The sequence below is a fragment of the Aquarana catesbeiana genome, linkage group LG05, assembly GCF_042186555.1.
Source record: "Aquarana catesbeiana isolate 2022-GZ linkage group LG05, ASM4218655v1, whole genome shotgun sequence".
NCBI lineage: Eukaryota > Metazoa > Chordata > Amphibia > Anura > Ranidae > Aquarana > Aquarana catesbeiana.
The window spans coordinates 281,247,340-281,319,428 of NC_133328.1; positions in this window are offsets into that span (position 1 = coordinate 281,247,340).

The following is a 72,089-nucleotide window of genomic DNA, read 5'->3' on the forward strand; positions in this document are numbered from 1 at the left end:
ATTCCACCACAAGTGCACGTGCATGTGCGGGAGCATGCGCACGCACCCTGTGACAGTCCTTGGTGTCAAATGGGCTATTTAAACTGGCTCATTCCCCAGGATCAATGCTATATAAATCCTGTATAATAATAATCTGGTCTACAGCGTTTCCTGTGTCTCCTGCTATCTATTTGCCTGTACCTGTTCTAGTTGACCTACCCGGCTTGCTTCTGACTACTCTTGCTATCTGCTGGCATCTGACCTCGGCTTGTCTCTTATTACGCTCCTGCCTGCTTCTTCTGCTACCTCGCTGTCAGCCTGTCGCCAACCCTGCCTGCATCTGACTACGCTTCTGCATCAGCACCTGTTCTGGATTTGTTCACCAGTGTCTGATCCAGCCTGTATGCACCTGCCTATGCTCCAGTCCTTACCAACATCAGTCCGCTAGCTTCTGTACCCAAGCTCCAGTCCGTGGCACCGAAGTACCAGCCTACTACAATCTCCAGCCTGTCAGCTGTTCCTGGTTGTCCTCCTGTGTCGGTGTTCCTCCACGGCTCTGTCTTCAGGGCAAAGGGTTCCGGTTCAGCTTCACTGCTAGCAATTCTGCCAGGCAATCGTGTGACTCTGCACTCCCACGCCTCCTGTCTGCTCTATCAAGGTGTAAGAGAGGCCTTCCTCTGCATAGCAAACTCTACTACAGGTACGTGACACTCACTCTCACTTTCCTCCTCTGCTCTATCTGGCACCCAAGTCACATCAGTGACCTCATCGTCATCATCCCCTCCATCCTCATCATCACTGGAGCCAACTTGGCAATATGCTGCGGCTGGGGGAAAATGACTGCCAATTTGTTGTTTACCAGTGTTCTCCCCTCTCTGTAGGCTCATGTTCCTACCTTCTTCAACCTCAGAACCAACATCAGAATTAAGTAATGTCTGTGCATTGTCAAGGAGCAAGTGTCTGATGGTGTGTTCAAATAACTCAGCTGACTCCTCCATGAATGATGCTGGGGTTTTAGCAGGAGCAGCTGTGGACAAGGAGTCAGAATAAGCTGCTTTGACAACTGCGGTGTACTGCGCAGTAGTCTCTGCTTGGGTGATAGAGGATGAGGATGGTTTAGTAAGCCAGTCTACCACCTCATTAGCATGCTTTGGCTGGATAGCAGGGGCAACATCACTAAATAGAGGAAATGGTGCCCTGCCTGAGGATTGACCACATCCACCTTTGCCCATGGACACAGATGCTGCTGCCCCCTCACAGTGCCATGGGAACATCTGCCTCTCCTTGTTGGCCTCCCAGACATGATGGGGGCTTATTACCGAAATGTAATAGAGAGGGAGAATGTGTACTGTTTTCATACCTTGTCCAAGGCATTGAACTATTTCACTCTTTTCGGCAGCAGAGAGATCCTTTTTCTTCCCCATATTGCTTGAAAATTGTGCTCTGCTTAATAACGTGGAACACCCTCCTTTAGTAGATTTTTCTTTAATTGGGCTCACCTGGCAATCTAATTATCACAGGTGTCTGAGATTGTTTTCATTGATCAAAAAAGCCCTGAGACATAATGCCATCCATGAGTTAAAATGAAAAACAAAATATCTAATCTTTGTGACACTGTAATAGAATTTGCATAATAATTTGGAACAGGGTGTATACACCTTCCTGCCCAGACCAATTTTCAGCTTTCAGCGCTGTCGCACTTTTAATGACAATTGCGTGGTCATACAACACTGTACCCAAACTAAATTTTTATCATTTTGTTCCCACAAATAGAGCTTTCTTTTGGTGGTACTTGATGATCTCTGGGATTTTTATTTTCTGCTAAAAAAAATTAAAAAGCCCGGAAATTTAAAAAAAAAAAAATTTTTTTTTGTTTGTGTTACAAAACTTTGTAAATAAGTATGTTTTCTCTTTCACTGATGGGCACTGATGGGGCTGCACTGATGGGCACTGATAAAGCGGCACTGATGGGCACCAATGAGGTGGCACCAATGAAGTGGCACTGATGAGGTGGCACTGATGGGCACTGATGATGGGCACTAATATGCAGCACTGATAGGGCACTGATAGGTGGCTCTGATGGGCACTGATAGGTGGCACTGATATGTAGCACTGATGGGTACACATAGGTGGCACTGATGGGCACTGAAAGGCAGCAGGAATGGGCACTGAAAGGCGGCACAGATGGCATTGATAGGTGGCATGGATGGGCACTGATAGGTGGCATGGATGGGCACTGATAGGTGGCATGGATGGGCATGGATGGGTACTGATAGGTGGCACTGATGTACACTAATTGATGGTACAGATGGATGCCAATCAGTGGCAAACAATAATGCCTGCCAATCAGTTATGCCCATTGTGGGCACCGATTGGCATTCATTGTGGGCACTGATTGGCATCCATTATGGACACTGATTGGCATTCCTGGTGGTCTAGGGTGGCACACCTGGTGTTGACATCCCTGGTGGTCTTAGTGGCATCCCTGGTGGTCCAGTGTGGGCATCCTTGAGGGGGGGCTGCGCTTATAATCAGTCAGCACAGACCCCCCCTGTCAGAGGATCAGCCAATCAGCTCTCCTCTACTCGCGTCTGTCAGACGCGAGTCAGGAAAAGCCGATCAATGGCTCTTCCTGTTTACACTGTGATCAGCTGTGATTGGACATGGCTGATCACGTGGTAAAGAGTCTCCATCAGAGACTCTTTATCTAGATCGGTGTTGCCGTGTGTCAGACTGCAACAACGGGGGCGCGAATTGGCTTGATATCCTGGCAACGTCATATGACATCCGGTCAGGATATTGAAACCGCTTGCCGCTGTCATTTTGCTATATGGTGGGTGGCAAGTGGTTAATCTCAGAATTCTGACTTTCAATCTCAGAATTCTGACTTTGAAACTCATAATTGATTTTTTTTTCACTCATAATTCTGTAAAAAAAATGTTTATGATGGCCCAAGGGCTCTTCCATATCCTGGTGTATCCCCAGGGTCATCAAAATTAGTGTCTCCATTAAAATATTTCCCCTCTATTAGAGTTTTGAGGTCAACCCAAAATTTGAGATTTTCTTTTACTTTCACTTTCGATGATAATGATAGACATGAAAAATAGAGATGCTAAATCTCCCTATAGGGGATGCAGACATCAATAAAAACTGACAGGTGTACTAATCCCTCCCTACTCTATCCAAAATTTAAAAAAAAGTTTTCCCTTTAGTTATACTTTAAGTTACTGCATAAAAATACCATTTTGTAAAGGTAATAATAAAATATTTATACTAGCGATTGACATGAAATGGCAAAAGATCCAAGTGCTATAATAGCTTTCATATGACTGGGTTTTTTTTTCATCAGAATGGGATCTCTGCACTGAGCAGAGATCCCTAGTGAACACTATGGGGCTAATTATTCGATTGTGTGAAGAACAAATGCCTCTTTACTTATTTCATCTGTAGAGGATTGGATAATTACAGTGAAAATTAATACAAATTATTGTGTGAAGATTCCTAACTCCCTTAGTAAATAAGTCAATTTATATCAGAGATAATACAGGAAAATGTTCCCCTGAGTTCAGTCAGTCGGGGTTGTTTGTTGAAGTTGTAGATTCACAATCGTATGATTATCTCCTAATCCAATCCTTATCAATTGGATCAATTGTTGTTCATTTCCTCATCCTGCAATCCTAGACAGAAATGTCCAAGGGCTCTAAGACATTTGTTTATCAACAAAACTATATGATCACCATGTCAAGCTCCCTTGGCAGCCGCCACACTATTTCTTTCAAAGTGCACTCAATGCACACCTACTGTAGATAAATTATACCCCCCCTGTCAGAAATAATGTTGCTGGGCATTCCGTATAGTCGTACTGCCTCCCTGATGAAAGTATGCACTGTCCCTGCAGCTGTAGTGCCGGTCATTGGCACAAATTGGAACATTTTGGACAGCCGATCCATAATCACCAAAATGGTGATGTATCCCTTAGAGGGAGGTAGGTTCACAATGAGGTCCATGGAGACCATTTCCCAAGGACTACTTGGAACATGTAGAGGTTTTAGTGGGCCCCATGCTTTAGCTCTCTCACCTTTATTAGGAAGACAGTTCTTTCAGGTCTTCATGTAGTTCCCACTGTCCCAGTTTAAGCTGGGCCACCAAAAAGACTGTTGGACCAGCTTGGCCATTTTATGTGCTCTGAATGTCCAGCTAACAGATGATCATGAAGAACTTATGAACTTGTGGCCTTTTTTTCTGGTGGAACAATGATTGTATCGCAATGCCATAAAACCCCTCCTTGTTTCTTCAGGGAAACATTCTCAAGCTCTGGGAAGAGTACAGAGACCTGTTTAATAGGTGACAACAGATTAGGTTGTATCAGCAAAGTTTTGAGAAGAAAGAATAGTATCTGGGAAAGAAGATTCAGGAGTCTCTGAAAAACATGCAAGACAATGCATCCACTTTTTCATTCCTGGATCCTGGGTGGTAGGTAATGGTGTTTCTATAAAAAAATAAAGCCCGTCTGGCTTGATGAGGTTTCAGGTTGTTCTGAGGTATTCTTAATTTTTACAATTACTGAAGATCAGGACAGGGTCACTCAAATAGAGACTTAAATGATAGTTGTTCTCATTCACCTATGTCACAGTATTGCTCCTGTTGCTGTAGATGCTCTAAAGAATCTACTTCAAGAACGTAGGGTAAAGCTGGGTCAAGAAGTTGGGCTGGATCTAAAGTAAATAAGGACTTCAAAAATGTGAACTGGGCCTCTTGGGACCAGTGGAATGGCATGTTCTGGTGGGTAAGTTGCTTGATATTGGGAAATATATTAACTACCTCCCACTATAGCAGAAAGTTGGCAGGGTGCGTGGTCCTGGCCCCTTACCACATGATCAGCTGTCAACCAATGACAGCTGATCACGTGATGTAAACAGAAGATTGGTAATTGGCTTTTTTTTCTCACACTGACAGAGTGAAAAGAAAATAAACAAGCCGATCACTGGCTTTTATCAGAGGGACTATGCAGTGCCTACCAGTGCCACCTATCAGTGTCACCTACCAATGCCTATCAGTGCCACCCATCAGTGCTACCCATCAGTGCCACCTTTCAGTGCCACCTCTCAGTGCCACCTATCAGTGCCCACCAGTGCTGCCTCATCAGTGCCCACCAGTGCCACCTATCAGTGCCGCCTTATCAGTACCTATCAGTGCAGCTGATCCGTGCCCATCAGTGCAGCCTCATATTTTTTTTCTTCTGTCTTTTTTTCATTTTTTACCAAAAAATAAAAAAACCAACAGTGATTAAATACCACCAAAAGAAAGCTCTATTTATGTGAAATAAATGATAACAATTAAATATGGGGACTGTTTTGCATGACCGTGCAATTGTCATTCTAATGACCTGTACACACGATAGGATTTTCTGACAACAAATCCATGTTTTTTTTCCAACGGATGTTGGCTCAAACTTGTCTTGCATACACACGGTCACACAAAGTTGGTTGGAAATTCCGAACATCAAGAACGTAGTGACGTACAAGACGTACAATGTCTGAGAAAAATTAAGTTTAATAGCCAGTGCTGCTCTGCTGCTTGATTCTGAGCATGCAAGGAACTTTGTGCGTCGGAATTGTGTACACACAATCGGAATTTCCGACAACAAATTTTGTTGTCGGAAAATTTGAGAACCAGCTCTCAAATTTTGTGTGACGGAAATTCCAATGGAAAATGTCCGATGGAGCCTACACACGGTCGGAATTTCTGACAACAAGCTCCTATCAAACATTTTCCATTGGAAAATCCTATTGTGTGTACAGGGCAAAAGAGTGACAGTGCTGAAAGCTGAAAATTACCTGGACAGAAAACGGGTTTAAGTGCCCAGTTAGCACGTAGTTAATATTATATGAATTTGCAGTAAAAGTTGGTGAATCCCACTAATCTCTGGTTCCCTGTCAGTGCGTACTGGCCACTTGAGGATAACTGATGCTTTCTGGGAATCCATAGCAAGCCCCAAGTCCCAAGAACTGGATGAGCTGCTTCTCGAACTCACTTTTTTTTGCTTTTTGCGTATGGTCCATGCTATCTCAGCATGATTAATACCTTCTCTACCTGGAGTTGGAGTGCCTCTAAGGCTGACCATACATTATACCATTTTTTATTTAGTTTTCTTTAGATCTACCTAAACAATGTAGTGCAAGGACCTGACTGGTTGCATACAAATTGAAGTGTTTAGGTTTGACCTCATATTATATGGTTTTGGTAAATTTAAAGGAAAATTGTACAAGAAAACTGTATAATGTATGGCCAGCCTAATAAGGGTGAGAAAATTATGTTATCATCAACAGATAAACAATTAAAAAGAGGTCTAGGTATTCCATTCAAATATCATTTAAAAAGTGTTGAAAGGTGGCAGGAGCATTGCACAGTCCAAACAGTATTACTTTACTCAAAATGCCCGAAGCACTGGCAGGGCTGGGCTCAGCCCTTCCTTCTCTGTGCTGGCCGCTCAGCTGTCGGCTAATTGCCAGCTCCTATCTCTCCACAGTAACTCTGTTACTGATATCCTGCTCGTCAGTCCTGCCTACTCAAGCCGTCCAGTTCAGAGGAGCTCTGCCTTCACCATGGTCAACATCACAGAGACACTCTCCTGCATTCCTATTAAAAGACTTGCTTGGCTGACATTCCTTCTGGCTCCAAATCCTGTTTGCTGTTTTACTACGCTCATCTCCGGCTCCCTGACATTTGGCTTGTCTGACTATCCATTCCGGTTCCTAAACTCTGGCTATGTTTTGACTACGTTTGTTCTCTTTACTTTTATTACTAAACAAGTGTGATTTAACCATAAAAAAAAAAAAAAAAAAGAGAACAAACGTAGTCAAAACATAGCCAGAATTCAGGAATCAGAACAGATAGTCAGACAAGCCAAATGTCAGGGAGCAGGAGATGAGTGCAGTAAAACAGCAAGCAGGATCTGGAGCCAGAAGGAATGTCAGCCAAGCAAGTATTTTAACAGGAATGCAGGAGTGCGTCTCTGTGATGTTGACTAAGGTGAAGGCAGAGCTCCTCTGGACTGGATGGCTTAAGTAGGCAGGACTGATGAGCAGGATATCATCAACAGGTGAGGCATTGCGGAGAGATAGAAGCTGACAATTAGCCTACAGTTGAGTGGCCAGCTCATAGAAGGAAGGGCTGAGCACAGCCCTGACAAACATGTCTTAAATGCCATCTTTTAATCATCCCCATCTCTGATATGAACCACATTGTCTGCACCTCATACGTCTAGTTTAGTGAAGGTCTGTGCTGTTCAAACCTTCACTAAACTCATAAACTAAATCATTTATTATTTTGTTGAGTTTACAGAAGTCTACACAAGGCCAAAGTGAATGATCCTTCTTTTGAAGGAAGAGATTCTGTCTCCTGAAGAGGTGATAAAGGACAGATGAATCCTTTTTCTAGGATCTCATTATTGTACTGTCGGAGTGTTTCTAGCTCTGGCTCAGAGAGATGAAAGATACAACGGAAGGGAATATGTGCACCGAGTAGTAGCTCGATGGTCAGTCATAAGACTGGTGAGGTGGGGGTTTGTCTGCCTACTTTTTATTGAACATGTCTTAAAGTCATAGCATGCTGGGCTGGTGATAACAGGCCGGTGTTAGTTATCTGTTGGACACTGAGACATAGTGGATAGCCCATAGGACTTGGACAGAAGCAGTGCTGCAGACAATAGGTCAATTGAAAGGTCACCTTTCCATTGCTTTAATTAATATGATTATAAGCCTGCAGCCAAGGCATTCTGAGGATTATCAGGAACATAGGTGAACTCATGACATTGAAGCAAAAAAATTCTTGGTGACCTGTATTAGTTATAGTTAGAATAGAAGCAGTTTCTAAGGTAATAGGTCACAATCTTGGATACATGCCATCTGCCAGATGGTTGTTAAATACCGTCTTCTAATGGGCAAGAGGAACCTGCCTCAGAGTCAATGATGGCTCGAAGCTTGATTTCCCTTCCAACCATCTACAACAAAATTGTGAGCGCAAAGTGAGCCGACTGTTTTCAAGACCTGCAGGTACTGTAGATGGACTTACTTGTCTTGAATGAACAGTTGCAGAAGAAATAGCCAGATTCCCCACAGTATACACAAAGGTTGGCCTGGTGTCAGTGCAGCTTCTGCTCATGGGACAAGACCAGGTGAAGGTGTATGCCAGTTGTACTGATGGGTTGGCAGCTGTGGAGGGCTGGACTCTAAGTAGCATATATGTCGGCTGGTAAGAGTTGCTTCTTTTTGATTGCTGTTACTGTAAACTGATCCAGCTGGATAAATAACTGGACAAGGTCCTCTGTCACGTACCTGGTAGGTTGTGAGCCTGAAGTGCAGGAAAAGACCTCCCTTACAGCTCCCACTCCTGTTCCCCTGGAATGGAGACAGAGGGCCAGGAGTGAAGAGTGGTATGGGTGCCTGGCAGGATCAACAGTTGCTGAAAGTCCAGTAGTGGTGGCACCCTCTGGAGTCAGTAGTCTGAGGAGTAGACTGAGGACAGAGACTGGAATGCAGGACTGGAACCAGGAACAACAGCAGGTAATAGCAAACTGGAAGCTGGACTGGAACAACAGCAGAAGATAGCCTGGAACACTGGACTGGAACCAGGAACAACAGCAGGTAATAGACTGGAACGCTGGACTGGAACACAGCAGAAGGTAGCCTGGAACGCTGGACTGGAACCAGGAGAAGATAGCCTGGAACACTGGACTGGAACCAGGAACAACAGCAGGTAATAGACTGGAACGCTGGACTGGAACACAGCAGAAGGTAGCCTGGAACGCTGGACTGGAACACAGCAGGAGGTAGCCTGGAACGCTGGGCTGGAACACAGCAGAAGGTAGCCTGGAACGCTGGGCTGGAACACAGCAGAAGGTAGCCTGGAATGCTGGACTGGAACCAGGAACAACAGCAGGTAATAGCAAACTGGAAGCTGGACTGGAACCAGGAACAACAGCAGGTAATAGCAGACTGGAAGCTGATGAACACAGCGGAGGGTCAACAAGCCAAGAGGGTCTGGTGCAGGCAGATAGCAGGATCGTCAAACAGGAAGCCGGGTCAGATAACAGGAAACACAGATCAGATCAGGTAACACTCACAGAACGCTGTAGAGCAGACAGCGGGGATGGAGTGTGACAGGCAGGTTTAAATAGCCCGCCTGACACCAGCGGGAGTGCGCGCACGCATGCCCGTGCGTGACCGCACCCGTGAACGCGCGTGCATGCGCAATGGGACCCGTGGCCGGGTTCCCGTGCGCCTGGGACGCCGGTTACTGGCAGGATCTTCGTGACATTGCCCCCCCCAAGGGGCAGCCTCCGGATGCCCCTTTGAAAAAATTTCTCTGGATGAGCTGTCTTAAAGGCTTGTAACAGGTCTTCAGCATGGATATTATCTTCTGGTTCCCAAGAATTCTCCTCTGGGCCAAACCCCTTCCACTTTATTAAGAATTGATTTTGGTTACCTCTTTTCCTGTGGTCCATGATAGCCTCCACCTCGAATTCCTCTTCCCCATCTACCAGGATTGGATCAGGAGGATCCGTACTTCGACCTGGAAATGGGTTAGTAATAGATGGTTTAAGCAAGGACACGTGAAAAACTGGATGTACCTTTAGTGAATCCGGGAGTTCAAGTTCATATGCAACTTCATTAATTCTCCGTTTAACAGGGAATGGTCCAAGAAATTGGGGACCCAATTTCTTGGAAGGGCAGGCCAACCTGAGGTTTATGGTGGACAACCATACCTGATCCCCAGGTGCAAGTAAGAGCTCACCTCGCCTCTTTTTATCGAAGGTTGCTTTGTTGTACTCCTGGGTTCTGGTCATGGTGTCCTGTAGAACTTGGTTGTTAGAGGTAAAGAAATCCAATTTCTCCTGGACTGCGGGTACTGTGCATTCTGGAAGAGAGTTTGGTAAAAATGAGGGGTGGAAACCATAATTAGCAAAAAACGGAGTTTGCTTGATAGCAGAATGAATAGAATTGTTATAAGCAAATTCGGCCAATGGTAAAACAGCAATCCAATTATCTTGGGCAAAGGAAGAAAAACAGCACAAATATTGTTCAAGGGTCTGGTTTGTTCTTTCTGTTTGCCCATTAGTCTGGGGGTGATAAGCCGATGAAAAGGAGAGTTCAATGTCCAAGGTTTTACACAAAGCCCTCCAGAATCGAGAGGTAAATTGTACCCCTCGATCTGAAACGATGTTAACTGGTACCCCATGGAGCCTGACGACCTCTTTAATGAATGCTTGTGCTGTTTCTGTAGCTGAAGGGGTACCCTTCATTGGGACAAAGTGCGCCATCTTTGACAACCGGTCCACTATGACAAAGATTGAAGTGAAGCCCCCGGCCGGGGGTAGTTCTACAATAAAATCTATTGAGAACATTTTCCAGGGTCTATCTGGGACAGGCAAGGGTTTTAGTAGACCCCATGCCTTTGTTTTGTGCCCTTTGTTCCTAAGGCAGGTGGTACAGGACTCTACAAACTCTTTACAATCTTTGCGCAGCTGAGGCCACCAGAAGGTGCGCTGAACCAAATCAGTGGTCTTAGCCACACCGAAATGCCCAGCCAGCGCATGATCGTGACAAAGCTCTAGTACTGGAACTCGTAGTGTTTCAGGTATAAAGATCCTACTCTCATGCCACAATAACCCCTCCTTAACCTGGAGCTCTGTCTTAATGGAAGATTCTATTTCTGCGGAGGCCTGTTTAATCTGGGAAAGCAGGTTTCCCTGAAGTAGAAGAAAGTTCCCTGGAGTCAAAATGGTGTCTGGAGGGGAAATCTCTTGAGGTTTGTGAAACATCCTAGACTGGGCGTCAGGTTTGGTATTCTTGGAGCCAGGACGGTAAGTGACATGGAAGGAGAACCTGGAGAAAAAGAGAGCCCACCTGGCCTGACGTGGTTTCAACCTCTTTGCAGACCTCAAATACTCCAGGTTCTTATGATCTGTAAAGATTAAAACTGGATGAGCGGCACCCTCCAACAGATAGCGCCACTCCTCCAATGCTGACTTGATTGCCAACAACTCTCTGTCACCTACATCATAATTTCTCTCTGCCGTGGATAATTTAAGAGAAAAGAAAGCCACAGGATGCAGCAGGGCTTTGGTTCCCTGTCTTTGGGATAATACTGCTCCTACAGCAATTTCAGATGCATCCACTTCTAGAATAAATGGCAGATAGGAATCTGGATGCTTCAGTACAGAGGCGGAGGTAAAAAGGCCCTTGAGAGTCTCAAAAGCCTTTTGAGCCTCGGCCGACCAATGGAAGCGTGTACCCTGTTTGGTAAGCTGTGTGATGGGTGCAATGATGGCTGAGAACCCTTTAATAAATTTGCGGTAGAAATTAGCGAACCCAACGAATCGCTGGATTCCTTTCTTATCAGTCGGGACTGGCCAATCTAGAACAGCCGTGACCTTCTGGGGGTCCATTTTAATGCCCTTACTGGAGATGACTAACCCTAAAAATGGAATACTTTCCTGTTCGAATTCACATTTTTCAGCCTTTGCATATAGACCGTGTTGTCGAAGTCGGCCCAATACACTTCTGACGTGCCTGCGATGGGATTCAAGGGAACAAGAGAAAATCAATATGTCGTCTAAATAGACAATGACAAACAGGTCTAGAAAGTCACGTAACACATCATTAATAAAGTATTGAAATGTGGCAGGGGCATTACACAGGCCGAAAGGCATCACGAGGCACTCAAAATGTCCATAACGGGTACGAAAAGCAGTCTTCCATTCGTCTCCATCCCTGATACGAACTAAATTGTAGGCCCCATGGAGATCAAGTTTGGTGAATATGGTAGCCGTCCCCAGTCTCTGAAACAACTCTGGTACTAAGGGGAGAGGGTACCGATTCTTCACAGTAATTTTGTTTAATTCGCGGTAATCCACACACGGCCTGAGGGTTTTATCTTTTTTCTGCACGAAGAAGATGCCTGCACCTGCGGGGGACGTGGATGGACGAATGAAGCCTCTTTTGAGGTTTTCGTCAATGTATTCCTTCAATGCCCCTTGCTCCACCTCAGTCAGGGGAAATATTCTTCCAAAAGGAATTTCAGCACCAGGAAGTAACTCAATGGGACAGTCATAGGCCCGGTGAGGGGGTAACACCTCTGCCCTCTGTTTACTAAATACGTCCAGGAAATCATGATAGGCGGAAGGAATGGATTGAAGTAGACTAGGATCTGTATCTAGGCATAACAGAGTAGAAGTCTCCTGGATGTTCTGGGTTCTGCAAAACTGTTGGCAGTAAGGAGAGGGAAAGGTCACCTCACCCGTGATCCAATTTATGTCCGGATTATGGGCCTGTAACCATGGCATGCCGAGTATTATGGGGAACAGGGGTGAAGCGATAATGTCCAGGCGCAGCTGTTCCTGATGGACGTTGGAAATGAAAACGGGTATTGGCATAGTCTCTTGGGTGACAGGTCCAGACTTGATAGCGGTCCCATCAGCTAGATGGATAGAAAGTCCATGGGCTTTAGGTGACAAGGGTATTTGGTGTTGGATGGCAAAACGAGAATCCATGAAACAGCTGCAAGCTCCTGAGTCAATAATGGCGGTGATTTCTAGATCTTTCCCTGGAAGCTGTAGCAGAAGAGGAAGAGCAAGGTGAGTGGTATTCTTAACCAGAGATGTCACATAGTCATTGGATAGGGATAAACACTTACGGAGTTTGAGGGGACAGTTCCTGACATAGTGCCTGGGTCCCCCACAATACAGGCACAAGTTATTTGCTCGACGACGTTGTCGTTCCTCTGGGGTGAGTGAAGGCCGCAGGACTCCTAATTGCATTGGCTCAGGTAAGTTAAGCATGGAGGTAGGTGGTGTTGATGATGGGTGATGGGGAACCTTAGGGGTAACCCAAGTTGGACGAGAAGACCCCATAGCTCTCTCAGACCTGCGCTCTCGTAGGCGTCGATTGATCTCGATAGCTAGATCGATTAAGCATTTAAAGTCTGTGGTGTACCCACCCTGGCCAGTTCATCCTTGAGAGGATCAGAAAGTCCCAACAGAAATTGATAACGGAGAGCCGCATCGTTCCAGTTAGTATCCGCACTCCACTTCCTGAATTCAGCCACATAATCCTCTGCTGCTCTGCGACCTTGTTGAAGGGAGTGTAGAGCCGCCTCTGCAGTTACAGATAGCTGGGGGTCATCATATAACTGGCCTAGTGCATCAAAGAAAGTAGAGAGGTTGGTCAGAGATATGTCCTTTTGCTCTAAGAGGCGATGGGCCCAGGTTTGGGGGTCACCAGAGAGTAGAGAAATCATGTAGCCCACCTTTGTAGCCTCCAGGGAAAAGGTACGTGGCTGAAGAGCAAAAAATAGTTCGCAGGAGTTGCGGAAGGCTCTGAACTTATGGCGATTTCCAAAGAAACGTTCAGGTGTGGGAACCTTAGGTTCCGGAGGGAGCATCACCACCGTTGAGGAAGGCCCAACTGAAGGAGCAGGAGCAGAGGAAGCTCCCTGGGCCCCAATGGGGTTAGACAGGGTTAACACTCGTTCCTCCAGTCTGGTGTATCCTTGCTGCAGATTTTTGACTGCTTCAGTCAATTCTGCCAGGTGTGCACAGAGTTCCTCCATGGGAGACGTTCCCTGTTCAGGCTCAGACATGGCTGTCTGCTACTGTCACGTACCTGGTAGGTTGTGAGCCTGAAGTGCAGGAAAAGACCTCCCTTACAGCTCCCACTCCCGTTCCCCTGGAATGGAGACAGAGGGCCAGGAGTGAAGAGTGGTATGGGTGCCTGGCAGGATCAACAGTTGCTGAAAGTCCAGTAGTGGTGGCATCCTCTGGAGTCAGTAGTCTGAGGAGTAGACTGAGGACAGAGACTGGAATGCAGGACTGGAACCAGGAACAACAGCAGGTAATAGCAAACTGGAAGCTGGACTGGAACAACAGCAGAAGATAGCCTGGAACACTGGACTGGAACCAGGAACAACAGCAGGTAATAGACTGGAACGCTGGACTGGAACACAGCAGAAGGTAGCCTGGAACGCTGGACTGGAACACAGCAGGAGGTAGCCTGGAACACTGGGCTGGAACACAGCAGAAGGTAGCCTGGAACGCTGGGCTGGAACACAGCAGAAGGTAGCCTGGAATGCTGGACTGGAACCAGGAACAACAGCAGGTAATAGCAAACTGGAAGCTGGACTGGAACCAGGAACAACAGCAGGTAATAGCAGACTGGAAGCTGATGAACACAGCGGAGGGTCAACAAGCCGGTGGTCAGTAACGTTCGGACAGCAGAGGTACCAGGGGTAATGCAGAGGGATGGTCAGGCAAGCCAAGAGGGTCTGGTGCAGGCAGATAGCAGGATCGTCAAACAGGAAGCCGGGTCAGATAACAGGAAACACAGATCAGATCAGGTAACACTCACAGAACGCTGTAGAGCAGACAGCGGGGATGGAGTGTGACAGGCAGGTTTAAATAGCCCGCCTGACACCAGCGGGAGTGCGTGCGCGCGTGCCCGTGTGTGACCGCACCCGTGAACGCGCGCGCATGCGCAATGGGACCCGTTGCCGGGTTCCCGTGCGCCTGGGACGCCGGTTACTGGCAGGATCTTCGTGACATCCTCTAAGGAGTCAGGTGCCTCGAATTGGGTGAGTTCATCCTCGAGTGTCAATTGAGAGTCAATTCTAGGTCCAGGTAGACCCATAGTGTCTGCTATAAAAGGTCCCCTCGAAAGACTAGGTAAATTCGCCAATGCTATTATCAAAGAACTTGTACGGGAGTTGCCATCTTATGTTCAAGATACTAGAGAAGTCCTTCACCAATTGGAAAACCTCAGTCTACCGGGGGGAGCCATTCTTGTTGGGATTGATGTCAATCTCTCATGAATGGGGACTACAAGGAGTCAAATACTTTCAGGAAAATACATTTCCACTCCCTGGAGCACAAACTTAGTTCATAGTGGACACCCTGAGATTGGTGTTGGAACATAATTGTTTTCAGTTTCTGGGGGACAACTACCAGCAATTAAGAGGGACCTCGATGGGGGCACTGTGGGCACCATCTTATGCATGCCTTCATCTATGTCTATGGGAGGAGGAGGTTGTGTATCAGTTACCCCTGTACCTCAGGCACAGTACCACGTGGCTGAGGTTCATCAATGACATACTCATGATTTGGGGAGGCACAGGAATAATAAATTGGCTTATTTATGTCATCATCAAACCCTCCCCTTCCTGGACCTAACCAGGGGCATGAGGGATGATAAAATCTTCACACAAATGTACAGGAAGAAAACGGCAGCCAATACCCTATTGGAGGCTAGTAGCCACCATCCACTCTCACTTGTCCAGGGGATACCTGTTGGCCAATTCCTGAGAATCAAAAGGAATTGCTCACAGGAGAAAGACTTCCGGGCCAAAGCAAGGGACCTGTATGGTAGGTTCAAAGAAAGGGCCTACTCACATAAGTGTATTAGAAAGGCTAAAAAATGAGCCATAAACACTCACAGACGAAATCTTCTGGATACAACCATATCTACCAGACATGACACCCCACAATCAACCCCGATTAGGATAATCACTCGATATGGGGCCCAATGGGATCAGGTTAAAAATATTTTAAGCCATCATTGTAATCTGTTGGTTTTCCTAGAACCATAGTCAGGACCTTATACTATTAATATCCTTGCCTGAGTAGATATACAAATATACAATACCTAATGTGTAGTTAAATTATCCTGGAAAAGGTACCTCCATGGTTCTTTCCCTTTTGTCCCTTCTTAGTCTCTGATTATTCCTAATTATTAATACTATCTAGTATATTCATCTCCTTTATGTTACTCTATTTTATTTATTTCTACATTAATCAGATCATCTTTCAAGCGATATATATATGTATTTATGATATTCCTTAATTATTCCTTAATTATATATTCTTTCATTTTTGCTTACACACATGTATCCCTTCTGCACTGCTGGACCAGGTTGCTTCACTGTTGTTTATGTGCGGTTGGCTGGGTAACCAGAAGTAGCTGTGTGTCTAAAATCCTGTGTGTCTCCAACTGACTACATAAGGATGCTTACCACACGTATACTCCATGCTCTAAGAAAACTTGTGTGACAAGTGAAACACGTCAGAATGATGCCATCATGCCCTATGCTCTGAGGGCACAGATTGCCTGCTACAGACACTCTCCACTAGACCCCCCCGGAAGCATGTTTGGAATGCAGAAGTGATCCCCGGACGTCTGCAGTTACGGCGCTAGACACCAGTCACACACATGGAGCAGTGAGTGGAACTTCTCTCTCCATTCTGTGAGAATCAACCCATCTCCACAGCAACTGGATGATCGGATGGACGGTTTGCAGGACAACCCAGGATGAACTACCAAGAGAGTGGTGAGCTGTATCAACGTCTATTACACCTGGTCCGGTACTGAACTTTATACACCCATATACACTCACATCCCCCACAGGTACCTGGTAGCTGTTCCCTCCTTAGCCCCACTGGATATTTAACAGGGGCTTAGACTGTCCTCTGCCAACAACCGGCTGCTTTACCTGCTCCCTAACTGCTGTGTACCATCTCCAGGTTTTGCCCTTCCCTCCCCCGTCCCCTCTTCCTTTTTCCTTTCCCCTTTACTCACCGGAATCATCTGGGTTTCCTCCCTCCACCTTAGGGAATGTCTTCCATAAGGTCTTCTATCTAATTAGTTACTGAAGTTATCTGTGAAGTTGCTAGTCTCCCCTGTGGAGTATCACACAGAATTCCCAGGCGTCAGCTCTATTAGATTATGTGACCCTATTCATTTCAGATTCAGCACATAACCATGTGAAATTAGTGGCCCATAATATATGTGTGGTAAGAGTGTTTGTAGTGGCTACCTGTGTCCTCTGGCAACGTTGTCTAATTTTAAACTGAATGTGGGGGAGGTTATATAAATATATCTTTTATTGTTTATAGTGTCTATGTGGAATTGCTTATTAAACATTTAACTAAACTTGTTTCTCGTTGATGAATTCTTTGGGAACTCTTCCCCCTTTTTTTTATATGCTGTTTAATTCAGAGGAACAAACCTCTTTTTATTATCTGATCAAGGTGACGGCTATCATTGTTTGGCTGGTGAGGTGTCAATATATATGACTTCCTCCCCAGCTATTATTTACAGGTGTAGCCTCAGTGACTATTTTACCTAGTTATTTATATGAGCAAATAATCATCTCGATAATCAACATTCTCCAATAATCTGATCGTATCTTTTGTATCCTTCAAACATGAAGGAACAGCTTTGACAAGAGGTTGTAAATGAAAATCAATATAACTCCCTATGCGGGATGTGACAGAGTCAATTCCGCTGACTATAGGGCGTCCAGGAGGATGTACTGGATTTTTATGTACTTTTGGGAGATAATACATGACAGAAATGCGAGAGGCAAGTGGTACCAAATCCTTTATCCACAAGTTGAACTAAATCTTTCTTATAGCTGACAGTGTGGTCTCTCTGTAGATTACTATTGGTATTCTCATCATTTAGAATCGTGAACATCTCGTTATAGTAATCTTTTTTGTCAAGTATGACAATGCCTCCACCTTTGTCCCCAGGGCGAATAATCAAGTCTTTTCTTTCACAGAGTTGTTTAAGACCTATTTTAATATCCAGATTACATTGTACTCTTTCATTGGGCAGCTGTTCAAGATCCCTTAAAACTAGATCACTGAAAACATTAATGGAAGGAGCAGTGGAACTGGGAGGATTAAAAAGGGATGGGTTGGAGAGACCTGAATGAACAGTGTCTCTGCCCATAGCTGTAACTTGTGATACATTAGAATTAGTAATAAAATGTCTTTGTATGTTTAATCTACGTATATATTTGTGATTGTTGATGAAAGTAGTAAATTTATTCAATTTTTTGGAGGGGACAAATTTCAAACCTTTATCTAAAATTAGCTTTTCAACATCTGTTAATTGGATTTGACTGAGGTTAAAGATGCCTTGGCCTCTTACGTTCTTTTCCTTTTTCCTCTGGATATGCCGCCCCCCTCTGGAGCCTTGTTTAGTTCTGAACTGGGTTTGTGGTTTTGAGTTTGTCTGGGAAATCCCCTCTGTTGTAATTGACCTGGATTGGTCTGATTGTAATTATATGGTGATCTAGAATAGGAATCTTCTTCTCTATCCATATAAGAGTAGTTGTTATGTATCTCTTGTGGATATTCATCCCTAAGTGGGGAAAAGTGATTGTGGGTATATAGTGGGGTTCTAGGATGATAATGATGGTTATCCATAACCATCATTCCATCTTCGGGGTGATCCACCATGTCTACCATTATTGTGATGTTGAGGGTCCCAATTGGTACCCTGATGATGCCCTCTACTTCTGTTCCTAAATTATGCTCTCCCTCTACCATTATTATTATGATAGGTCCCCTTGTTCTGTTAATGGTTAGTAGGGGTGCAGAAACTAGGGTGTCTAATCTTAGAACCCTTAGGGGTACCATGACCCTCTGCTCTCCCTTGTTTAGGGGGTTGAATAGATATAGATATTGTTTTTTTATCATTGGTCTGTGCAATTGGATTGGAAACCTCCATTTAGGATGCTTCTTCTCCAATGTTGGAAGATGTAATGTTCATTTTCTGCCAGCTAAAAACTGAGCTGGTTTTATAGTAATCAACATTGCAGGTGTATCTCTTTTGTTTCTTTAATCTCTGTTCCCGTTCCTCCTTCTCTAGATGACTCCTCAAATTGGTGGAGAGGAAACTATACTCAACTGTAATTTTATGAGGGGAAAGTTTCTCTCTGAGATCCTTGATTTCTATTACAATGGTAGTTAGTCTTAATCGTTTCTTGTTGACCTAAAAACTTAAAAAATTTAGTCCTTTATTGAAATATTTAAACTAAGACTCTGTTTCAGGATCTCCTTGCTGGGGATGTACATCCCATTGTAGACCTGTAGGGACCATGCAGTCCTTGATGTATTGCTCCAGGGAAGCTATATCCCATTCCAGATGCAATTCAGTTACCATCAGATTTTTTAATCTAAGGAAAAGTCCACCTAATTCTGTATTGGTACCTATAGCAGCAAATTGCTACAGTTCCCCACAAACGTTTACATTACAAACTGAGGTTTGTCAGCATGGACCATAGGGTGAGTACCTGGATTAAAAACTGGCTACAGGGGCGGGTCCAAAGGGTGGTGATAAATAGCACGTGCTTGCAATGGTCCAGTGTGGTAAGTGGGGTCCACCAAGGGTCTGTCCTGGGACCAATTCTGTTGAATTTACTTATAAACGATGTAGAGAATGGGATAACCAGCTCAATCTCAGTATTTGCTGATGATACAAAGTTAAGCAGGGCAATAACTTATGTGCAGAATGTGGAAACCTTACAAGAAGATCTAAATAAAATAATAGGGTGGGCAACTGCATGGCAAATTAGGTTTAAAAAATGTAAAGTAATGCATATGGGTGCTAAAAATATGAGCACAAGTTACTCTCGGGGGGAGAGCCTCTGGGGGAATCTAGGATGGAAAAGGACCTGGGGGTCCTAGTAGAGGACAGGCTCAACAATGGCATGCAGAATATTGGCATGTATTAAAAAGGGCATTCACTCCAGAGATAAAACAATAATTCTCCCACTCTACAAGACTCTGGTCCGGCCGTATCTTGAGTATGCAGTCTAATTCTGGGCACCAGTCCTCGGGAAGGATGCGCTGCAACTGTAGAGAGTCCAGAAAAGGGCAACAAAGCTAATAAAGGGACTAGAGCAGGGATATGCAATTAGCGAACCTCCAGCTGTTGCAAAACTACAAGTCCCATTATGCCCCTACCTCTGGGTGTCATGGTTGTGGCTGTCAGAGTCTTGCTATGCCTCATGGGACTTGTAGTTCTGCAACAGCTGGGGGTCCGCTAATTGCATATTCCTGGACTAGAGAATCTCAGCTATGGGAAAGGACTACAAGCATTGAATATATTCTCTCTGGAGAAGAGACGCTTGAGAGGGGATATGATAGCGATGTACAAATACCATACTGGTGCCTAGGGATGAGCTTCAAGTTCAAGTCGAACTCATGTTCGACTCGAACATTAGCTGTTCGCAAGTTCGCCGAACAGCGAACAATTTCGGGTTTTCGCGGCAAATTCGAATGCCGCAGAACGCCCTTTAAAAGTCTATGGGAGAAATCAAAAGTGCTAATTTTAAAGGCTTATATGCAAGTTATTGTCATAAAAAGTGTTTGGGGACCCGGGTCCTGCCCCAGGGGACATGGATCAATGCAAAAAAAAGTTTTAAAAATGGCCGTTTTTTCAGGAGCAGTGATTTTAATAATGCTTAAAGTCAAACAATAAAAGTGTAATATCCCTTTAAATTTCTTACCTGGGGGGTGTCTATAGTATGCCTGTAAAGGGGCGCATGTTTCCCGTGTTTAGAACAGTCTGACAGCAAAATGACATTTGGAAGGGAAAAACCCATTTAAAACTACCCGCGGCTATTGCATTGCCGACAATACACATAGAAGTTCATTGATAAAAACGGCATGGGAATTCCCCACAGGGAAACCTCGAACCAAAATTTAAAAAAAAAATGACGTGGGAGTCCCCCTAAATTCCATACCAGGCCCTTCAGGTCTGGTATGGATATTAAGGGGAACCCCGGCCAAAATTAAAAAAAAAAATGACGTGGGGTTCCCCCTAAATTCCATACCAGACCCTTCAGGTCTGGTATGGATTTTAAGGGGAACCCCGCGCCAAAAAAAAAAAAAAAAATGGCGTGGGGTCCCCCCAAAAATCCATACCAGACCCTTATCCGAGCACGAAACCTGGCAGGCTGCAGGAAAAGAGAGGGGGACGAGAGTGCACCCCCCCTCCTGAACCGTACCAGGCCACATGCCCTCAATATTGGGAGGGTGCTTTGGGGTAGCCCCCAAAACACCTTGTCCCCATGTTGATGAGGACAAAGGCCTCATCCCCATAACCCTGGCCGGTGGTTGTGGGGGTCTGTGGGCGGGGGGCTTATCGGAATCTGGAAGCCCCCTTTAACAAGGGGACCCCCAGATCCCGCCCCCCCCTGTGTGAAATAGTAAGGGGGTACTTACCCCTACCATTTCACTAAAAAAACTGTCAAAAATGTTAAAAATGACAAGAGACAGTTTTTGACAATTCCTTTATTTAAATGCTTCTTCTTTCTTCTATCTTCCTTCATCTTCTTCTTCTTCTGGTTCTTCTGGCTCTTCTGGTTTTTCCTCCAGCGTTCTCGTCCAGCATCTCCTCCGCGGCGTCTTCTATCTTCTTCTCCTCGGGCCGCTCCGCACCCATGGCATGGGGGGAGGCTCCCGCTCTTCTCTTCATCTTCTTCTTCATCCTCTTCTCTTCTTCCTTCTTCTCTTCTTCTTTTCTTCGTTTTCTTCTCCTGGCTGCTCCGCATCCATGCTGGCATGGAGGGAGGCTCCCGCTGTGTGACGGCGTCTCCTTGTCTGACGGTTCTTAAATAACTGGGGGCAGGGCCACCCAGTGACCCCGCCCCCTCTGACGCATGAGACATGACGGGACTTCCCTGTGGCATTCCCTGTGACGTCACAGGGAAGTCCCGTCAAGTCACCGTGCGTCAGAGGGGGGCAGGGTCACTGGGTGGCCCCGCCCCCCGTTATTTAAGAACCGTCAGACGAGGAGACGCCGTCACACAGCGGGAGCCTCCCTCCATGCCAGCATGGGTGCGGAGCGGCCCGGAGAAGAAAATGAAGAAGAGAAGAAGAGAAGAAGGAAGAAGAGAAGAGGATGAAGAAGAAGATGAAGAGAAGAGCGGGAGCCTCCCCCCATGCCATGGGTGCGGAGCAGCCCGAGGAGAAGAAGATAGAAGACGCCGTGGAGGAGATGCTGGATGAGAACGCCGGAGGAAGAACCAGAAGAGCCAGAAGAAGAAGAAGATGAAGGAAGATAGAAGAAAGAAGAAGCATTTAAATAAAGGAATGGTCAAAAACTGTCTCTTGTCATTTTTAACATTTTTGACAGTTTTTTAGTGAAATGGTAGGGGTAAGTACCCCCTTACCATTTCACACAGGGGGGGGCCGGGATCTGGGGGTCCCCTTGTTAAAGGGGGCTTCCAGATTCCGATAAGCCCCCCGCCCGCAGACCCACACAACCACCAGCCAGGGTTGTGGGGATGAGGCCCTTGTCCTCATCAACATGGGGACAAGGTGTTTTGGGGGGCTACCCCAAAGCACCCTCCCAATGTTGAGGGCATGTGGCCTGGTATGGTTCAGGAGGGGAGGGCCGCACTCTCGCCCCCCCTCTTTTCCTGCGGCCTGCCAGGTTGCGTGCTCGGATAAGGGGCTGGTATGGATTTTTGGGGGGACCCCACGCTGTTTTTTTTTTTTTTTGGCGTGGGGTTCCCCTTAAAATCCATACCAGACCTGAAGGGTCTGGTATGGAATTTAGGGGGAACCCCACGTCATTTTTTTTTTTAAATTTTGGCCGGGATTCCCCTTAATATCCATACCAGACCTGAAGGGCCTGGTATGGAATTTAGGGGGACTCCCACGTCATTTTTTTTTTTTAATTTTGGTTTGGGGTTTCCCTGTAGGGAATTCCCATGCCGTTTTTATCAATGAACTTCTATGTGTATTGTCGGCAATGCAATAGCCGCGGGTAGTTTTAAATGGGTTTTTTCCTTCCAAATGTCATTTTGCTGTCAGACTGTTCTAAACATGGGAAACATGCGCCCCTTTACAGGTATACTATAGACACCCCCCAGGTATGAAATTTAAAGGGATATTACACTTTTATTGTTTGACTTTAAGCATTATTAAAATCACTGCTCCTGAAAAAACGGCCGTTTTTAAAACTTTTTTTTGCATTGATCCATGTCCCCAGGGGCAGGACCCGGGACCCCAAACACTTTTTATGACAATAACTTGCATATAAGCCTTTAAAATTAGCACTTTTGATTATTCATGTTCGTGTCCCGTAGACTTTAACGGTGTTCGCGTGTTCGAGCGAACTTTTTTCCTGTTCGCATGTTCTGGTGCGAACCGAACAGGGGGGTGTTCGGCTCATCCCGACTGGTGACTAGGGATGAGCCGAACACCCCCCTGTTTGGTTCGCACCAGAACATGCGAACAGGAAAAAAGTTCGTTCGAACATGCGAACACCGTTAAAGTCTATGGGACACGAACATGAATAATCAAAAGTGCTAATTTTCAAGGCTTATATGCAAGTTATTGTCATAAAAAGTGTTTGGGGACCTGGGTCCTGCCCCAGGGGACATGGATCAATGCAAAAAAAAGTTTTAAAAACGGCCGTTTTTTCAGGAGCAGTGATTTTAATAATGCTTAAAGTCAAACAATAAAAGTGTAATATCCCTTTAAATTTCGTACCTGGGGGGTGTCTATAGTGTGCCTGTAAAGGGGCGCATGTTTCCTGTGTTTAGAACAGTCTGACAGCAAAATGACATTTTGAAGGAAAAAACTCATTTAAAACTACCCGCGGCTATTGCATTGCCGACAATACACATAGAAGTTCATTGATAAAAACGGCATGGGAATTCCCCAAAGGGGAACCCCGAACCAAAATTTAAAAAAAAAATGACGTGGGGGTCCCCCTAAATTCCATACCAGGCCCTTCAGGTCTGGTATGGATATTAAGGGGAACCCCGGCCAAAATTTAAAAAAAAAAATGACGTGGGGTTCCCCCTAAATTCCATACCAGACCCTTCAGGTCTGGTATGGATTTTAAGGGGAACCCCGCGCCAAAAAAAAAAAAAAACGGCGTGGGGTCCCCCCAAAAATCCATACCAGACCCTTATCCGAGCACGCAACCTGGCAGGCCGCAGGAAAAGAGGGGGGGATGAGAGTGCGGCCCCCCCTCCCTCCTGAACCGTACCAGGCCACATGCCCTCAACATTGGGAGGGTGCTTTGGGGTAGCCCCCCAAAACACCTTGTCCCCATGTTGATGAGGACAAGGGCCTCATCCCCACAACCCTGGCCGGTGGTTGTGGGGGTCTGCGGGCGGGGGGCTTATCGGAATCTGGAAGCCCCCTTTAACAAGGTGACCCCCAGATCCCGGCCCCCCCCCTGTGTGAAATGGTAAGGGGGTACATAAGTACCCCTACCATTTCACAAAAAAAGTGTCAAAAATGTTAAAAATGACAAGAGACAGTTTTTGACAATTCCTTTATTTAAATGCTTCTTCTTTCTTCTATCTTCCTTCATCTTCTGGTTCTTCTGGCTCTTCTGGTTCTTCTGGTTCTTCCTCCGGCGTTCTCGTCCAGCATCTCCTCCGCGGCGTCTTCTGTCTTCTTCTCCTCGGGCCGCTCCGCACCCATGGCATGGGGGGGAGGCTCCCGCTCTTCTCTTCTTCTCTTCTTCTTTTCTTCTTTTCTTCTTTTCTTCTCTTCTTCTCTTCTTCTCTTCTTCTTCATTTTCTTCTCCGGGCCGCTCCGCAATCCATGCTGGCATGGAGGGAGGCTTCCGCTGTGTGACGGCGCTCCTCGTCTGACAGTTCTTAAATAACGGGGGGGCGGGGCCACCCGGTGACCCCGCCCCCCTCTGACGCACGGTGACTTGACGGGACTTCCCTGTGACGTCACGGGGAATGCCACAGGGAAGTCCCGTTAAGTCACCGTGCGTCAGAGGGGGGCGGGGTCACCGGGTGGCCCCGCCCCCCCGTTATTTAAGAACTGTCAGACGAGGAGCACCGTCACACAGCGGGAGCCTCCCTCCATGCCAGCATGGATTGCGGAGCGGCCCGGAGAAGAAAATGAAGAAGAAGAGAAGAAGAGAAGAAAAGAAGAAAAGAAGAAAAGAAGAAGAGAAGAAGAGAAGAGCGGGAGCCTCCCCCCCATGCCATGGGTGCGGAGCGGCCCGAGGAGAAGAAGACAGAAGACGCCGCGGAGGAGATGCTGGACGAGAACGCCGGAGGAAGAACCAGAAGAACCAGAAGAGCCAGAAGAACCAGAAGATGAAGGAAGATAGAAGAAAGAAGAAGCATTTAAATAAAGGAATTGTCAAAAACTGTCTCTTGTCATTTTTAACATTTTTGACACTTTTTTCGTGAAATGGTAGGGGTACTTATGTACCCCCTTACCATTTCACACAGGGGGGGGCCGGGATCTGGGGGTCACCTTGTTAAAGGGGGCTTCCAGATTCCGATAAGCCCCCCGCCCGCAGACCCCCACAACCACCGGCCAGGGTTGTGGGGATGAGGCCCTTGTCCTCATCAACATGGGGACAAGGTGTTTTGGGGGGCTACCCCAAAGCACCCTCCCAATGTTGAGGGCATGTGGCCTGGTATGGTTCAGGAGGGAGGGGGGGCCGCACTCTTGTCCCCCCCTCTTTTCCTGCGGCCTGCCAGGTTGCGTGCTTGGATAAGGGTCTGGTATGGATTTTTGGGGGGACCCCACGCCGTTTTTTTTTTTTTTTTGGCGCGGGGTTCCCCTTAAAATCCATACCAGACCTGAAGGGTCTGGTATGGAATTTAGGGGGAACCCCACGTCATTTTTTTTTTTTAATTTTGGCCGGGGTTCCCCTTAATATCCATACCAGACCTGAAGGGCCTGGTATGGAATTTAGGGGGACCCCCACGTCATTTTTTTTTTTTAATTTTGGTTCGGGGTTCCCCTTTGGGGAATTCCCATGCTGTTTTTATCAATGAACTTCTATGTGTATTGTCGGCAATGCAATAGCCGCGGGTAGTTTTAAATGAGTTTTTTCCTTCAAAATGTCATTTTGCTGTCAGACTGTTCTAAACACAGGAAACATGCGCCCCTTTACAGGCACACTATAGACACCCCCCAGGTACGAAATTTAAAGGGATATTACACTTTTATTGATTGACTTTAAGTATTATTAAAATCACTGCTCCTGAAAAAACGGCCGTTTTTAAAACTTTTTTTTGCATTGATCCATGTTCCCTGGGGCAGGACCCAGGTCCCCAAACACTTTTTATGACAATAACTTGCATATTAGCCTTTAAAATTAGCACTTTTGATTTCTCCCATAGACTTTTAAAGGGTGTTCCGCGGCATTCGAATTTGCCGCGAACACCCCAAATTGTTCGCTGTTCGGTGAACTTGCGAACAGCCAATGTTCGAGTCGAACATGAGTTCGACTCGAACTCGAAGCTCATCCCTACTGGTGACCTTAGCACAGTGAAAGGACGCAGAGCCATTCGCTGAAATTGGAAGAGAAGTGGTTGAACCTTAAACTGCGTAGAGGGTTCTTTACTGTCATAGCAGTAAGGATATGGAACTCTCTTCCACAAGCAGTGGTATCAGCAGGGAGCATTGATCATTTCAAAAAACTATTAGATGGGCACCTTAACGATCACAACATACAGGGGTATGCAATGTACTATTGACATAAACACAAGCGCACTCACACACCACAGGTTGAACTGGATGGACTGGTGACTTTTTTTAGCCTCACCAACTATGTAACTATATAAAAAATAAATAATAAATATACCGCGCTAAATGCTATATGCAGTATATTGCTACATACAGAAAAATAAATGTAAAATACTGAAAACAATCAATAAATAAATAAAACAGTCCCCAGTGAAAAGTGCTGGTGCTTATGGAAAAATTATGAAAAACTGATATACAGTGGTGTGACTTGATAAGTAGTTCTGTGCTCCTTATGTGCTTAAATAGGGTGCCCCCCTAGTAGATGTGCACTCACCCTTGGGATTGAACCAACTATTGCTAGTTAGGTCAAATGCGTGTGTGGAGCGACCCCTGTAGATATCCTCTAGACCGTTGGTTAACTATGATGAATGTTCCTCATATAGATGGATACAATAGAAAAAACCTCATAGCGCAGTACCGTTTAAAAAGAACTTTTATTCCAAAGAATTAAAAGATTCAACTCACATGTATGAGTGCCTGATATCCTGGCACCCAGAGTGAACAGCAGGTAAAAATATAATCCATGAAATCTGCCTGATCAGTTCATGCAGTGAAGGGCTCGATTTCTGGGTATGGGCGTAAGTTGTCCTGATCACGTGACTCAACCTCTATGCATTTCGACTTATCAGATTGGCCGTCCTCAGGAAGTTACATTTCTGCCATTTTGGTTGAGGGCATAAATACCTTCAACATAGATCACCTGTTATAACCTAGCCAATAGCATTAATTTACCTGCTATTAACGTGGGACTGCTCACAATCTAACTACAAATGCATTTAGGCAGTGTAGAACATATTTAAAAAAATATGATTGATAAAATACAATTAGAACTGATTAAGAAAATACAGTAAAATAATTGCAAATTATAAAAGATTAATAAAACAGAGACACCCAATGTGGACAATATATAACTCAGCTAATGCACCAATGTAGCGACTCCTAGTGGTGAGCTCGCACATGGTATTCCCAAGCGGTCTCCCATCCAGTGTGGAAGGAGGTGAATGGAGGGCACGTAAACAACCGCTTACATGAAAACATATTTGGTTTAATCATGTATAATAGAATACAAACAAATATAACCATCTGTATAATACAATTACTAGTTTCATAAAAATAGGTGACAAAATATACACTGAAAAGTTAAAATAGGGATATGCCCATGTAGAGGCAGATGTTTAAAAAAGGTCAGCCTTTTTTAAACATCTGCCTCTACATGGGCATATCCCTATTTTAACTTTTCAGTGTATATTTTGTCACCTGTTTTTATGAAACTAGTAATTGTATTATTCAGATGGTTATATTTGCTTGTATTCTATTATACATGATTAAACCAAATATGTTTTGATGTAAGCGGTTGATCACCCGCCCTCCATCCACCTCCTTCCACACAGTCTTCTCCAGACCACCCCTGGTCAGTTGAGGCAGCGGGACACGCAATACCATCTCTTTCATACCTTTCACCATCTACAATTCTACCCAATTGTGTTGCGTTTGTTACAATATGAATTTTTTTATTAATCAGACTTACGATACATGACCATTACACAATAGTGGTTGGTCATAGAGATATTGTCAGTTTTTGGCTTGAATAGATTTCTCAAACAAATGTTGTTTTATACAATGGGGTAAATATCATTGTTGTATTTAATTGACAGTTCAATTAACAGGCTATTGTCTCTATTGCTACAGTACACAAGAAAGAGATTTAGTTGTTTGAGGTTTTCAAACTGAAAAAATGACTGTTAGATTACTGTCAGGTGTTGGCTTGATTAGACAATGGGTACGCAGATGCAGTTATCAACAGTCCATTGTTTCTACAGCTACAGTAAACAGGCATGTTTTCTGTTGTTTGGTAACTATGGCAAACAGCCTGACACATAAAAGGGGGTGAGTAGGGACACACACACACACACCAACATGCTTTGAAGATCAGAAGCCGCCACTCATAATACAAGAACACTGCCTGGTGTCCAAGAAGCATCATTGTAAATGGAGATCACGAACATACAGTAACAGAAGATAAGTAACTTTTAAGTGTATTTGTACTGATATAGACTATAGGCTGTTCATTTGATAGTCATTTTGCTTGTTATAGATATCTGTCAGTCTTGTATTGTATTCCTAATATTGTAATGGTTTTGTATGTACAGCATCTTTGTATAGTAAAAGCACAATTTACACACTGCAGAAATCTCAGCTTCCTTGCTTATACCACAGAGTAACCTTGCTAGATAGAAGCAAACAAAACATTTGGGGGCTCGTCCGGGGTCTGTGCTATAATTCAACTAAAGCAGACCAGTTTTTCTGTAGCGTGTTGTGTAGCTTGTGCTAGGTAAAATGCTGCATAAACTGTTTAGGAAAAGCAAGGCTGCAGAGGATTCTGGTGGCCAGAAGGAAGTGTGCAGCTTACCTATCTGGGCCGGAGACAATGAGTGGGAGCCTCTTGCTAAAGAATTTGTGAAGTATGCTTCTCCCTTGAAGCTGACTTGGGGTGATAAAGTCTCAGATCATTTTGTAGATTTTAGCCTTAAGGGGTTGGATTTAAGTAAAAAAGAGAAGAGGACAGTGTCCACAGTGGTCTGGTATTTCCTTAATACTATTTACACAGAATCACAGAGAAGGGAGAAGGCAGAGGCAGAAGTTAAGGTATTAAAAGACCAGCTAGCAGTTGCTTCAGAGTGTATGCGTTCAACTGCTAGTCGGGCTGATGATTTGCAAGAGCGGTGTGCAGCCATCATGACCAAATCAATGAATGCCTTAAGGAAAAGGAAGGGCTGTAAACCTGTTAGTAAAGCCAGGGTATGTGCCATTGTCACATCCCAAAATTGGGATTCTGAGGATGTGCTCTCCTCAAATGATAGTGAGGATGAGGAGATAGAGTTTGATATTTCGCATGATGATCTGCTAGTGCGAAAGAAAAAGTATGCCAGACCTCTCATTACTAAGCATAGGAAATGGCAACATGATAGAGAGGATATGGCAGATGGGGAGGTGCATTATCGCAACCCCAGAGATGTTGAATTTGAAGAAGTACGGGAGTTTACACAAAATGAACTCCATGAGCTGGAAAAACAATACAAACAAAGGTCTGGGGAACCCCTATTGGCCTGGCTCCTATGCTTATGGGATGAAGGGGCGGACAGTGTTGTTTTGTCAGGTAAGGAAGCAGTGACTATGGGAGTGTTAACCCATGATCCACAATTGCGTCCAGCAATGCGAAAAGCCCGAGAGTTTAGCGTGAATTTTTCACTGTTAGACCTCGTGAGAGATGGAATAGTCAGAGTATACGCTAGTCCTACTGACCTGGAAGATACCTACTCCTGGAGATTAATAGGAGAGGGTATTTCCAGGTTACTTGAGATGGGTTGTATAACCGGATTAAATATGTTTCCAGAATGGATGGGTCCAGATATGGAACCCTTTACGTGTGCTCTGCGTTCTAAGCTGATGAAGTCTGCACCATTTAATCTCAGGGCTCCATTATTGTCCTTGTTGGGAGGCCTGGGATTAAACAGCAAGATTCATGAAACCACAACCCTTTTAAGCCAGTTGGGGGAGCTAGAGCAGACTAAAACAAAACCTGTCAGGCCAGTAGATAAGGTCAAGGCCAGACAGGAAGAATACAAGCAGAAAAGAACAGAGAAGAAAGGGAATGGGGTAGAGAAGACAGGAGGTGAAGAGAAAACCAGGATAGTTATTTCTAGGAAACGAATGTGGGTGGACCTATTAAAGGCAGGAGTACCTAAAGATGAGATAGATGGCATTTTTACTGCAGAAATGCTAAAGAGGTGGAAACATTTAGTAGGGAAAACTGTCAGGGTTAGAAACACTACTCCTAGTGAAGAAAACATCAGCCTGGACTTAGAGAAAACAGAACAGACCCCTCCTGTTAGCCCCAAACCAATTTCCAAAACTGAACATGAACCCAAATCCCTTTATTCTGGGGAGGAGTTAGAGAGAATCAGAAAAGGGGATTGGGAGGTTCCTTATCCTTTATGAAGGGAAGGTGAGTCTCCTGTAATAGCCGTGAGGGCAGTGACAGCAGGAGACCGACGCCCATATGCACCTGTCACTGTATGGTGGGGGAAGTCATCTTCTCCTATGCATGTAATGGCTTTAGTTGATAGTGGAGCTGAAGTTACACTTTTGCAAGGTAATCCTTCCCATCACAAAGGAGAATTGATTTATGTAGAAGGTTTGGGAGAGCAAACCAAACCAGCAGTTAGGATACGGGTGAAATTGGCTATTGGCAAGTGATCAGGATTTATGACAAATGTTTTGGTATCAGAGTTACCTGAAAATATTCTTGGGATGGATGTACTTCAAGGTCAGTCAATTCAGACTGAAAGAGGTACATTCACATTCGGGTATCCTGATAAAGCGTATCTGGTTAGGGCAGTGAAGGCTGTGGTCAGAGTTTATGCGAAATGGACCCCTGTCTACATTCCTCCACCAGAGAAGCCAGTCTGTCTCAAGCAGTACAGCAGTACAGACTTCCTGGAGGCCACAAAGAAATTGGGGAGACTATTCAAGAACTGTTGAGAGTAGGGATCCTTAGACCTGCTGTAAGTCCTTTCTCGTCTCCGGTGTTTCTCAGTAAAGCAACCTGATGGGACATATAGAATGACTGTGGATTACAGAGGTCTAAACAAAGTGGCACCTCCATTGAAGTCAGCTGTACCAAATATGATCTCAATTGTTGAGAAAATTGCTAAAGGTGCAGGAGAATATCATGCTGTGATAGACCTGGCTAATGCTTTCTTTTTGATTTTGATAGACCCAGAGTGTCAAGACCAGTTTGCTATAGTGTGGAACGCCGCCAGTACACTTTCACCGTGCTTCCTGAAGACTATGTTCATTCTCCAACGATTTGTCATGGACTGATTGCCCGAGATTTAAGTACCCTGAATTTGAATGTCGCTGTGTTCCACTACATTGATGACATCATGATCTCTGGAACAAAAGAAGATGTAACTGAAGCACTGAACCTGCTGATGCAGGTGCACATGGAGAACAGAGGGTGGGCTATCAACAGAGACAAAGTCCAAGGACCTGCAACAGAAGTGAAATTCCTGGGAATTATGTGGACTGGGCCACAGAGGAAAATTCCAGAGACAGTTGTGCAAACTATCCAGGCTCTGTCGCCCCCTACTACCAAAAAGGAGGCACAGAAGTTCATTGGAGTTGTGGGGTTCTGGAGATCGTTCATCCCACATCTTGGACTGATTCTGAGGCCTATATATAATGTCACCACAAAAAAGACTCAGTTCTCATGGGGTTCAGAGCAGTGGACTGCATTCCTGGCTGCTAAAGAAGCTATTTTGCAGCATCAGGGATTAGGACCTGTGAGACAAGGAGTACCATTTCAGCTGGATGTAGTGGAGCAGAATGGTATCATATCTTGGAGTCGGTGGCAGCCAAATGAAAAGAAAGGACTGAGAGCAATACCCATTAGATTTTGGTTCAAACAACTGACAGGGGCACAGAAGAGATACACGCCCCTAGAGAAGTACCTGTTTGGGGCCTACACAGCACTTCAACATGTAGAGACCATTACAGGAAAGGACACAGTCACCATCCATACTGCATTGCCAATAGTAGGATGGGTGAGAGATAATGGACTGACCACTAGGGCAGCTGTAGCCCAGAACCAGACACTGATGAAATGGAAGTGGTACCTTCAAGAAAGAGAGGGTATTGCAGCTGGGGATGTTAGAGACATTTCAAAACAGTTGGCTGGGCTTGTCACTTTTACCAGCACCCGGCCAGAAGAAGAAATTCCTGTGCTGTAGTCATCCCCCATTCAAGAGGCTCCACCCTTTGAGTCTCTGTCAGAAGACACGAAGGAGTCAGCGTGGTTCACTGATGGTTCAGCCATAGTCACCTTGTCTGGACGTAAATGGACAGCAGCAGCCTACAACCCAAGTACAGACACAGTCCTGCAGGAGACGGGAATTGGAGGGTCCAGTCAGTATGCAGAGTTGAAAGCTGTGGTGATGACTCTTCAGGAGGATCCTTCTTCCCATGTCACTATCTACACTGACAGCTGGGCAGTTTTTAAAGGACTGACAACTTGGATGCCCACGTGGAAGTCCAATGAATGGATGATTCATGGAAAGGTGGTGTGGGGAGGCAAGGAAGTCTGGGACTACATCTGGAAGGAAGCTTATTCCCGCACCATAAAAATGGGGCATGTTGATGCACATGTACCCCTAGTCCCAGACTTTGAGAACTATAACAGAGTTGCAGATGAAATCGCCAAAGTGAAGGCAGTTGTGCCAATTGATGCTGTCTTGATGAACTTGGCCAACTGGGCCCACAAGCAATTTGGACATTTGGGGCAGAAAGCAACATATGAATGGTCACAGCAGAGAGGATTGCCTATATCCATGGACATGATAAAGACTGTAATAGGGAACTGTACAGTGTGTGGAGAAGTGCGACAATTAAGAGGGGTGAGAGGCCTGCAGAGATCTGGCAGATTGATTTCATCGGTCCCCTGCCCCGGGGAAATAATGGACTGAGATATTGTTGCACTGCAGTGGACACCTATTCAGGACTTATGCTTGTTCATCCCTGCAAACGTTCAGATCAAGCCGCAACGCTTCAACTGTTCCAGAAACTTGTCGTTGCTTATGGTTGTCCCAAACAAGTCCAAAGTGATAACGGCTCACACTTCACTGGATCAACAATACAGCAGTGGGCCAAAGATTCCGGAGTGTACTGGTTGTGCCACATCCCATACCATCCACAGGCAGCTGGTTTGATTGAAAGATATAATGGGCAATTGAAGGACCAGATACGCAAACTTACACCCACACATACACTAAGGGGGTAGGATTGGCTCCTCACATAGGCAGTCATGTTGTTAAATTCTAGGCCAATAGCCAAAAGCACACCATATGAGAGGATGGTAGGGGCTGGGGCACAGATTCCACAGCTGGAGTGCAGAGTTCAGTATTTATGTAAGGTTCCTGAAAGAACAGGGCTTAACAGATACCATGTTACTGCTTCCCATGACATAGAAACCAAGAGTGATGTATCTGAAGCTGAAGCCTATCTAGGAATGAGAGGGAATCTGGCAGGAAGGTTTGAAGTTACATTTGTATTGACAGATGAGCTTCAAGACAGTGGCTGGGACTCTGACTGGTTAGTGGATACTTCTCAGCAAGAGTGGAAAGTGAGGTTACTTAACAGCAAATCTTCCAAAATAAACAGCAGTGATCTTGTGGGAAATATCAGTATATTTCCTCTCCTCCCTATTGATGTTCTTTGGGAGGGTCAGAAGTGGGTACAGGCAGGGGGCAAAGTGTTAGACAGATATCCAAGCAAGAAGCCACTTAGAGGAGAGATTTTAGCTGAAGGGCCTGGATCTACTGTTTATGTATTATTAGAAGGAACGGATAATCCGCTTTGTTTTCCACTCCACAGGCTGTCTCCGATTTGATCCATAGGAAGACCAGAGAAAAGTGGTTACATGATGGAAAGAATGACGGAAGATCGCAAGAGCTGTGGAGAGCAAGGCCTTTGATGTATTACAAGCCTGGACTTGTTTCTAAAGAACATTAGAATGGGCCTTCTAATGAACTTTTTTAGTTAAAGACTGAAACACCTTCTCAGTGACAGAAATGGGAGGTGTTGCATGCAAGGAAAATTAATGTTTAGAATGAGTTTAGTAATGAAGAGATGTTGTGTGTAGTCTGAGAAAAAAAAATCTAGGGCGGAATGTGTTGCGTTTGTTACAATATGATTTTTTTTATTAATCAGACTTACGATACATGGGACATGACATTACACAATAGTGGTTGGTCATAGAGATATTGTCAGTTTTTGGCTTGAGTAGATTTTTCAAACAAATGTTGTTTTTTACAATGGGGGTAAATATCATTGTTGTATTTAATTGACAGTTCAATTAACAGGCTATTGTCTCTATTGCTACAGTACACAAGAAAGAGATTTAGTTGTTTGAGGTTTTCAAACTGAAAGAATGACTGTTAGATTACTGTCAGGTGTTGGCTTGATTAGACAATGGGTACGTAGATGCAGTTATCAACAGTCAATTGTTTCTACAACTACAATAAACAGGCATGTTATCTGTTGTTTGGTAACTATGGCAAACAGCCTGACACATAAAAGGGGGTGAGTAGGGACACACACACACACACACGCACACCATCATGCTTTGAAGATCAGAAGCCTCCACTCATGATACAAGAATACTGCCTGATGTCCAAGAAGCATCGTTGCCAATGGAGATCACGAACATACAGTAACAGAAGATAAGTAACTTTTAAGTGTATTTGTACTGATATAGACTATAGGCTGTTCATTTGATAGTCATTTTGCTTGTTATAGATATCTGTCAGTCTTGTATTGTATTCCTAATATTGTAATGGTTTTATATGTACAGCATCTTTGTATAGTAAAAGCACAATTTACACACTGCAGAAATCTCAGCTTCCTTGCTTATACCACAGAGTAACCTTGCTAGATAGATGCAATCAAAAGACCAATTACACAACAAACGCTTTCACAAGCGCAGGAGTAATTCTTACCATATTGTGTTCACATTTCACATAGGTCTCCCATCCAGGTACTAACCAGGCCCGACCCTGCTTAGCCTCCGAGATCGTGCACTTTCAGGGTGGTGTGGCCGTAGGCTTTTACTGCTAATCTTTACACATTAACCTAATAAACAGCTCGAAAGCCATCCTGGATGTGAATTGTTCACTAATGTGCTACAGCCCACTAGGTGGCCACCTGCTGGCCACAGGTATTAACTGTTCAAAATTAGGTGGTCTGGGATAAATGCAATAAAATTAAAAATTACTTTCTTCTGAAGATCTCCAAGAAGACTGAAAAAAAACATAAGCAAGGGGAAAACCAAGGCACAGAAAGAGGGATCTAATAATTGATGATGAAGCAATTGAGGTCCAGCTCAATATTTAACCCCTGAGGGGTGAGAGTCTGGAGCACAAAAATCCATCCAGATTCATTTTGGGAAATATGTTTTATCATGTCTGAACCCCTCCAATGCCTGTTCATGTGTTCAATAGCGTAAAAAGACAAAGAAGAGGGGTCACGACCATGAACTAGAAGAAAATGGTTCGATACGCTGTGTTTTTGGACACCATTGTGTATTTTAGCAATGTGTTCCCCAACGCATATAGCCAAAGTCCGGGAAGTGCCTCCCACATGTTGAAACCCACACTTGCATTCCAGCAAATAGGTGACATGCCTGGTGTTGCATGTGATTAAACTTTTTATGGTATATTCTTTGTGGGTCTGGTTTGATTGAAAAGGTGCAGTCAAAGTGTTCCTACAAGGTAGACACTTTCCACATCTGTAAAAGCCTTTAAAATCAAACATGTTGGTTTTTTTGGTTGATTAGGGGGATCAGGTATGTTTTTAACTAATTTGGTTCTGAGTCCGGGGGCCCTACGATAAATAAACATAGGTCTATTTGGTAAAATTTCCCTCAGTGTGGGGTCTTTTTGTAAAATCGGCCAATACTTCTTAAACATTTTCTCAAGATGTTTATACTGTTTATTGAAACCTGTTATAAACGTGATGTCTCGTGTGGTTTCTTGTTTTACTTTGGTTTCCAGGAGGGCCTCTCTGTCTATTTGACCTACTGACTCTCTAACACTCATTAATTGGTCATGGGCATAGCCTTTATCCAAAAACCGTTGGATTAACACATCAGTCTGGTTGATATAGTCCTTGAAAATTAAACAATTTCTGCGTATGCGGATGAACTGTCCCTTTGGGATCGCAGACTTCCATTGTGGGTGGTGACAACTTTGAATGGGGATGTACCCATTCCTGTCAGTGTTCTTAAAATGAGTTTTGGTAAAAAGTTTGTCACAATCCTTGAAAATATGCAAGTCCAGGAAGACAGCCTGTTATTCATGCACATTAACTGTAAACTTCATTCCATACTTGTTCAGACTGATATGTTCAATGAACTTGTTAAGAGATGTAATTGGTCCCTCCCACACAATCAGTATATCATCTGCTGCACATAGAAGACTTTTTACCTTAATTCAGAGAATGCATTAAGATAAAAAACCCTTCTGCCTTTACAACCACTTTAAGCTTGCACATAGTTCTTAGCTTTCTATTGCAACCAACACTTCGCTTCGATGGACCATTTTTGAGCATTGAGCCACTTATTAATAATCATATATATATATATATATATATATATATATATATATATATATATATATATATATATATAGTAATCTATTGAGACTAAAAATAACTTAAAATAATGTAAAAAGCTATATCAAGTGATGAGACCAGAATTCACAGTGAGCAAAAAAGTTAAATGTGGCAAAACCATCAAAGGCACAAATGTTGTATGAATTTCTCAGATTCACATTGGTTATAATCCTTTTATCCAAAACAATCAGAGTTAAGACAGTTCAGTTATTTCACTGACCTTTCCCAGAATTGTTTTCAGTTTAAAATTTCAACATACCAAACCTGTAACTGTTTTGACTAGAGTATTTTGCTTGTCAGGATTAACTTAATGTTGTTATCTTTGGCTGTAATGGGTTTTGAGCCTGCTGTTGCCTGCCTGCAAATGCAACAGTAAATTACTTTACAGTAAGACATGATTATTTGCTAAGTCTCTTGATAGGTTCTTTAGCCAGATTTTGTGTAAAATTGCAATAAGAAAAAAAAGGTTTTAAAGGAATAATTTTTCTGTTATGCCTAATATTTCTAGAACATTTTTTGATATGCCAAATGTTTCTCTTTCAGCCTAATGGATAAAGAATGACACAATACTGAATAAACAGGATAGAAGTAACTTCCTTCATAAGAGTGATGCATTTATTGCAATAAAGCAAAAGTGTTTGGGAAATATCTGTATTTTTATGCATAAATACAGTTAGCTTGAATACCTGTGCCTATATTACTCAAAATATATGACTAGTATATAAGGCTTCAAAAGCTACATGGTCCTATGTCTTCTTAATTTTTCATGACAGACAGGATATACTGTATGATTATGCACTATATTGGAAATGTACAGGGTTTATTTATTTTTCATTTTCTCTTCTATCTTAGTATCTCCCGTGGAAAACAACAGTTGACTTTGCTATTGTATTTTAAATGCATGTGTTTCTCAATTGTTTTATGTACTACTGAAAACCTATATCTATAAACAAGTGAATCCTTGTAAATATTATATACGCATCAGTTATACCACTGGAAAAATGGTGAGGCCTCAATTACACAGTAATAAAGAGCTGATATATGTACCATCATCCCGAAGTTGTATAGTAAAAAGGGAATAAGGGGGTGGAGACGTGATGGCAGTTGCCGCTACTGTCTCTTCCCGTCTGCGCCCCCAAAATTGGAAAATGGGACTATTGCGGTACTGGATAATAATATACAGTTACAGACATCTAAAAAAATATATACATTTTAATAGTGGAAAATACACAATTACAAACAAAATATCTACATACAGTCATAAAATCAAAAAAAGTATACCACACTGAATACAGCGAGTGGAACCCGCAAATTGTTTTACGGGAGATGTATGTAAAGCTTTAATCTTGACCGGTTTCGTGGTTGGAGTCGCTTCTTCAGGAGAAACACATCTATAACATAATATAAGGCAGCTTTAATGTATACATGTATGTATATTGGACAATTGCGGCAAACATGATTTAAAAGTGAATACAAAACACAATACATACAGGATAGAAATGTTATCAAACTAGAGTCTGTCCACAATCCCCCGTGTCCGCCACGGGGGGAATTGTGTTGGGTCCTACTTGTCCACTGACTCCGCTTGAGCGGGTGAGCCTGTCCTCATTTCTATTCTGTATGTATTGTGTTTTGTATTCACTTTTAAATCATGTTTGCCGCAATTTTATATATATTTTTAGATGTCTGTAACTGTATATTATTATCCAGTACCGCAATAGTCCCATTTTCCAATTTTGGGGGCACAGACGGGAAGAGACAGTAGCGGCAACTGCCATCACGTCTCCAGCCCCTTATTCCCTTTTTACTATACAACTTCGGGATGATTCAAACATTTTTCGCTAAAATGTTTAAACTTCTTAAACGTAAGTCGCACTTACATTGGCACATTGAATACTTCAAAATGTATGTCAGTGAGAATATCTGCCACCTCGGTCTGAGAGGTCAGATATTCCCAACTATAAAAGATCCATCAGCGGATTTCAAGAAAACATGGGAGGATATCTTAACCAAGTGTAGCCTTGATCTAATAAGACTCCTCATTACCCAATACACCCACGATATGACTATCCTTGACAGCGACATCGAACGTCTCAACTCTGACTACTCTCATTTGGCTGACAATACTGCATTTAAAACCAAGTGGAAAGAGCTCAAAGAATGCTTGGAAAGCATGAATAAAGACATTATTGTCAAGAAACAAATACAATTTGGGAGGGATAAGTCAGCTTTTACAGAGGGCCTAGCCTACCGATGGTCCGGAAGGAACCAGGGTAGATGAGGTCCCCTTCAGGCCAACATCACTAGAAACTCCACTACAGATATTGAATCGGACTCTTCTCTATCCTCAACCCTGTCCTCTCTGAGCACCATCCGTCCTAATGCCTTGCCCGCACTCAACTCTTCACGTAAGAGACTTCGTTTTGGGGGGAACACTCCACCAACGAACTCCAAAAAGGATAAAAAAGGCCCTAAAGGCCCTAGATCCTCACGTGCACTCCCTACACAAACCCCCAATGATACCACTACCTCTTTAGAAGGAGCAGTTGGTCACTCTACACTACATGGTACCATTCCAAAAGTCTTGAATTCAGCTTTGATGACAAACAAATATACTAAAATTTATGAAGATGCCATTTTTTTAGATCCGAAGAAGCAACAGAGCAACCTAGACACTTATGTCCTGAAACCTTCACAACCTCAGAACCCCCCTCACGTGACACCAACCTCAATGTCATAAATCTCACTCCCTATATACTAACTGAGAGGAAATCTCGTTACTGCAATTAGGGCTAGGCTTCTGTCCCCTTGATGTGCTTAAGGTCTCCGAGACCATCAAGGATTTATACCTAGCAAGAAGCAAGAAACCTGCAAAAAAAGAATGTTATTAAAACTAGAGATGAGATGATGGTTTGATCTAAACACAAGTTTGGACCAAACATTAGCTGTTCAAGCATTTGGACAAGCTGAAAGTCCTGTAAAATAGCGGTATTACTACCACTATTATACATGACAGCCTCCTGCTTCACATAGCATAGAATGTTCACTTTGCAAAGAGAATAACAGTAAATAAGGTGAACATATGTTCACTTAAAATATCTAATCATGTGCAGGGGAAAATAAAAAGACAGAATTGGAAGGAGCAATTGAACACTCTCTATTTCTTAATAATAAAACCCTCCGTCTCATCTTTCAGCATATGGCTTAACTAACTATTCACCATCCCTTCTAACAGGCACTTGTGCAGAAAATATGTACATAAATGAGGTTTGCAACTGTTCTCATTATTCAGGCCATTTTCTGTACATTGTATACGAGAATGAAATTTCAGTATTCAGTGTCTGTATCTTAAAGTTTTCCAAAGAATGAAACTATATTGAAATGCTTTGAGAAGAAACTATTATTCTGTTTTGTTTATTTAATTTTAGATACTTATCCCTTCTTGCTTGAACCAAATATAAATTAAGGACTGTTGTACATCTTTCAGATTTTTTTCTTTTTCTGCTTTAATTTATAGTGGGCTATAGGATGCACTCTACAGTCTTGTTTCCTCAAAACATAATGACTGGAGCTTGATCTAGTGTATATTTGATATCTTGAGAAGCTTTTTGTATATAATCCTTTATTTCAGCCTTCAACATAAAAATTCTGAACTGTGTCAGGTTATCCTATAAGCATGGCACAAATGAGTATTCAGATGACATCTAATTTGTGTATGTTTTAATTAGATGTTGTATGAGCATACATCTAACTATACTTCAGGAGTAATTACTGCTTGTACCACCACTTAAGCAACGTTTCAATTGACTAAGACAACAGCACTTAGACTAACTAGAACACAATCACTGGATCAGACAACACGTTGAAGCAAACTACTTAGATTAATGTTACTATGGACAATATTGCTACAGTTTAATCATTGATAGTTTTTTCTTCTGTCACACAGGTGTCCCTGTTCCATCCAACATACAACAGTCACCAGGACAGCAATTGGAAGTGAATCTTCCAAAACTAGAAAGAAAAAAAAATAGTCATGGTTAAGGCTTCCTGAACTGAAATTTAAAAGGGATATACACTTCCTCAACTGCTAATTTTAAAAAAAATAAGAGTGATTGAGAAATCATTTGTTTTTTGGAGAAAGAGTGTGCTGGAAATGGAATTTGGCAGAAACCAAAATAAAAAAAAATACTAGTATATTTTGTATCTAAGTAAAAACAAATAATGGATACTAGATAGTGGATGTGGGCTAAATAAATGAATGTGGATGTGAACTGGAAGTAAAAGGAAATTGATTTTGGATTTGACAGAAGAGGAGTTGGAATGGACAAAGTTGGTATCAACTGAACTAACAAGAATGGATTTACACTCACCTGTCCATAATTTTCCTTTCCTGGTGCATCTTTATGGCAGCATACACTGTTTAATGGCTCTGCCCCTCAACTTGATAGGACTGGTTAGCTATAAGTTTGAGGTATAAACTACCTACAGCATTCCATGTAATTATCACCACAAGGGTGGGAATCTGTATACTGTCATGAAGATGCACCAAGAAAAGAAAATTATGGAATGGTTAGTATACAATTTTCCATTTTCCAGATGCATCATGGAAGCATGTACTGGAAATAACCCCTTACCAGATGGGAGGGTGCAATAAAGAAAAACATTTTTAATGATCAGTAGAGTAAGTATGCACCTGCAGAACAGATGTTCTGAAATCTACTGTGGTAAGTTGAGCCAGATTCACCCTATAATACATATAGAAGGTGTTCAGTAGGGATGAGCTCGATGTTCAAATCAAACGTAAGTTCAACTTGAACATCACGTGTTTGCACATTCTCCAAACAGCGAATATTATGGGTCGTTCACAGTAAATTTGTGCGCCGCGGAACACCCCATAATGCACTGTGAGATCGCAGTGCATTGCTGTATGATGATTGGCCAAAGCATGCACCTGACCTGCAAGCTTTGGCCAATCACAGTGCACTATGCTGAGAGAGCCATAAGTGGCCAAAGGCAGAGTGCCTTTGGCCAATCATGGCTCAGGGGGATTAAGTCCATGCCCCACACTATATAAGGCTGCTTACATAGCGGCCGTGTATAGTGTGTGGACAGAGATAGTTTGAGCTAGATTAGGCAGGCAGGTTAGTTAGTGGCAGTGTATTTGATATATATAGATATATATATATACAGTCTAATATATATATATATCTATATATATATATATATATATATATATATATATATAGTCTAATATATATATATATATATATATATATACTGTATACACTCTGCATTCAGTGTAGCCTATATATTCAGTCAATGCAGGCAGTGTAGTTTATATAACCCTGCATCAAAATCTAAAAAAAAATGGCGTGGGGGTCCCCCAAAATGCATACCAGGCCCTTCAGGTCTGGTATGGATTTTAAGGGAAACTCCACGCCAAAATGTTAAAAAAAATGGTGTGGGGTCCCTCCAAACTCCATACCAGGCCCTCCAGGTCTGGTATGGATTTTATAGTGAACCCAGTGGCAAAAAAAATGGCATTGGGGTCCCCCAAAATCCATACCAGACCCTTGTCTGAGCATGCAACCTGGCAGGCTGGAGGAAAAGGGGGGCGAGATAGTGCACCCCTCCTGAACTGTACCAGGCCACATGCCCTCAACATGAGGAGGGTGCCCCCCAAAGCACCTTGTCCCCATGTTGATTGGGACAAGGGCTTCATCTCCACAACTCTTGCCCGGTGGTTGTGGGGGTCTGCGAGCCAGGGGCTTATCGGAATATGGAAGCCCTCTTTAACAAAGGGCCCCCAGATCCCGCCCCCCACTATGTTAATGGGTAGGGGTACATTGTACCCCTACCCATTCACCAAAAAAGTAAAGATGACAGAAGACCATTTTTGACAATTCCCACATACAATACCCTACCATTTCATGGCGCTGACGGTCCCGGGAAAAAAATTGGAAAAACTCCACCTCGATGATGTCATGTGACATCAGAGTGGGCGGGGTCATTCGTTTCCGTCTCCGGGTGGCCCCGCCCTTGGCTATATAACAGCTGTCAAAGCGAAAAGACTGCAGTTGGCGGGAATTTTTTAAATAAAGGAATTGTCAACTAGGGATGAACTTCGAGTGTGGGGTCGAACTCATGTTCGACTTGAACATCGGCTGTTCACAAGTTCGCCGAACAGCGAACAATTTGGGGTGTTCGCGGCAAATTTGAATGCCGCGGAACACCCTTTAAAAGTCTATGGGAGAAATCAAAAGTGCTAATTTTAAAGGCTTATATGCATGGTATTGTCATAAAAAGTGTTTGGGGACCTGGGTCCTGCCCCAGGGGACATGTATCAATGCAAAAAAAAGTTTTAAAAACGTACCCTACCATTTCACTAAAAAACTGTCCAAAATGTTAAAAATGACAAGAGACAGTTTTTGACAATTCCTTTATTTAAATGCTTCTTCTTTCTTCTTTCTTCTATCTTCTATCTTCCTTGGGTTTCTTCCTCCATCTTCTTCATCTTCTGGTTCTTCTGGCTCTTCTGGTTCTTCCTCCGGTGTTCTCGTCCAGCATCTACTCCGCGGCATCGGCGTCTTCTTCCTTTCTTCTCCTCGGGCCGCTCCGCATCCATGGCATGGAGGGAGGCTCCCGCTCTTCTCTTCATCTTCTTCTCTTCTTCATCTTCTTCTCTTCTTCATCTTCTTCTCCGGACCGCTCCGCATCCATGGTGGCATGGACGGAGGCTCCCGCTGTGTGATGCTTCTCCTCTTCTGACGGTTCTTAAATAACGGGGGGGGCCACTCGGTGACCCTGCCCCCCTCTGACGCATGGTGACTTGACGGGACTTCCCTGTGGCATCACGGGGAATGCCACAGGGAAGTCCTGTTATGTCCCCGTGCATCAGAGGGGGGCGAGGTCGCCGGGTGGCCCCGCCCCCCCGTTATTTAAGAACCGTCAGAAGAGGAGAAGCGTCACACAGCGGGAGCCTCCCTCCATGCCACCATGGATGCAGGGGGCCCGGAGAAGAAGATGAAGAAGAGAAGAAGATGAAGAGAAGAAAGGGTGCCTCCCTCCATGCCATGGATGTGGAGCGGCACAAGGAGAAGAAGGGAAGAAGACGCCGTGGAGGAGATGATGGACGAGAACACCGGAGGAAGAACCAGAAGAGCCAGAAGAACCAGAAGAAGAAGAAGATGGAGGAAGAAACCAAAGGAAGATAGAAGATAGAAGAAAGAAGAAAGAAGAAGCATTTAAATAAAGGAATTGTCAAAAAACGTCTCTTGTCATTTTTAACATTTTTGACAGTTTTTTAGTGAAATGGTAGGGGTACTTTTGTACCCCCTTACCATTTCACACAGGGGGGAGGGCTGGGATTTGGGGGTCCCCTTGTTAAAGAGGGCTTCCGATAACCCCCCCGCCCGCAGACCCCCACAACCACCGGCCAGGGTTGTGGGGATGAGGCCCTTGTCCTCATCAACATGGGGACAAGGTGTTTTGGGGGGCTACCCTAAAGCACCCTCCCAATGTTGATGGCATGTGGCCTGGTACGGTTCAGGAGGGGTGTTCTCTCTTGTCCCCCCCTCTTTTCCTGCCGCTTGCCAGGTTGCATGCTCAGATAAGGGTCTGGTATGGACTTCTGGGGGGACCCCACGCCGTATTTTTTTTTTTAATTTTGGCCGGGGTTCCCCTTAATATCCATACCAGACCTGAAGGGCCTGGTATGGAATTTAGGGGGACCCCCCCACGTAATTTTTTTTTTAAATTTTGGTTCGGGGTTCCCCTGTGGAGAATTCCCATGCCGTTTTTATCAATGAACTTCTATGTGTATTGTCGGACCGGCAATGCATTAATAGCCGCGAGTAGTTTTAAATGACTTTTTTTCCTTTGAAATGTCATTTTGCTGTCAGACTGTTCTAAACATGGGAAACATGCGCCCCTTTACAGGCATACTATAGACACCCCCCAGCTACGAAATTTAAAGGGATATTACACTTTTATTGTTTCGCTTTAAGCATTATTAAAATCACTGCTCCTGAAAAAACGGCTGTTTTTAAAACTTTTTTGCATTGATCCATGTCCCCTGGGGCAGGACCCAGGTCCCCAAACACTTTTTATGACAATAACTTGCATATAAGCCTTTAAAATTAGCACTTTTGATTATTCATGTTCGTGTCCCATAGACTTTAATGGTGTTCGCGTGTTCAAACAAATTTTTTTCCTGTTCGCATGTTCTGGTGCGAACCGAACAGGGGGGTGTTCGGCTCATCCCTATTGTTAACAACTGTCTGCTGTTGTTTTTACTTTTTTGACACTTTTTTGGTGAATGGGTAGGGGTACAATGTACCCCTACCCATTCACATAGGGGGAATCTGGGGGCACCCTTGTTAAAGGGGGCTTCCAGATTCCGATAAGCCCCCCACCCACAGACCCCCACAACCACCGGGCAAAGGTTGTTGGGATGAGGCACTTGTCCCCATCAACATGGGGACAAGGTGTTTTGGGGGGACCCCAAAGCACCCTACCCATTAGGGATGAGCCCGATGTTCACCTGTTCACCGAACAGCGGTGTTCACGGCAAATTTGAAAGCCGCAGAACACCGTTAAAGTCTATGAGACACTAACATGAAAAACCAAAAGTGCTAATTTTAAAGGCTTATATGCAAGTTCTTGCCATATAAAGTGTATGGGGACCCAGGGGACATGTACCAATGCAAAAAAAAAGTTTTTAAAACGTACTTTTTTAGGAGCAGTGATTTTAACCTCCCTGGCGGTATGATTATTTCGGATTTTAAGTGCTGAAAGCGGTACAATTATTTTGCATGGAAATTTGGCGTTTTATATTGTAGGCCTGTAATTCTTAACAATAACACATTTAAATCTGTCCAAACAAGAGTCCAGTAGATATCCCGGGTATGATGAAGTTTGAAACACAAAAACATAAATTATAATATAATAAATAAATATAAATAATTAAAAAAATAATAATATAATAATAATAAAATACATTTCCCCACGATTCACTATCGCTCAATTCTGCAAGTGTTCTAATTTACTATCACTGTTTTCTAGCTGATCTAAAGCCACTTTTGACATAAAGGGATACTTTTTGGTTGCTATGGATAATCTCCAGTTTCCAGGCAGAAAGAACAGTATATATCATATAAAACTGCATGCAGGGCATGGGCCAAAGCACTGGGGACAAAAGGGATGTGAAATAATTTCATACAGTACTGTCATCTGTAAGATGACAGTACTGTATGTGTTATGATTTTTAAATTTTTTTTAATTTGCCGCCAGGCTCCGCCCCCGTGCGTCACGCTGTTGGCAGGGAACAAAGCCGGGCACAGAGAGGCTTCGGAGGAGACAGAGCCCGTGGACACTGCGGAGGACATCGCAGGATCCTGGGGACAAGGTAAGTAAAGCCGCACCAGGATCCTGCAATGTAATCCCGAGTTTGGCTCGGGGTTACCGCTAATGGTGCTGAAATTTAACTCCGAGCCACACTCGGGATTACCGTCAGGGAGGTCAATAATGCTTAAAGTAAAACAATAAAAATTAAATATTCCTTTAACCCCTTCAGATCCGCGCTATAGCCGAATGACGGCTACAGCGTGGATCTGCTTTGCCGGGAGGCTGTCAATAGACGTCCTCCCCTTTGCACGCTCCCTGCGCGCTGTGATCACCGAGTCAATGAGACTCGGGTGATCACAGATCGGAGTAAGGGGTCGATCCCGACCCCATACCACAGCTGATCACGTAATGTAAACAGAAGATCAGTGATCTTTTATTTTCTTCTCACGCTGACAGTGATGCCAATCAGTGCCTTATCAGTGTCACCTAGAAGTGCTGCCTATCAGTGTCACCTACCAGTGCCGATCAGTGCCCATCACTGCCACCCATCAGTGCCCATCACTGCCACCCATCAGTGCCCATCAGTGTCAGCTATCAATCACAGCTATCAGTGCCACCTATTAGTGCCCTTCAGTGCCACCTATGAATGTCCTTCAGTGACGCCCATCAGTGCCACCTCTCAGTGCCCACCTATGCCACCTATCAGTGCCCACCAGTGCCGCCTATTAGAGCCCATCAGTGCCACCTTATCAGTGCCCATCGATGTAGCCTCATCAGCATACATCAATGAAGGAGAAAAATTACCTGTTTGCAAAATTTATTAACAAAACATAAAACGGTTTTGTATTTTTTTTTTTTTAACAGAATATAAAAAACCCAGAAGTGATCAAATACCACCAAAAGAATGCTCTATTTGTGGGAAAAAATTATAAAAATGTAATTTGGGTACAGTGTTGTATAACTGCGCAATTGTCATTCAAAGAGTGACAGCGCTAAAAGAGGAAAATTGGTCTGGGCAAGAGGGGGGTTTAGGTGCCCAGTAAGCAAGTGGTTAAATATCATGGGGGGTGTCCTTAGTATGCCTGTAAAGTAGCGCATCTTTCCTGTGTTTAGAACAATACCACAGCAAAATGACATTTCTAAAGGAAAAAATCTCATTTAAAACTGCTTGCGTCTGTAATGAATTATTGGATGCCAGCAATATAGATAAAAATCATTGAAAAAAATGGCATGGGGACCTGGGTCCTGCCCCAGGGGCACGTATCAATGCAAAAAAAGTTTTAAAAACGTTAGTTTTTTCAGGAGCAGTGATTTTAATAATGCTTAAAGTGAAACAATAAAAATAAAATTTCCTTTAAATATCGTGCCTGGGGGTGTCCTTAGTATGCCTGTAAAGTAGCGCATTTTTCCTATGTTTAGAACAATACCACAGCAAAATTACATTTCTAAAGGAAAAAAAGTCATTTAAAACTGCTCGAGGCTGTAATGAATTGTCGGATCCCAGCAATATAGATAAAAATCATTGAAAAAAACTACATGGGTTCCCCCCCAAGTCCATTACTAGGCCATTTGGGTCTGGTATGAATATTAAGGGGAACCCCACACGAAAATTAAAAAAAAAAATGTGTGGGGGTCCCCCCAAAGCACCTTGTTCCCCTGTTGATTGGGATAAGGGCCTCATCCCTACAACCCTTGCCCCGTGGTTGTGGGGGTCTGTGGGTAGGGCTTATCAGCATCTGGAAGCCCCCTTTAATGAGGGAACCCCCAGATCCCCACCCATGTGAATGGGTATCGGGTACATTGTACCCCTACACATTCACCAAAAAAGTGTCAAAATGGTAAAAATAACAGTAGACAATTTTTTAACCACTTCAGCCCCGGAAGGATTTACCCCCTTCCTGACCAGAGCACTTTTTACAAATTGGCACTGCGTCGCTTTAACTGCTAATTGCGCGGTCATGCAATGCTGTAACCAAACGAAATTTGCGTCCTTTTCTTCCCACAAATAGAGCTTTCTTTTGATGGTATTTGATCACCTCTGCCGTTTTTATTTTTTGCGCTATACACGGAAAAAGACCGAAAATTTTGAAAAAAAATGATATTTTCTACTTTTTGTTCTAAAAAAAATCCAATAAACTCAATTTTAGTCATACATTTAGGCCAAAATGTATTTGGCCACATGTCTTTGGTAAAAAAAATGTCAATAAGTGTATATTTATTGGTTTGCGCAAAAGTTATAGCGCCTACAATCTAGGGTACATTTTCTGGAATTTACACAGCCTTTAATTTATGACTGCCTATGTCGTTTCTTGAGGTGCTAAAATGGCAGGGCAGTACAAAACCCCCACAAATGACCCCATTTTGGAAAGTAGACACCCCAAGGAAATTGCTGATAGGCATGTTGAGCCCATTGAATATTCATTTTTTTTGTCCCAAGTGATTGAATAATGACAAAAAAAAAAAAAAAAAAAAAAAAATTACAAAAAGTTGTCACTAAATGATATATTGCTCACACAGGCCATGGGCATATGTGGAATTGCACCCCAAAATACATTTAGCTGCTTCTCCTGAGTATGGGGATACCACATGTGTGGGACTTTTAGGGAGCCTAGCAGCATACGGGGCCCCGAAAACCAATCACCGCCTTCAAGGTTTCTAAGGGCGTACATTTTTGATTTTACTCCTCACTACCTATCACAGTTTTGAAGGCCATAAAATGCCCAGATGGCACAAACCCCCCCAAATGACCCCATTTTGGAAAGTAGACACCCCAAGCTATTTGCTGAGAGGCATGTTGAGTCCATGGAATATTTTATATTTTGACACAAGTTGCGGGAAAGTGACAATTTATTTATTTATTTTTTTTTTTTGCACAAAGTTGTCACTAAATGATATATTGCTCACACAGGTCATGGGCATATGTGGAATTGCACCCCAAAATACATTCTGCTGCTTCTCCTGAGTATGGGGATACCACATGTGTGGGACTTTTTAGGAGCCTAGCCGCGTACGGGACCCCGAAAACCAATCACCGCCTTCAGGATTTCTAAGGGTGTACATTTTTGATTTCACTCTTCACTGCCTATCACAGTTTCGGAGGTCATGGAATGCCCAGGTGGCACAAACCCCCCCCAAATGACCCCATTTTGGAAAGTAGACACCCCAAGCTATTTGCTGAGAGGCATGGTGAGTATTTTGCAGCTCTCATTTGTTTTTGAAAATGAAGAAAGACAAAAAAAAAAATTTTTTTTTTCTTTTTTTAATTTTCAAAACTTTGTGACAAAAAGTGAGGTCTGCAAAATACTCACTATACCGCTCAGCAAATAGCTTTGGGTGTCTACTTTCCAAAATGGGGTCATTTGGGGGGGGTTTGTGCCACCTGGGCATTCCATGGCCTCCGAGACTGTGATAGGCAGTGAAGAGTGAAATCAAAAATTTACGCCCTTAGAAAGCCTGAAGGCGGTGCTTGGTTTTCGGGGTCCCATACGCGGCTAGGCTCCCAAAAAGTCTCACACATGTGGTATCCCCGTACTCAGGAGAAGCAACAGAATGTATTTTGGGGTGTAATTTCACATATTCCCATGGCATGTTTGAGCAATATATAATTTAGTGACAACTTTGTGCAAAAAAAAAAAAAAAAAATTTGTCTCTTTCCCGCAACTTGTGTCACAATATAAAATATTCCATGGACTCGACATGCCTCTCAGCAAATAGCTTGGGGTGTCTACTTTCCAAAATGGGGTCATTTGGGGGGGGTTTGAACTGTCCTGGCATTTTATGCACAACATTTAGAAGCTTATGTCACACATCACCCACTCTTCTAACCACTTGAAGACTATGCCCTTTCTGACACTTTTTGATTACATGAAAAAATTATTTTTTTTTGCAAGAAAATTACTTTGAACCCCCACACATTATATATTTTTTTAAAGCAAATGCCCTACAGATTAAAATGGTGGGTGTTTAATTTTTTTTTTTTCACACAGTATTTGCGCAGCGATTTTTCAAACGCATTTTTTGGGGAAAAAACACACTTTTTTACATTTTAATGCACTAAAACACACTATATTGCCCAAATGTTTGATGAAATAAAAAAGATGATCTTAGGCCGAGTACATGGATACCAAACATGACATGCTTTACAATTGCGCACAAACGTGCAGTGGCAACAAAATAAATACATTTTTAAAAGCCTTTAAAAGCCTTTACAGGTTACCACTTTAGATTTACAGAGGAGGTCTACTGCTAAAATTACTGCCCTCGATCTAACCGTCGCGGTGATACCTCACATGCATGGTGCAATTGCTGTTTACATTTGACGCCAGACCGACGCTTGCGTTCGCCTTAGCGCGAGAGCAGGGGGGACAGGGGTGCTTTTTTTTTTTTTTTTTTTTTTTTCTTTATTATTTTTTTGCTTTTTTATCTTATTTTAAAACTGTTCCTTTCATTTTTTTTTTTTTAATCATTTTTACTGTTATCTCAGGGAATGTAAATATCCCCTATGATAGCAATAGGTAGTGACAGGTACTCTTTTTTGAAAAAATTGGGGTCTATTAGACCCTAGATTTCTCCTCTGCCCTCAAAGCATCTGACCACACCAAGATCGGTGTGATAAAATGCTTCCCCAATTTCCCAATGGCGCTATTTACATCCGGCGAAATCTAAGTCATAAAATGCTCGCAGCTTCCGGTTTCTTAGGCCATAGAGATGTTTGGAGCCACTCTGGTCTCTGATCAGCTCTATGGTCAGCTGGCTGAATCACCGGCTGCATTCTCAGGTTCCCTGTTGAGACAGGAGAGCCAGAGAAAAACACGGAAGACGGTGGGGGGGGGGGCATTCCCTCCCACTGCTTGTAAAAGCAGTCTAGAGGCTAATTAGCCGCTAGGATTGCTTTTACATGAAAGCCGACCGCTGGCTGAAAAGAATGATACCAAGATGATACCTAAACCTGCAAGCATCATTTTGGTATAACCACTCAAAGTCGTGAATGCTGTACCTGAAGACAAAAATATGGCTAACAATAAAGCACAGTAAATGGTAAAGTATAAAAAATTGCATACCTGAAAAGCAAACATGATAAAACATAATAACAATAAAACATTGCAGAATAGAATACAGTAAAAAAGAGCAGAACAATAGAGAGAATAGAGAGAGAGAGAATAGAGAGAGAACAATAAAACGACAACTATTATTTTTTATTTTATATTTTTGTTTGTGTTTTTTTTTTTTTTTTTTACACTTTTTTTGTAACTGTAACTTTTATAACTGTAACCGGTTCCAGGTTCGGGTCTCTCAAAATGCGATGGCATCTTGGGAGACCCTGTGAAAGTGTGCCTAGTCTGTGCAATGCTGTACCCTACGCTAATACTCAACTAGTGTATGGTAGCATTCAAAACATTCACCAATGCAAAGACCAGGATTGTCAGGACAGGAGGGACAATAATAGCAGGTGTCACGCCTATATCCGCGCTTACTGCAGACACAACATCTTTTTTGGGGGAGTTCGTTGGGTAGGGGTACTAGGGGGAGGACATAAAGAAAATGCCTCTCATGCAGCCGACTGCATTTGGTTGGGGATGTGAATGGGGGAAGTACGGGCGCTGCAGAAGCGGTGGGTTCCCAATTAGGATTGGCGAATGCAGCAGGAAGGGCATTATGGGCACGACGGGCCTGTGTTTGTCTTTTTTGTGGCAGCGGGACACTACTTGTGCTTGCCACCTCACCAGCTTGAACTGCACTTATGGGACTCGCCACGTCACCAAGTGTTACTGCAGTGCTGGTTTGACTATGACCGGGGTGTACTAGGCCGCTGGCGCTTGCCAGTTCACCAAAACGCTACCAAAAAAACTGTTAGCGATCGCAGGGATCAGGCCTGACTCTGCGAACGCTGCAGTTATGCGTTTAGTGTTTTGTAAGTGACAGTGATCGATCGATACTGCACTTGGGTGGGCTGGGCTGGGCCGGGCGGAGGGGCAAAACGCAGGTGCTAGCAGGTATCTGGGCTGATCCCGCTAACACTGCGTTTTTGGGAATCCTAAACTGTTGGGGACGCTAGTATAGATCTGATCGGATCAGATATTGATGCGTTCAGATACTATACCACTAAGGGAGGTGTACGGTGCGTGCGTGGGTGTTAGCGCTACTGGCACTAACCTGACGCTGCCTGGGGCTGGTGCTTGCCATTTCACCAAAACGCTACCAAAAAAACTGTTAGCGATCGCAGGGATCAGGCCTGACTCTGCGAACGCTGCAGTTATGCGTTTAGTGTTTTGTAAGTGACCGTGATCGATCGATACTGCACTTGGGTGGGCTGGGCCGAGCCGGGCGGAGGGGCAAAACGCAGGTGCTAGCAGGTATCTGGGCTGATCCCGCTAACACTGTGTTTTTGGGAACCCTAAACTGCTGGGGACGCTAGTATAGATCTGATCAGATCAGATATTGATCCGTACAGATACTATACCACTAAGGGAGGCGTATGCTGCGTGCGTGGGTGTTAGCGTTACTGGCGCTAATCTGACGCTGCCTGGGGCGACGCATATCACCGCCGGGCGATCAGGGGGCTAAATCTTTATTCGGCGGGTGCCCTGACACTATAAAAAATAAACAAACTAACCAGCGTCACCCGTAACGGTTATACAGTGATCAGTGGTGAAAGGGTTAACTAGGGGGCAATCAAGGGGTTAAAACATTTATTAGGTAGTATATGGAGGTCCCTGTCGCTATAAAACGCTGACGGCGAACCTAAATATTTACCTCACTAACTAGCGTCACCAGCGACACTAATACAGCGATCAGAAAAATGATCGCTTAGCGACACTGGTGACGGGGGGTGATCAAGGGGTTAAAACTTTATTAGGGGGGGTTAGGGGGGTACCCTAGACCTAAAGGGGGGTAATACTAACTGTCCTAACACTGTAAATGTCACAAACTGACACCAATACAGTAATCAGAAAAAAAAAAAAAAAAAAACCTGCTTGGTGTCAGTTTGTGACAGGGGGGGGGTGATTGGGGGGGGATCGGGGGGCGATCGGGGGGGGGATCGGGGTGTTTTGTGTGCCTGGCATGTTCTACTGTGTGTGTAGTGTGTTGTGCACTTACATTGCAGTCTTCTCTCCTCGGCCCGGAACGGAAAATACCGAGCCGAGGAGAGATGACATCATTTCCTCTGCCTCTGTGTACAATACAGAGGCAGGGAAATGATCCCATTGGCTGGGAGCGATCGCGAGGGGGGGGCCACGAATGGATGGCCTCCCCCTCACCTCCGATCGCCGGGGGAGATTTGCCGACCGCCGCTGGCACCGGGGGGGGGTCCGATTGGACCCCCCACCCGCGGGCAGGCAAGGACGTACCTGTAAGTCCTTTTGCCTGCCCGTGCCATTCTGCCGACGTATATAGTCGTGCGGCGGTCGGCAAGTGGTTAAGCATTATTAAAATCACTGCTCCTGAAAAAATGTCAATTTTAAAAACTTTTTTTTTAAATTGATACATGTCCCCTGCGGCAGTACCCGGGTCACCAAACACTTTTTATGGTAATAACTTGCATATAAGCCTTTAACCACTTAAGTTCTGAAAGGATTTACCCCGTTAATGACCAGGCCATTTTTTGCAATACGACACTGCGTCGCTTTAACTAACAATTGCGCGGTCGTGTGATGCTGTACCCAAACAAAATTGATGTCTTTTTTTTCTCACAAGTAGAGATTTCTTTTGGTAGTATTTAATCACCTCTGTGTTTGCTTTTTTTGCGCTATAAACAAAAAAAGCGACAATTTGGGGAAAAAAAACTATATTTTTTACTTTTTGCTATAATAAATATCCCCGAGAAAATATAATAAAAGTAATTTCTTCCTCAGTTTAGGCTGATATGTGTTCTTCTAGATATTTTTGGTAAAAAAACCCCTAAAAAGCGTATATTGATTGGTTTGCACAAAAGTTATAGCGTCTACAAAATAGGGGATAGATTTATGGCATTTTTATTATAATTTTTTTTTTTACTAGTAATGGCAGTGATCTGTGATCTTTTGCGGGACTACAACATTGCCGCGGACAGATCGGACACTTTTTTGGGACCAGTGATGAGAGCTAAAAATAGTCACTGATTACTGTATAAATGTCATTGGCAGGGAATGGGTTAACACAAGGGGGCAATCAAGGGGTTAAATGTGTGTCCTAGGGAGTGATTCTAACTGTGAGGGGATGGGACTACCTGGAGGAGGAGACCAATCTCTGTTCACACTTACTCTCATGACAGAACAGAGATCTATCTGTTTACATTGACAGATCTCCATTCTGTCTTTCTCAGGAGCGAATGCGGGTGCCTCCTAGTGGTCTTAAAGCGGCTGACATACAGCTACAGCGATTTGCTCAGGGGAGCCAACCTGCTGCAGTAAAACTGTGGCGCTGTTTGCATGTTCTGGTGTGAACCGAACTGGGGGGGGGGGTGTTCAGCTCATCCCTACTGTTCAGGGAGGACCATGTTACTGCCTTGCAAATAGTCTCGGGAAACACTCGGAAATATGCTGCCCATGAAGTTGCACTGCTCTGGGTTGAATGTGCTCTTTTATGTGTCTTAACAATCCAGGAAGTGATTGTATGCCTTGATGCTAACTGTCATTTTCTTCAGCCGTGCAGGACCAAGAACAGATTTTCAGCCTGCTTAAATGAAGAGGTGGCTGCTAAGTAGACCTTTGGAGTTAAGGCAACAGCCAGGAGATTTGGTTCTCTCACTTCATGAAAGAAAAAAATGTCAAATTGCTAACTCAAATTATGGCGCAGCACTGCTTCATATTCTATATCACATCATGTGCATAAATCAAAATCTAGTAAATTGTAAATTGACTTCCTGGTTAAAATGGAAGGAGGAAGACATCTTAGGGATAAAGAGATCTGAAGAATTTCAGGACTACTCTGTCCGAGTAGAACGTTAGGTAAGCTTGCACTTCTCACACCCTTATCGCAGAGGTTTTGACAACCAGAAACATGGTCTTCAGGGTTAGATTCCAGAGTGTAGCTGTTTCTGTAGGAGGCTTTAATACAGCTCCATGGCAAGTCTCACTTAGAAAACAATGGTTTCCTGGGAAGTCATAACTTCATGCAAGCCTTCAGGAATTGCATGCAAGCCTTTAGGCCAATTTAACCCCTGTAAGCACGGACAAGGCTGAAACTTGAACTTTTAATATATTTGAGCCTAGGCCCTTGTCCAGCCCAAGTAGTAAGAACTGCAGAACCTGGGCGGGTTCTGAGGATAAAGGGTTTCAGGCTTTTTGCTCTACAAGATCTACAAATTGTGTCCAAATTCTCTGATAAGCCTTATTCATGCAGACCTGTCTGGCTTGAAGCAAGGTGGCCACTAGCAGCACTGAGTATTCTGTCTTAGTAGCCTCCACCTCCCAACTTCCATACCATCAAATGTAGCCTCTCAGGGACTGGAAGGCAAAACTGGCCTTGAAAAAGCAGAACCGGCGTCACTGGCAAAGGAAGTGGTGTCTCTATGCTCAACTGTAGGAGATATGGAAATCAGGGCCTGGACCAATACAGTATAATTGTAATTATCAATAATGGAATCTGATTGAGTTTGGCTAAGAATCTGGATATCAGAGGTGTTAGAATATAGATGCACCCCAACTGACATTGGCAGTCTACCCCTTCTACTGTTGAGTATGGTACGTTCACTAAAAACTGTCATATTTCGCATTCCAGGTTGTTGCCACTAGATCCAACCTGCCCCACTTCAGAGTTAAGCGATTGAACACCCAAGGGCGGAGGGACCACTTGTTCCTTGATAAGGAGTGGCTCAATGAGTCAGATAACTGTTTTTTGGTTACTGGCATGTTCACTGCTCTCAGGTCTTCTAGATGAATCTGAGCTCATTCAATTATCGGTCGCACTTTTGACATTAAGATTTGACTCCTTGTCCCCCCCGCCTCTGTATGTATGCAACTGCCACTTTGTTGTCTAGGCACAGTTCCACTCTTGCTCCTCTTTTTGAAACAGCGAATGCTAGGAGAGCCTTGAATGCTGCTCTCAGTTTAAGCACATGCAGTCCTATGCCTCATGAGCTGAACATGTAGCAACCTTGGGCAGCCTGCTCCTTGAAAGGCACCCCCAACCTTTCTGGCTGGGGCTTAACAGAATAATGATCCTTCAGAAACCAAAATTGGTCGGTATCTCACCAGATTTTGCCAATGAGTCCACCAGAGGTAACCTTTCACTGGGAATATGTATCAGTTGACACAGAAAGATTGTTTGAGAAAGGAAATCCGGAACACCCATGTGTGCTACTGCGCCCATTGAATCATCAGAATGGTCAATAATAATGACCCTAGGATAATGAGGCAATGTCTTGCTGGAAGAGACTTCACTCCCAAAGCACATTTGACTTTCTACATCAGAGGACAGATCTTCTCTTGTGGAAGCTCTACTGATTTTTTCTGCATATCCAAAAGTGCCCCCGAGAATACCATTCTTTGAGTTGGTGAAAATAAGCTATTCTTCCAATCGATTAGCCACAAGAAACTTTGTAATTTGCATAGCAGAGTGTCTCAATGCTGTATAAGTACTTACTAATTGCTGGCTAAGAGAAGGATGACACCCAGGTAGCGGTGTGTTCTCATCCCCCTTTTCCTTAAGCTCACCATGACAGGCAACAGGACTTTTGTGGATTTCCTGGTAGAGGTGGACAGACTGATGGGAAGGCTCTAAAATTGTTAGTGGAACTGATGTTCCTGAGAACCAGAGATACTTTGTATATTTAGAATGGGTTGGTACATGTAGGTAGGCATCTGATAAATCTACGAAAAGCCCCCAGTCTACCAGATTCATATATAATGGAATTGTATGGTTGGATACCCACCATCTTGAACAAACCCAATGCTTTATGTTCTTGTTGATTTCTAGCACTGAGCGCAAATTGCCTGTTTTTTTCCTTATGAGAATAGAGGTTAATAGGACCCTCTTCTCTGGGCACACGGGAACTCCACTATTGGTGTATTCTCACACCCCTTTTCCTTAAGCTCACCATGACATGCAACAGGATGTTTGTGAATTTCCTGGGAGAGGTGGACAGACTGAAGGGAAGGCTTTGAAATTGGTAGTGGATGTTGGTAGTGATGTTCCTGAGAAGCAGAGATATTTTGGATATGCAGGATGGGTTGGAACGTATAGTTAGGCATGTGATACATCTATTAAGATATAAAGTGTGATGACTGCGCTTAAGACAATATGTAGGCATGCAGCCCCCCTAAAGAAGCTCACTAAAAGGTGCTTCAGAAATGAGTAGATATATAAAATGGGGTGATGGCGCTCCCTATACTTGGTTGGGCGAATGAGTAAAAAAGAATAAACCGAATTAAATTGGAAATAATAAAAGTAATAAAGACCAATGTGCTGGCTCCACAGCGGGGATACCCCACCTATTTAAGGTTATATGTATAACCAGGGGTGCTGATACACATATGGATAAACAAATAAAGTGGGGTAATGGCACTCCCTATAATGGGTTTATGAGCATAAGTGGGTGTGAAAGTAAAAACTAATTAAATAGTAATGGAGGGCCAATGTCCTGGCTCCATAGCAGAAATATCCCACTGGCTGCGGGTTTGTACATGTGACCAAGTGTACTAATATGTATGCAATCTCCTTACCACAAGTGCTTTTGTTATTACGTGTGACTATACCCTAATTAGACATATACTGTATCATGTTTAAATAATACCATACATAGTATCCCTATATATACCAGCAGTGCCTCACATATATAAAAAAAAACTTTCCGCATAAGTGCACAAAATTTGATAATAGGTAGTAGGAAATTAATTATTAATGAACCTGTGACTATAATACAAATAGTGATAGTATCAAAATAACAAGGTAGTGGTAAGCCTATAAGTGACCATATGATTGACCACTTAGATAGGTAATTATACAGCTACCAAGTTGTAAATTCCATGAACATAATCAGTGACAAAAAAATCATTTAAACCTTATTATTTTCTTTAAAGTGTTTATAAGCAGTCCATAATTAATATGTTTGTAAACAGTCCATAATTAATATATGAAGGTGTCTCCAACACAACACAATGCTACCCTGATATATATAAAAAACAACAACCGGTTGTTGTTTTTTATATATATCAGGGTAGCATTGTACTAGCTACACCTAGCTTGGAGTCTATTGCCTTGGTACTTTTTGCTGCTGGATTACTATAGCCAGCTGTGCTTATGCGGAAAGTTTTTTTTATATATGTGAGGCACTGCTGGTATATATAGGGATACTATGTATGGTATTATTTAAACATGATGTATGTATAATTAGGGTATAGTCACACGTAATAACAATACCACTTATGGTGAGGAGATTGCATACATATTAGTACACTTGGTCACATGTACAAACCTGCAGCCAGTGGGATATTTCTGCTGTGGAGCCAGGACATTGGCCCTCCATTACTATTTAATTAGTTTTTACTTTCACACCCACTTATGCTCATAAACCCATTATAGGGAGTGCCATTACCCCACTTTATTTGTTTATCCATATGTGTATCAGCACCCCTGGTTATACATATAACCTTAAATAGGTGGGGTATCCCCGCCGTGGAGCCAGCACATTGGTCTTTATTACTTTTATTATTTCCAATTTAATTCAGTTTATTCTTTTTTACTCATTCGCCCAACCAAGTATAGGGAGCGCCATCACCCCATTTTATATATCTACTCATGTGATACATCTATTAAGAGCCCCCAGTCACCAGATTCATCGGTAATATAATTGAATGATTGGATACCCTCCATGTTGAACAACCCAAGCTTTAAGTTTTTGTTGCGTTTTTCCAGATCTAGCACTGAGCGCCAATTGCCTGTTTTATTCCTTATTAGAATATAGGTTAATAGGACCCTCTTCTCTGGGTACTTGGGACCTCCCCTATTGGTGTATTCCCTTACCCCTTCTCCTTAAGCTCACCATGGCAGGCAACAGGACTTTTGTGAATTTCCTGGGAGAGGTAGACAAACTGAAGGGAAGGCTCTGAGATTGGTAGTGAAAGGATGCAAGATGGGTTGGGACGTGTAGTTAGGCATCTGATAAATCTATGAAGATTCATCAATAATAGAATTGAATTATTGGATACTCTCCATCTTGAACAACTCCAGCTTTATGTTCTTGTTGAGTTTTTACAAATCTAGCACTGAGCACAAATTGCCTTTTTTCCCTTTATTAGAATAGAGGTTAATAGGACCCTCTTCTCTGGGCGCTCAGGTCCTCCACTATTGCAAATTTTTTTATTACAATTGCCACATACTGGGGGTCATTTACTATATTGCCGGGAAGTACTGGGCACTATTGCATATAATAGCGCCCATTTTAGGCAATTAAAATGTCAACAGGCGTATGTGCGAATGAAAAAGAGCATTATTAGCAGCGAACATACATTAGTAAATTCGGTATCAGCGCTAATTAGCGATTCCGTGGACATGCAAGTGCCATCTTCTACTAAGTTGTTATACAGCATTGCACTGCAACCATGATCCATGTATGTAAAAGAAACATTTTTATATGAGATGTGCTCTTCCTCGTGTGCATCTATTGATATATTGCAACTAATATTCCTATTTTTTTCTTCCTTGTTTTGCTAACGAATGCAGTTATGAATGATTATTACAGAGTAATGTCTGCTATTCTGTAAACTTGCATGTATTGAACATTTAGGTTACCTATATGTTGTTTTTTTCTTTTTTATTCAGGTGAATATAAAGTGGTAATTATTTATGTTAATTCCTTAATTATACTAGACTATTATGCAGGGCTCAGCGTACTTAGCACAATGGCTTTGTGGTCTGCTCAAATGTCTCCACAGCGCTCAAGGTATGACTTCAAATCCCAGCTAACCTACCATCCACCACCTATGTTTAATTTTTCAGTGCACAAGCAAATTAAAATAAACAGACAAAAAAATGAAAACTGCCCATTAACTAGTGTGTGATGCTTAAAATTCCACACCATAGTAATATTGAATAATTACATACCATTGCATGCATTTGAAGAGGTAATATAATAGAATCAGCCAAACTAAGGTGCGTTGGCTAATTGGCTTTTACCTTTTTTCAGCATATGCTGCTTTGGCTAATTGGCCAATAGTGATTCTCCTTTTTCCCCCAATGCAATCTTATTTTGCATTGGTGGGGAAAAGGGCCTCTTCCCTACAAACCTTGCCTGGTGGTTGTAGGGGTCTGTGGGCGGGGGGGCTTATCAAAATTTGGAATGGGTGACCCCACCCTTCTGATGTCACATGATGTCAGAAGGGGTTGGGGTCATATATAAGAGCTGTCAGTGCAAAAAGGAAGAGCTGTCAGCGCAAAAAGGCTGCAGTCAGTGGGACACCTCCCATTGAGGCAGAGTTATTCCATTCTTTTTTCTCAGGTCGTCGGTGCTGTGATCAAAGATGGATTTACATCGTGGTGTAGTGATCGGGTATATTAATATATACTGGGTGATATGATGTAGAGTGGGTATGATAATTAATATTTAGGTATTATTATAATGATGATGTAAGTACTCTTCCGCAGCAACCCAATTCTTCCAGAGAGATGCACTTTATTGACTTCCAACACAGAACAAAGTTCAAAGTCCACAGATGACAAAAAAATCCGACAGAGTAGATATAATTCAGAGACCCATATTCCTAGGCCTGTGTGTTCCCAGCCATACACAGACAAGCCTCACTTAAAACCTACAGACTGAATGCCGTGTTATATTCACTAAATATTGAATGGCTGAGCAATTTGATTGGCCGTTTCAATTTAGGACTCTGATTAGCTTTATGCTCCGTACACACGGTCGGATTTTCCGATGGAAAATGTCCGATCGGAGCGTGTTGTCGGAAATTCCGACCGTGTGTGGGCTCCATCGGACATTTTCCATTGGATTTTCCGACACACAAAGTTGGAGAGCAGGAGATAAAATTTTCCGACAACAAAATCCGTTGTCGGAAATTCCGATCGTGTGTACACAAATCCGACGGACAAAGTGCCAGGCATGCTCAGAATAAATAAAGAGATGAAAGCTATTGGCCACTGCCCCGTTTATAGTCCCGACGTACGTGTTTTACGTCACCGCGTTCAGAACGATCCGATTTTCCGACAACTTTGTGTGACCGTGTGTATGCAAGACAAGTTTGAGCCAACATCCGTCGGAAAAAATCCTAGGATTTTGTTGTCGGAATGTCCGAACAAAGTCCGACCGTGTGTACGGGGCACTAGTCTTTCAAACAGACAACAACTCCCAGCCGTGAACAGCTTTAGTCATAAACCGCCCCAATTTGCACTCCAGCATATCAACATCAACAAGTCCTTAGATATGTGTAATTAGGTTAGATTAACAGATACCACCTGAATACCCTTTTGAGCCCTTGGAAAACCTACATTATTCTTGCATATTAATATCAACAAGTCCCCTTAGATATATTAGCCCCGCAGGAGGGAGCCTCCGCTAGGCCAACCCAAAACACTCCTTGATCCCATTGTTACCCCCTCAAGTCTAATTACCATCAATAAATACTTCTTCTATGGTCCTTTAAACAATGTGCCCTTTGAAATGTTCAGTTAGGTTAACAGCCCATACCTTACACCCCTAGGTAGACTTGCATAAGATCAACACATCAAAGGGTCTTCACTTGTTATATTAAAATTGAGTTGGCTTGGACAATTCAACTGAATTTCTGCTCAACCCATACTCCAATACAATATTATACATAAATTGGCCAACATATTACAACATATACCCCCACTTGGGTCGGTTCTAACTACTAGAACTGACCCATAAATCAAACAACAAAAAAATATAATTTCGATTTAAGGTACTGGATGCTTTACAATGGCTCATATAAAATATGAAGTTGAAACTGGTTACATCTCTCTTCGCCAGCCTCTAAAATATCCCCATGAAACAGTTATTAGATAATATAATTTTTAGACCATGACTAGAAAAGGATTTGGTAAACATCAGTGGCCCATATAGCTGTTAGGCCTTATATCACATCAAGATCTTGAATATTGTGGAAAGACGAGCTGATGTCACAGTCCATCCTTTGGTCTGACTTCATCACATCTCTCACCATCTCACTGAAAGTAAACTTGGTATGCTCTGGGAACTCCAATCCACATAAGTCCAGGATTTTTTCATCTCCAGGCTCAAGCTTCCCATTTTTAAAGATGCTTTTACGCAAACACTCTACTTTCATCTTTATAGTAAGAAGAACTATCAATGTACCAGCACTCACTTTCAAGGTCAAAAGGTTTGGATATGGCAGTAAAAACTGTGCTTCAAACTATTTTCTTGCACTTGACATTCATGAGTCCATCTTTGTTGATTGCCAGTCACAATTTTCTTTTGTAATTTGCTGTAGGCCGACCCCTCATTGCCTTCAATAGAGCAGTTACTTGGATCATTCCGTCCATAATTACACTTGAATGGTATACCAACATATACATATACCCCCACACGATGGTTCAGATAGAATCAGCTTGACATCAGTGTTTATCAGATCTTCTATCCAGACAAAGCGGCAGTGGAAATTCTTGCCAGTATCTTCACCATGAAAGGTAGAAAGGTCTTTTTCGTACATATATGTCATAGCCTTTAGCATATTATAAACAACTGAGTCAACAAAGTTTCAAATCTAGAGTGACTAGAGTGATGAATTTCACTCACCCCTCTTATAAATTTAGGAAAACCACCCAACATACTATAATTTATTCTATGCCAAGCCATTTTGCAGCATCTCACCTTAGATGTCAAATATATTGATCAATACACATTATGTAATATGTACAGATGTTATGAAAATCATTTTAGGTTTAAATGCTTCTCTTTGGTTTTAAGATAACGTTCAAGAAATAAAACATAAAGAAAATAAAAAATGAAAAGCAAAATATATCAGGAAAAGGGAGAAAAATTAAAAATTAGGGCGTTGAAGAAAAAAGAAAAAAGGTCCATTGCTTTATGAATTTCGAGAGAGTCCATGAATACTTTATAATTCCATGTATAGTGATATATTGTCTATTCAGCATTTCTCCCATAATTCTCCCCCACTAGCCAGCAATTTCAGACTGTGCTTCTGCTATTCACATGCAAGCATCTTCAGACGTCCCTGAAAGACAAAACTCTCCAACAAAACTAATTAGCAAGGTCCTTAAACATTGTTTGAAGTTAAAACAAAACACTATTTACACGTTTACAGTTTGGAGCTAATTCACCCCCACTGCTAGAGAAGTGTCATCTGCATTCAAAAACAGATCTGGAGAATGTACATCTTCTGCATTTATGACACCCTGTACCCCCTTCAACTGCTCTAATAATTTATCACGTTCCCCTCTCATCTTGTCATACTCAATCTTCAGGTGGTCATATTTCTGTTTTAACTGAGAAAACGGTATCCAAGTCTTGGACTTTTTCTTATTATTATTTTGTTCAGCTCTGTTTTTCATATTAATATCACCTATGTTTGACCCGGAGTGTCCTCTCTGGGTGTTATCATAGGATATTATCTTCTGATCTTTATGTTCAGTATTTGTCCTAAACAATGTGGCTAAATCAATTTTGACAGCCTGCTCATTTGACTTTCTCCATAAATGGTCTGCTCTCAACAATATGTCTTTTAAATCATGAGGATTTGGGGTAACTAATAAAATATTTTGTTTGATATCTTCATGCAACGCATCTAGAAACATACTCATATGTATCAAGCCACCACGCTCAAATGCAAGATTATTACCGACCAATAATTCCATAATAGTTGCTATCCTGTGTGACAATTTATAGGGAGATTCATTTTGCATCTGTTGGATCCTCCCATGAATGGTAACATCAGAACATACACCATACAAAACACATAATAATTCCAGTAATATGTCCCTTGTCCTCAGAGGCTGAATACAGATCTGTTTAATTCTCATCCAAAGACCACTTCCTAAAGAATGTTGCAAAACTCTTTCTAAGTCAGATGGGTTGAGATTGTACATATCTCTGACATTCTGCACGTCACAAAACCATTTTAAAAATCTGTTTAAATCATGGTATGGAACCATTCCTATTTCTTTAAGAATTGCGTCTAATAATTTTGGTTTCAAAGGCTTCATTACAAGCTGAACTTCACCTGTATTATTATTATTGTTATAAACTGTGGTAGTCACAGTGGGGGCAGTTGGTAATGAATTATCAGATTTAATATGAGGTTCTGTTTGCTGCAGATTGCTGAATCCAAGATTTGATGCATATCTGCATTCTTGAGATCTCTTCTCTAATTCCATAATTCTTAATTTTAATCTCTCATTTTCCTCTAATAATTCATCACAACGTTTAGATTTCTCAATTAAGGCTTCACCAATGGTAACCGCATGCAACTTTAAATTTACTGTCTCAGTGTCTGATTGGTTTTGTAACCTCTCACAAACATTGTTGCTATTATCAACTGCCTTCTGTAACTGGGAAATTTCCTCAACCTTACCTTTTAAAGAACTTTCCATTGTTAAACAGCAAGATAATAAGCCCTGTATAATACAACCTTTTGAAATTTTGCTATCAAAAACATTTTTCTCTAAAAATTCCTTCATCATAGTCCACGTCTGCTTACATTTTTCTGGAATTTCATAAGGACCACCATGGCGCTTAATACATTTTAATACCCATCTGTTAACTTTATCATAACTGACACTAGCTTCACACTGAGTAAGCATTTTGACTATATCACTGATAATTAAAAAAAAAAGGAAATATTTTACTCACCGCATTAGTTACTCTTCATCTTCCAGTTCAGGTCTTCTGGTACACGACACAGTCCTTTTTTTGTTGTTGTTTCCAGTCTACAGAGAATAATTCTGGGGTTCCCAACTTGTTTAAATTTGTAGATCAGACTCTCTTATGTCACAACCAGACATTAGAGTCACAGCACAGCTCTTGGTTCTTCATCAGACTTCTGTCCAACTCACAGGATTGTTGTCACCACCGACTTCTGTTACTAAGTCCGAAAATGCTCTTCTGGTCGCTTGAACGGCACCAATGTAGTGATCGGGTATATTAATATATACTGGGTGATATGATGTAGAGTGGGTATGATAATTAATATTTAGGTATTATTATAATGATGATGTAAGTACTCTTCCGCAGCAACCCAATTCTTCCAGAGAGATGCACTTTATTGACTTCCAACACAGAACAAAGTCCAAAGTCCACAGATGACAAAAAAATCCGACAGAGTAGATATAATTCAGAGACCCATATTCCTAGGCCTGTGTGTTCCCAGCCATACACAGACAAGCCTCACTTAAAACCTACAGACTGAATGCCGTGTTATATTCACTAAATATTGAATGGCTGAGCAATTTGATTGGCCGTTTCAATTTAGGACTTTGATTAGCTTTAGTCTTTCAAACAGACAACAACTCCCAGCCGTGAACAGCTGTAGTCATAAACCGCCCCAATTTGCACTCCCACATATCAACATCAACAAGTCCTTAGATATGTGTAATTAGATTAGATTAACAGATACCACCTGAATACCCCTTTGAGCCCTTGGAATGCCTACATTATTCTTGCATATTAATATCAACAAGTCCCCTTAGATATATTAGCCCCACAGGAGGGAGCCTCCGCTAGGCCAACCCAAAACACTCCTTGATCCCATTGTTACCCCCTCAAGTCTAATTACCATCAATAAATACTTCTTCTATGGTCCTTTAAACAATGTACCCTTTGAAATGTTCAATTAGGTTAACAGCCCATACCTTACACCCCTAGGTAGACTTGCATAAGACCAACACATCAAAGGGTCTTCAGCTGTTATATTAAAATTGAGTTGGCTTGGACAATTCAACTGAATTTCTGCTCAACCCATACTCCAATACAATATTATACATAAATTGGCCAACATATCACAACAAGTGGGACATTTTTTTTTTTTTACTTTTGTGACACTTTTTTGGGTGAATATGTAGGGGCACAATGTACACGATACTCATTCACATGGGGGGGCTGGGATCTGGGGGCCCCCTTGTTAAAGGGGGATTCCTGATTCCGATAAGCTCCCCTGCAGACCCTGACAACCACTGGCAGGGTTGTTGGGAAGAGGCCCTTGTCCCCATCAACATGGGGACAAGGTGCTTTGGGGGGCACCCCAAAGCACTCTCCCCATTTTAAGGGCATGTGGCCTGGTATGGTTCGGGGGGGTGCTCCCTCACCCCCCTATCCTGACCTCCAGGCTGCATGCTCAGATAAGGGTCTGGTATGGATTTTGGGGGGGCCCACGTCAATTTTTTTATACAATTTTGGTGTGGGATTCCCCTTAAAGTCCATACCAGACCCAAAGGGCCTGGTATGTACTGGGGGGGGACCCTACAATGTTTTTTTCCTTTATTTTTGGAATTCCACACCATAATACTTTTGAATAAGTACATACCATTGCATGCATTTGAAGAGTTAAAATATGGAATAAACCAAACTGATGTGCATTGGCTTATTATAATGCTGAGTACAATGCACATTTTCGGGAGGTGATACCATCAGTGGGATTTGAACTCATGGCTTGAACCTTTGACAGTAGCAGGGCGTACCACTATGCTACAGAGCTGAACATATACCTACATAGAAAACAAATTTACTAATGTTTGATTCTATACAATAATGTTTTGCATTTCAGGCATTAATATTATAGTAACAACCATGCTCATACCGATGTGGCATTGGTTAATAGGCGTTCGCCTCTTTTCAGCATATGCTGCTGAGTACAAAGCAAGCTTTCAGTAGGAGATACCATCTCTGTGTGATTTTAAGCCATTTGAGCACAATTATATTGAGAAAATACATTTACTAGTGTTTGATGGTGGGACTTCTTCATATTCTTGGTATAATAGTACTTAGCACAGTGACTTAGGCCCCTTTCACACTTGTGCGACCTGAAAGTCGCGCAATTTTGATGTGACTTTAAGCCAGGCCTGTGTAATCTTGAGGTCTATGGACACAGGACTAGCAGGGAAAGTCGTGCAATTTTCCCACAATTTTGTGGCGGCAATTTTGCCACAATTTCAGGGAATGCTTGTGTAAACTTGAGGTCTGTGGAACTCAACTTGCATCAAAGTTGGACCAAAGTAGTACAGGGACTACTTTGAAGTCGGTGTGACTTGAAGTCGCACAGATATGAATGGTACTCATTGAAAACCATGGGGTATGACTTGTCATGCTACTCTCATGTCCAAAGTTACAGGAAAAGTCACACAAGTGTGAAAGAGGCCTCAGCCAGACTTTGTGAGCGATTTCAGAGACATCAGTGCACTTTCCTGCACAGATGTCTAGTGAAATCGCATAGGTCCCAACTGTCCCTGATTTGGAACAAAGTCCCTTGGTCCCTCTTTCCTCCTCATTTGTCCCTCATTTTGTTCTGATCTATATAGTTGTATAGTATAGTTGTTATATAATATGCACTTTTTATCTTTCAAAACAGGTTTCCCAGCGCTAAACCTTTCATCTAATTTCTAAATTGCTTTGTTTGTAAATTTTCAAAGCAATCTAAAGGAATATTATTGGTTAAAAAAAAAGCACTTGGGGAGGTTTAACAATTGTTTTTTTTTTGTAATAATTCTCCTTTAAGGAGGTGTTTTAGGGGGTCCTATGCCTACATAATTTTGCTAATAAGTGTCCCTTATACCCACCTCAAAAAGTTGAGAGGTAAGAAATCGCCCCCTGAAGTCACCCAAAGTAGTGCAGGAACTACTTTTGGGAATTTGTGCGGCATCGCACCAATTCAAACAGTTCCATTGGTGTCATTAGGAGCCGATTTGGCCTGCAATTTGACATGTCAATTCAGAGCTATGTGAACATGGGTGAAGTTGCATACATATGAATATAATGGGTGGCAACTTTTCATGTGACTCTGGATGTCCAAAGCTGCATGAAAAGTCACCCAAGTGTGAAAGTAACCTAATGAGATTAATTGATAACACCTTTGAATTAGGCCCTATTTGCACTTGTGCAACCTTAAAATTGCACAGCTTTGCCGTGACTTGAAGCAATGCCTGTGAAATCTTGTGGTGTATGGACCTCAAATTGCATCAAAGTCAAACCAAGGTAGTGCAGGGACGACTTCCTCCCACTTTCAGGATGCAAAAGTGACAATAGGGTCAAATTCAAAGGTGTTATCCATGAATCTCATTCACACTGCTGCGACCAGAAAGTCACACTATTTTGTTGCCACTTTGTCCCTCAACTTCTGGGAATGCCTGTGTAATATAGCAACCTATGTACCAAAGGTGTGGCATAAAAGTCACACCAAAGTAGTACAGAGACTACTTTGAAGTTATTGCAACTTGAAGTAGCACAGATATGAATGGTTATCATGGAGAATCATGGGGTACAACTTGTCATACAACTCGGAGGTCCAAATTTGCTGGAAAAGTCACCCAACTGTGAAACAAGCCATATATATACTGTATATATATATATATATATATATATATATATATATATATATACATATATATATATACATATTTTAATAAGAGGAGCTTTTGTTTATATTTTCATAGTCCTTACCGATTTACATCAGCAGAACAAATGCAGGAAGTGATGTGTGCACATGGGCCAGAAGCAAATATGTGGTGATGCCAAACAAATCAATGAACCCCACCAAATTTAACAACTAGGTATGAGCTTCGAGTTCGAGTCGAACTCATATTGGACTCGAACATCGGCTGTTCGCAAGTTCGCGGAACAGCGAACAATTTGAGGTGTTCGCGGCAAATTCGAATGCCGAGGAACACCCTTTAAAAGTCTATGGGGGAAATCAAAAGTGCTAATTTTAAAGGCTTATATTCATGGTATTGTCATAAAAAGTGTTTGGGGACCTGGGTCCTGCCCCAGGGGACATGGATCAATGCAAAAAAAAGTTTTAAAAACGGCCGTTTTTTCGGGAGCAATGATTTTAATAATGCTTAAAGTGAAACAATAAAAGTGTAATATCCCTTTAAATTTCGTACCTGGGGGGTGTTTATAGTATGCCTGTAAAGGGGCGCATGTTTCCTGTGTTTAGAACAGTCTGACAGCAAAATGACATTTCAAAGGGAAAAAAGTCATTTAAAACTACTCGCGGCTATTAATGAATTGCCGGTCCGACAATACACATAAAAGTTCATTGATAAAAACGGCATGGGAATTCCCCACAGGAGAACCCTGAACCAAAATTTTTTAAAAAATGACGTGGGGGTCCCCCTAAATTCCATACCAGGCCCTTCAGGTCAGGCCAGAATTAAAAAAAAAAAAATGGCATGGGGTCCCCCTCAAAATCTATACCAGACCCTTATCTGAGCACACAACCTGTCAGGCCACAGGAAAAGAGGAGGGACAAGAGAGCGCCCCCCTTCCTGAACCGTACCAGGCCACATGCCCTCAACATTGGGAGGGTGCTTTGGGGTAGCCCCCCAAAACACCCTGTCCCCATGTTGATGAGGACAAGGACCTCATCCCCACAACCCTGGCCGGTGGTTGTGGGGGTCTGCGGGTGGGGGGCTTATCGGAATATGGAAGCCCCCTTTAACAAGGGGACCCCCAGATCCCAGCCCTCCCCCTGTGTGAAATGGTAAGGGGGTACCCCTACCATTTCACTAAAAAAAGTGTCAAAAATGTTAAAAATGACAATTCCTTTATTTAAATGCTTCTTCTTTCTTCTATCTCCTATCTTCCTTCAGTTTCTTCCTCCATCTTCTTCTTCTTCTGGTTCTTCTGGTTCTTCCTCTGGTGTTCTTGTCCGGTATCTTCCTCCACGGCATCGGCATCTTCTTCCCTTCTTCTCTGGGCCGCTCCGCATCCATGATGGCATTGAGGGAGGCTCCCGCTGTGTGACGCTTCTCTCTTCATCTTCTTCTCTTCATCTTCTTGTCTTCATCTTCTTTTTGGGCCGCTCCGCATCCATGATGGCATGGAGGGAGACTCCCGCTGTGTGACGCTTCTCCTCTTCTGGCGGTTCTTAAATAATGGGTGACCCGCCCCCCCTGACGCATGGGGACTTGACGGGACTTCCCTGTGGCATTCCCCGTGATGCCACAGGGAAGTCCCGTCAAGTCACCGTGCGTCTGAGGGGGGCGGGGTCACCGGGGGGCCCCACCCCCCCGTTATTTAAGAACCGTCAGAAGAGGAGAAGCGTCACACAGCGGGAGCCTCCCTCCATGCCATCATGGATGCGGAGTAGCCCAAAAAGAAGATGAAGACAAGAAGATGAACACAAGAAGATGATGAGAAGAAGATGAAGAGAAGAAGATGAAGAGAAGAGCGGGAGCCTCCCTCCATGCCATCATGAATGCGGAGCAGCCCGGAGAAGAAGGGAAGAAGACGCCGATGCCGCGGAGGAAGATGCCAGACGAGAACACAGGAGGAAGAACCAGAAGTACCAGAAGAAGAAGAAGATGGAGGAAGAAACCGAAGGAAGATAGAAGATAGAAGAAAGAAGATAGAAGAAAGAAGAAGCATTTAAATAAAGGAATTGTCATTTTTAACATTTTTGACAGTTTTTTTTGTGAAATGGTAGGGGTACTTTTATACCCCCTTACCATTTCACACAGGGGGGAGGGCTGGGATCTGGGGGTCCCCTTGTTAAAGGGGGCTTCCAGATTCCGATAAGCCCCCCGCCCGCAGACCCCCACAACCACCAGCCAGGGTTGTGGGGATGAGGCCCTTGTCCTCATCAACATGGGGACAAGGTTTTTTGGGGGGCTACCCCAAAGCACCCTCCCAATGTTGAGGGCATGTGGCCTTGTATGGTTCAGGGGAGGCGCTCTCTCATCCCCCCCTATTTTCCTGTGGCCTGTCACTTTGCGTGCTCGGATTAGGGTCTGGTATGGATTTTTAGGGGGACCCCATGCCATTTTTTTTTAAACTTTGGTGCGGGGTTCCCCTTAAAATCCATACCAGACCTCAAGGGTCTGGTATAGATTTTGAGGGGGGCCCCACACCATTTTTTTTTTTAATTTTGGCCGAGGTTCCCCTTAATATGCATACCAGACCTGAAGGGCCTGGTATGGAATTTAGGGGGACCCCCACGTAATTTTTTTTTTTTAATTTTGGTTCGGGGTTCCCCTGTGGGGAATTCCCATGTCGTTTTTATCAATGAACTTTTATGTGTATTGTCAGACCGGCAATTCATTAACAGTCGCGAGTAGTTTTAAATGACTTTTTTTCCTTTGAAATGTCATTTTGCTGTTAGACTGTTCTAAACACGGGAAACATGCGCCCCTTTACAGGCATACTATAGACACCCCCAGGTACGAAATTTAAAGGGATATTACACTTTTGTTGTTTCACTTTAAGCATTATTAAAACCACTGCTCCACGGCCGTTTTTAAAACTTTTTTTTTGCATTGATACATATCCCCTGGGGCAGGACCCAGGTCCCCAAACACTTTTTTTGACAATAACTTGCATATAAGCCTTAAAATGAGCACTTTTGATTATTCATGTTCGTGTCCCATAGACTTTAACGGTGTTCGCGTTTTCGAACAAATTTTTTGCCTGTTCGCAAGTTCTGGTGCGAACCAAACAGGGGGGTGTTCGGCTCATCCGTACTAACAACCACATCCACCCCCACATTGAGTAAGCAGAAGTACATATCTTACACTTACCCGGCAAATGAGCAGCATCTCCTCTTTGCTAAAGAGGGACCTTGTCATGTCCACCTAGATGGACATCCTGACCAGCACAGGCAATTCCAGGTGATTAATAAAATAAAAATTGAAGGGGTGAGTGGCACTACCTATGTGCCAAAGGGTGATCTGGCAGATCACTCTTTAGTAGCTGAACATTTAATAAAAAAAAAAAAACCACAGTGATAATGTGGAAAATAATAAAGCTCACCTACACAAGTAGGTAAGTATTAGAGGTCCTCTGAGTAAGGCATCAGTCCTCCAGAGGATAAATAGTCACCACCGGTGAAGATGTGATTGCATGAACAAATAAATCCCAGATAATGCTGTGTATATGTAATAAATCCTCTAATTAATCAGTGCATATAAAGTCCAAACATAAGTGAAATAACAGTAAAGTAGTCCTCTACTTTGACACTGTATATAATGTCCAAACACCGACAATTTTTCAGAAAAGAGAAAAACTATATGTATATAGGGATATATAACA